The 72,089-nt window shown below is 40.4% G+C and overlaps 2 protein-coding genes and 1 long non-coding RNA gene across 8 annotated transcripts in view; 2 read left to right on the top strand and 1 right to left on the bottom strand.

Moving 5' to 3' along the window:
* Positions 1 to 1,049: 1,049 nt before the first annotated feature.
* ntn5 (netrin 5) lies at positions 1,050 to 38,329 on the top strand. 2 transcript variants are annotated; one of them, XM_034164517.1, is made up of 7 exons: positions 1,050 to 1,716; positions 9,849 to 11,230; positions 12,054 to 12,242; positions 25,318 to 25,467; positions 34,045 to 34,095; positions 36,157 to 36,237; positions 36,352 to 38,329. In XM_034164517.1, exons 2-7 carry the CDS (start codon positions 9,859 to 9,861, stop codon positions 36,909 to 36,911), a joined length of 2,403 nt encoding a protein of 800 aa, XP_034020408.1. In that variant the 5' UTR covers positions 1,050 to 1,716; positions 9,849 to 9,858; the 3' UTR covers positions 36,912 to 38,329. The 2 variants fall into 2 exon arrangements, with proteins under 2 accessions (XP_034020408.1, XP_034020407.1); XM_034164516.1 differs by lacking the exon at positions 1,050 to 1,716 and adding an exon at positions 9,541 to 9,734.
* Positions 38,330 to 46,939: 8,610 nt separating this feature from the next.
* si:dkey-33c9.6 (breakpoint cluster region protein) overlaps positions 46,940 to 72,089 on the bottom strand; it is a 26,143-nt gene continuing 993 nt past the window's right edge. For 2 of the 4 annotated variants that reach the window (XM_034164511.1, XM_034164513.1), the window contains exons 4-22: positions 68,869 to 69,135; positions 64,820 to 64,927; positions 64,673 to 64,727; positions 64,549 to 64,601; positions 64,328 to 64,465; positions 63,093 to 63,214; positions 61,420 to 61,576; positions 61,226 to 61,348; positions 61,076 to 61,151; positions 58,688 to 58,783; positions 57,952 to 58,026; positions 56,202 to 56,299; positions 55,820 to 55,921; positions 54,765 to 54,931; positions 54,439 to 54,578; positions 52,022 to 52,156; positions 51,838 to 51,943; positions 51,576 to 51,708; positions 46,940 to 47,143 (exon numbers count right to left, since the gene is read on the bottom strand). In XM_034164511.1, the coding sequence (XP_034020402.1) occupies positions 47,042 to 47,143; positions 51,576 to 51,708; positions 51,838 to 51,943; positions 52,022 to 52,156; positions 54,439 to 54,578; positions 54,765 to 54,931; positions 55,820 to 55,921; positions 56,202 to 56,299; positions 57,952 to 58,026; positions 58,688 to 58,783; positions 61,076 to 61,151; positions 61,226 to 61,348; positions 61,420 to 61,576; positions 63,093 to 63,214; positions 64,328 to 64,465; positions 64,549 to 64,601; positions 64,673 to 64,727; positions 64,820 to 64,927; positions 68,869 to 69,135 (2,253 nt within the window). In that variant the 3' untranslated portion in view covers positions 46,940 to 47,041. The remainder of the gene's footprint in view (positions 47,144 to 51,575; positions 51,709 to 51,837; positions 51,944 to 52,021; positions 52,157 to 54,438; positions 54,579 to 54,764; positions 54,932 to 55,819; positions 55,922 to 56,201; positions 56,300 to 57,951; positions 58,027 to 58,687; positions 58,784 to 61,075; positions 61,152 to 61,225; positions 61,349 to 61,419; positions 61,577 to 63,092; positions 63,215 to 64,327; positions 64,466 to 64,548; positions 64,602 to 64,672; positions 64,728 to 64,819; positions 64,928 to 68,868; positions 69,136 to 72,089) is intronic. The other 2 variants (XM_034164514.1, XM_034164515.1) reach the window with 2 other exon arrangements.
* LOC117505011 overlaps positions 58,791 to 72,089 on the top strand; it is a 15,495-nt gene continuing 2,196 nt past the window's right edge. The window contains exons 1-2 of one of the 2 annotated variants that reach the window (XR_004559002.1): positions 58,791 to 59,290; positions 70,774 to 70,813. This is a non-coding gene — a long non-coding RNA (uncharacterized LOC117505011). The remainder of the gene's footprint in view (positions 59,291 to 70,773; positions 70,814 to 72,089) is intronic. The other variant, XR_004559003.1, reaches the window with a different exon arrangement.

The raw sequence follows: 72,089 nt of genomic DNA on the forward strand, positions 1-72,089 counted from the left end.
CTGTAGCTTTGAGTCCTGATCACTCCAAGCTGGTCTTGTAGTGGGATGGTGTGAATCGAACTGCAGATACTGTACCCTGTAAGGGTTTGATTTTTTCTATTTCAGTACCAACTTTGCCAACATATCTTGAATGTACTTTCTGGTGAACTAGCTATAGCTGTTCACTGTGTTGATAGGATTTGTAAGGATCTCCCCTCCTAAATGTCATCCAGGTATTGTCGATGCATCTGAAGCAGTGGGTTGGTACCATCCCATGACAGGAGGTGTGGACAATCTTCTCCACAGGTTCAGTCTAGTATCATCATGTTCTAACCTCTTCCTGACTGGTGAGCTTTAAGGATAGCATGGTGTCATCTGCATATAACTGAAACCATCCAACTTTGAAGCAAATTCTTCTTTGTTCTGAGTGTGCAACCACTGGAGTCAAGATGGTGGTAAGGTGCTGAGCAGCGCTGTAGGTCACAGAGTTAACACTGTGCACTAGTGGGTGGAATTCTACCCTTTCTTTGTGTCTTGAAACTTCATATGGCTTCACCAGATATAAGTGGATGTATGTGATAGTCATTAACGTCATTCTCTTCCAAAAGCTTTGGGTGGTCTGTGAGTTTTTTCTTGTAGTGGCTGTGGGGTCTCTGGCTTTGATTGGTTTGAAGCAGTTCACTCATTCCAGTCACTCATTTTGTGTTTCTAGCTGTTGAAAACATTGAATCTTTTTGTCTGCATTTAAAGTTTCATTTAGAAGGCTTGAAGCTTATTTTCTGGAAACTTTTCATATAATGTTTCTAGCATTGGAAAACAGTAAATCATTTTCTGAAGCAATTGCTTCATTTAATGTTTCAAGTGTTTTAGAACATTGCTTCATTTAGTGTTTCAAACGCTGAATCATTTTGACTGTCATCTCATTCACTGCTTGTTTCTAAATGATGGACTTTTTCTAAAGCACAGTTCATTATTTTGAAATGTTGAATCTTTCAGACGCAGTTGATTCATTAAGAACATCTAGTTGTGGAGCAATTGTTTCTCTCATTTTCTGGTTGCAAACCAGTGAATGACAGAATAAACTTCTGTGCTTAATTTAGAAAACGTCTTGTTTCATTAAGTGTTTTGAAAATTTTGAAGCCCTGAATTTGTTGGAGAAATATTTGAAACAAATTATTCCTTTGCTTCAGAAAATGATTCAGTTTTCAAAGTTACAAAAGAAAAAATTCTCATTTCCACAATCAATGTGGGTGTGGTATTTCTCCAGAAATTTAAACTGGAGGGAGGGTGCAGTGCAAGATAAAAACTGATTCAAGTCTGTGCTTCAGAGTTCAAAACATTTGTCCTAGTTGAATTCAGACTTCAGCACGTGAAGCTTCTGAAACACTGCGATTTAAAATATTTTGCTCTCGGATTTGACGATTTGAAGCTAAATAACGCGCGGGTTTGGAGTTTCTCCTCATGTGATCCTGTTTGGCGCAGACGCAACGTTGCGTCGTGCGTAAAAGGACGCAAGTCCGTCCTGCCCGCTTTGGGAGCACATGGCCCAGCAGTGCGCTCATGCACACGCTTCCACACACACACACCATTTCCACTATGGAGGGGTGTGTTGCCCCCTCTCGGTGGGTTTGGTTTTCGCGCCGGAGCTGGATGTGCAAACACTTGCTGCGCGTCTCCAAAAGATCAGGACGCACCGCGGGGAGCAGGAGGCGCAGGAGGATCGCTGGGAAACACATGGTGAGCAATTCTCACTTATTAACTCCCACTGATTTAAGATGCAACTTAATCAGTTTCTCGTCTTTATTTGTTCTTTTTGCGCACGTGCACACGTAACGTCCGGCGCGTCAAGCAGAAAGACAAGTTGAATCTTGCAAACTCTTGAAAACAGGAGAAAATAAAATACAACTCATTTAAATCAGGAGCATTTGGTGCGGATTAGCTTCTAAAACCCTTTGCGCTTTTCGTGCAAATAAAATATAATTACATTTTGTGACTCATTCTTGTCCACAGTATTTTATTTTATTATTATTTTTTTTTTTTTTTTACAAAATGTTCAGTGACAAATATAATAAAATAAATTTGAATTTATTTATTTTGTGATTTATTTATTTATTCTTATTATTATTTATTAAAATTCCGGATAGGAGTCAACAAAGACGTAATTGCGTAACTGATTTTATTAAATTGTTTCTCTTTTTTTGTGGTAACAGGTCCCTTAATCACAAATTTGGCTACATTGTTCTTCTTTTTATGTTTGATATACTTTAAAATTTAAATTTTTCCATTTTTTTTAAAACTGATTTTACCAAAGCATAATTATTTTTCTTGTATTGTAAATAGCACATAATTTGGAATCATTTTATTTATTTAATCAAATCGACATTTTCACGCAAACGCATGTGAGAAAAACACTTTTTTATTTAATGCAGCTGCAATAAATGGAATAATTTGTTATACTTAATGGCATCAAATCAATCAGATTTGCAGAATGCACAGTTATTAAAAAGACAGGCAGATTAAAATGTAAATATTATTGCTGGTTTCTGATCCAAAAAATCTTTTGATTGCAGCCAATTAGTGATAATTTAGCCAAATTGGTGCAATTAGGTTTGGGATTTTAAGTTTTGGCTCTTGCCAAAGTAATCATTAGTAAATATGATAAGAATTATTGTTTAATGAAGCATGTTAAGCCTGCTGTTATTTTTGGGTCCATTAAATTAAACTTTTCCATGTGACCTCAGGTTGTTTTTTGTTTTTTTTAAGTCTGTCTGCACTTTATTAGTATTTTTATTCAGTGCAATTACAATAAATCTGCCACACAAGTGCACAAATATTTGCAGTGCATAAAGTACACCGGTGGTGTCAAAGTATTTATATGTACTTGGTTGTTTTTGTGTTACAAATGTGCATAATTGAGTGTTTTTTCCTGTTTTCCCCCCTCTTCTCCCTCTCTCTCCCTCTGCTGCTTCTCATTATGTAGTTGATGTATGACACCCTGTGAATTTAATATAAGCTGAATTAGAAACAGAGCTCCAAGTTTTAGTTTCATCGTTAGCGTGACTTGAACATGAAATCACAGCAATTTCATTTCCATCTGGTTTTCAATCTCAGCGCTTCGAAGCGAAGCCACAAATGTTCATAAGCATCTTTTCTTTTTTTCTTCTTTTTTTGCCAATGCTGGCAGGAGGTTTGCCTTTAAATATCATTATACATCACATAAGCCCAGAGGCGGAGCCAGAAGTTTTTTTTGTTTGTTTTTTTTTTTCGGGGGGGCTTACTTCCCAAACAGAACTCCACCTGTGCATCATTCTTAAAAGTGCCAAATCAACACGCGGTTCCGCGTCAGATCTGCTGTGGCGATGCTGAGCAAAACGACAGAAGCCAAAAGATAGATTGCGATGATGTAAAAGTAAATTTTCTGAAGCATTTACTGTCGGCAAAACATTTTCAAAGCAGTTTTTTTAGTTACCATTTGAGAGTTTTGAAACAGTGAATTATTTTGACAGTTGTTTCACTTGACATTTCAAACATTTTTAAGTGAAATTCTTCTCAATCAGTTGTTCATCACTCCATTCATTTCAAAACAGTGAATATTTTTCTGAAGCAACTGTTTAATTTACTCTTAGCGAATCCCTTGCAAAGTAGTTGTTTCATTTGCTTTTGAGAGTTTTGAAACAGTAAATTATATACCGTTATTTCATCTGTCATTTCAACTTTGAAATGGATCCTTTTTATGATCCAATTGTTTCATTTACCATTGAGAATTTTGAAACAGAATAGCTTTGATGGTTCATTTGCTGTTTGAACCATTTCAAAAACATTTGAAGCATTCTGAAACTGAATTTGAAGTTCATCACTCCAATCATTTCACAAGAGTGAATATCTTTCTGAAAAAAGTGTTTAATTTACTGATAGTGAAGCCTTTGCAAAGTAGTTGTTTCATTTACTTTTGAGAGTTTTGAAAACGTAAATTATATACCGTTATTTCATCTGCCATTTCAACTTTGAAATGAATCCTTTTTATGATGCAATTGTTTCATTTACCATTGAGAATTTTGAAACGGAATAGCTTTGATAGTTGGTTCATTTGCTGTTTGAACCATTTCAAAAGCATTTGAAGCATTTTGAAATTTAATTTTTCTGAAGCAATTGTTCATCACTCCAATCATTTCAAAACAGTGAATATCTTTCTGAAGCAAGTGTTTAATTTACTCTTTGTGAATCCTTTGCACAGTAGTTGTTTCATTTACTTTTGAGAGTTTTGAAACAGTAAATTATTCGGGCAGTTATATCATCTGCTATTTCAAGCACTTTAAAATGGATTCTTTTTGGAAAATAACTGTTTCACTTACCGTTGAGAATTTTGAAACTGAATTATTTGATAGTTGTTTGATTTGCTGTTTCAAGCCTTTCAGAAGCATTTCAGCATTTTGAAACTAAACTTTTCTGAAGCAATTGTTCATCACTCCATTAATTTCAACACAGTGAATATCTTTCTGAAGCAACTGTTTAATTTACAGGCAGCAAATCTTTTGCAAAGTAGTTGTTTCAGTTACTGTTGAGAGTTTTGAAACAGTAAATTATTCACACAGTTATTCCATTTGCACATTTTAAACACTGAACTTTTTTGAAGCAACTGTTTCATTTACACTTTGAAACTGAAATCTTTGGATAGCTGTTTCAATTGCTGCTTTGAGCATTTCACCTTTGCTGAAATGCTCGAAGCAGCGAAGTAGTCTGGTTCACAGTTTCAAGCACATGACAGAATGAAACATTTTCGGACGTAACTGTTTAATTTACCACAAGCAAATCCTTTTCTAAAGCATTTGTTTCAGTTGCCATTCTGATACTTTTGAAACAACTGTATGAACATCAATTGTTTCATTTGCTTTTCGGAGTCATTTGAATCTTAAAAGCTATATGGAACAATTGTTTCATTTGTCATTCTAAGCATTTCCAAATGGTGAATTTGCTTTTCTCTGACATTGCAAAAGCCTTGGACAGTGGTGAGTGTAGCATTTTAATCTTTTAGCATTTGAAACTGTTTATTTTCTGGCGCATCAGTTTCATTTTGAGCATTTGGAAACACTGAATCATTTTTTTTTTTCTGTAATAAGTGGTACAAAGAACAGTCTAGATGGGCCCTTGTGATTTGGTGCATTGTAATTAAAATTTAATTAAACATTAAAGTCGAATTTCTGAACCAAATGGTTCATTTAGTGCTTTGAGCACTGTGAATCAATCGCCTCATTGGCATTGCTATGCCTGGAGTATTTAGAGAGGGGGTTCAAACCCAATGAGTGCCCCGCTGCAAGAGGCCCCCCTTTGGCCCCCCCGGGGGCCCTCATGCAGCGGATTGGCTGTTTATTAGAGGTGCAAACATGAAGGACAAACGCTTTAAGCTAAAGATACAAGCAGCGATAATCCATTTTGTTCTGTTGGCGGTTTTCATCCGACAGGCTTCGCCACTAAAATTAGACTATTACACCGAAAACAGAACCGTGGAATCTGCTCCACATGGAATAACACACATGGGCTCGAGGAATGTGGTTTGGGAATACAGGCCGCCGAGCGCCTCTTTTCTCACCCGTGCAGGGCCCGGGGTTGTATTTCTGACCTGCTGAGGACAATTGCAAATTAACAAAGGTGTCAGAGCGGTAACATGCACCAACAGGTGCTTTTGGTTGGGCTTCAAACCAGGCTTATGTAATTGATTGAGCTTAGTTTCATGCAGCAGTGCTTCAGTGTAACCTTCCCAGTGACGATGAGGCCTGATTTTTTAAAAAGAACCAAACTAAAAATTCAGCTTTTTTAAAAAAAAATTTAAAGTCCAACAGCAGCAGCACATTATAGTACAATCTGAACCACCTCGGTCTGGTTGCTGCTGCCCATGACGAGGAATGTTAAAGACGGGCTGAGATCCAGCTCATCTGCTCGCCATCAGCTCCAAACTCAGAGCCGAGAGAGCGTCCAGGCCGCTAAGAGTTAACAGGTAGCATGAGAAAATATACCACACACCTCCCCAGCTTTAAAAAAAAAAAAGGAAAAAAGTTGCATTGTAGAGAATCTATAAACATTTTTATTGCTTTCTGGTGTTTGTGGTGGTTTCTCATTGTTAAAATCCAAATTCCATTCCGTCATGGGGTTTTATTTATTTTTTTTGGTTTTTTTTTGTTTTTGTTTTTTTGATGCATATTTAAATTTAATCGCTAACAGGCTGTTATTGCCTTTGCCAAAGAAGTCATGTGATCACTGGTGTTTAAGAAGAAAACAAAAAAAATAATAAAATAATTAAACAATAATAATAACTGTCTATCCATGAAATTCAATTGAATAAATTTTATCAAGAAGGTTAAATTTTTCTTGGGTTCACAATCTGGGATTTTGAATATAATAATAATAATAATAATAATAATAATATTTTCTTTTGTACAGAAAATGAAATGCATTTTTCACATTTTGCTCAGTTTGCCAAAACATCAGAAGTCAATTGAGACAAAACATTTTTGCACAATAAATCTGGTTGATGAAAAATATTTGGATATGTATATTCTACTATCTGTAATCTAAATTATTATTATTATTATTATTATATTTAACAAATGGGGGGGAGCATTTTAACATTTTACTGATTTTTTTCAAAACTGTACAGCTCATTTCCACAAAACCCGATGGAACGATAATTCCCAATAAAATGAAAAAAAATTAATTTTCATGTTGATCTCGATCAAAATGTGGATTGCAGAACATTGTGTTTTTGGATATTTTGCTCAATTTATCATAAAGTGTGAGGCCAATCTCCACAAAACATAATCAAATGATCAGTTGTGGTTTGAGGAAGTGCAAATAAAAAATATTTTGTTCATCAGGTTCCAAATATAGATTCCAGATCATTTGTTGTCATTGATTTACATAAGGAGATTGGGCTTTATTTATTTATCTATTAATTTTTTACATTTTGCTCAATCTGTCAAAATTGTGCAACTGGCCACCACAAAACAAAAGCATCAATCTCCATAAAAGGAAGGACAAACTAAATCTTTGGTGTAATGTCGATTACAGATTGTAGACATTTATCAAATTGGCACAGCTTTATTTTTGGACACACATTTTGATCAATGTCTGTCATGTCCCATGGCAGACAATCACAAACATAATTTTGTACAGTTTGGAATGAGAATCCCAATGTGTTACAGATCATTTTGGTCAAGGGATGACATTAAACAGCAAAGGTCCAAGGATTGAACCTTGTGGTGCTCCTCAGAAAAAAAAAACAATATGGGTTTTCAAAGATTTAAAGTAATTCTTTTAGACCTGGAATTTTCTTTCCTTGACACTTGCAGAAAACTAGTTAGCTAAGTAACTGTATTGTAAATTAAAAAAAAATAGCTAAAAGGTTCATCCCAACACAAAATTTATATTGCTCATCCATCATGGATGCTGGCATTGGCCTATAAAATTGCATCTCTTGCAGAAAACTTATGTGCAAGAAATCTAAATGAAATCATACTTTTTATTGCATTAAGATGTCAATGTTTGTGTGAGTTAACTTTATCATCTAACTGCATTTATGCAGAATGAAACTTATTGAAAATGGAACTGTGTCGAAGGGGGGAAAAATGCTCTTGTGGCTTTGCCTTTGTGCAGGACCATTGGCGATGGTCTTTTCACTGTGTTCTGTTCAGCTACGCTGTAAACATGCTCCAGGTTGTCAGCAAGTATTTTTCCGGCTCCTGGCCGAGCCAAGGATAGCTGCTGCTAAAGATCAGCCGCCAGAGACAACGTTGATCTCATCGCACCACTATTTAGTCGTATAAGCTTTTTAAACTGCCAAGTTATATCAAAACTTTCACTGGCATATGAATTTTTAAGAGTTATTTTTTCCTTCAGCCAACTCCACGGCCTTTTTGGGCTGCTTCTGGGAATTTGCACAGATACAGTAGTTGATTGTAGTTGATTCAACAAAGTTATTGTACACAGTCAACAAACAGCTCATCTGACATGCCGCCCGTGTGAATTTATGGAAACCAGCAGAGAAAAACTGTTGAAACCGTATCCACTGGGTTACATTCTGGTGCCAGACAGATGATCTGGTTTCGAGCCTGGATTTGGCCCGACGGAGTGATCTGAAAACCTCCGGGGCCTCTCTCAGATGAGAATCCATTTATCAAAAGTGGTTGTAATGGGCTGATGTTTAATTAGTCACGTAACCCGACAGAGACGAGGACAAGTGCACGCCACGGGAATGTTCAACAAGCGCCCATTCATTTGTCAGTCCTCAGCCAGAACGAATTCTTCTGTATACTCTCAGCACTTCAGCATGTTCCACTTCTCCTCATTTTTACCCTACGCGTAATCCTCCCTACACCATCTTCCCTTCTTACGAAGCCGAGACATTGACACCGTTTGAAACCGAAGACCTAATTTATCACCCGATCGACTCCGAAGCCTTGCTTTTTTATCAGTGCATTCAAATTCCCACAGGGCATGTCTCAACATGTCAGGAATGGCCAGCGGAGGCCTTCAGGACCCAGAGAATGCGGCTCAATGGCACCGGGGGGTTTCAGTCAGAATGTCCGTCACTGTGCTTATTACTTGTAGCAACTCTAGAACCACAAAACAGACACTCCGTTTGCTCGCTATTTAATTTGGTCCGTCACAAAGCCGCTTGTCTTTGCTTCCGAGATTGCAGGTGGAGCACCCGCGGCCTCCTTGGCGGGGGCTCTTGGAGCTGTGTGGTCCCTGCGGACAGCCTCATATTTCGGTCGCCGGCTAATTGAGCACGATGACTTGGCCGGAGAGGCTCTCAGACGCGTACTCGCCTACGGGTTTGGTTTATGCTGCCCTGCTGACTTTGCTGTCAGTGTCAAACGCTTGTTAGGACATCATCAATCTAGCAGCAGTTAAGAATATTCCCAGAACAGAATGAAGGGGGCAGGTGATGGATGGGAGGGAGACGGAAGCGCGCGGAGAGGCTGGTAATCATAAAAGATGACACAGGAGCCAAAAAGAGTTGAAGGGAAATATGTCGGACTGTAAAACGAAAAAGGCTAAACCGCGCATAGGAATGCGCTTCTAGGTTCCGGAGAATGTTGACGCGCTGTTTGTTTTGCTTACAAGCGAATATTAAGTGCTCGATCATCAGCTGGAATAAATTATGCTCCCCATGGGAAGGGATTTGTTCACCTACACAAGCGAGTGTTTGTCTTTGCGACGGAAATGTCTGAGTAGGGGACTCAAGCCGAACGCACATTTCTACCTATAAATCATTTTCCCGCTACTCTTGACACTAATCTCCAATTTTTGTCACCATTCCTTTCGGGCTTATTCTGACTCTTTTCTGCTCGGTAGCTCTTCGTGCTCGGGCTCCGTCGCTGCCCGCAGAGCTGACCGGCGGTGAAGTGGTTTGAGGAGGGTGGTTTGAGGAGGGTGGGAGTGGGGGGGGGGGGGGGGGGGTGACCATAAACGTGATGGATGTGGTCCAGCTCAGGGTTTAGTCCCAGCTGTCAGGCGTGTTTTTTGTCATTCCAGACAGACCTGCTGGGCGCGAGCCCCGCTTTACCCATGCTCAACTGCTCCTGGGGGTTGAAGGAGTTTTAAGATGTTATTAAAGGATATCAGGACTGGTAGGTTCAAACCAGCCGCGACAGTACTGTGAAGATCTGGGATTACCTTTTTTTATGAGATGAGATGGGGAAAGGTGCAGATGATGTGATGCAGGAAGATGGTATCATATGTTTTCCATCAAGGCACAGGTGGTTTTCCTTTGATTTGCTTTTTGACAAAATGTGAGCCGTATAAAATCCCTTTCTCTTTGAGGGTCTTACTCCCATTTTTTCTCTTTCTTTCTCTTTTTTTCTTAACCACAGGCTCGATGACATGATGGTCCTACCCTTTCCCCTTCCCCCCTCCACCTTTCTTTACCCCGTTTTCCTCCTACTCTTCTTCTGGCTCCCTCCGGCCCTCGTCACGCCTTCCTTCTCCCACACCCCGCTGAGCTGGACTTCCCTTCAAGACCCCTGCTACCACATAGATGGTCGCCCGCGTCACTGCCTGTCGGAGTTCATCAACGCGGCGTATGGAATACCTGTCAATGCCAGTCACTCACGCCAAGGTTTGGATTACGACAATAACGTCACCACCCTGACTGACCTCCACAATCCTCATAATCTGACCTGCTGGATGGGTCACGGTAGAGGTGTGAGCACAGGGGATTGGGTTCTTACTCTACCCCTAGGCCGACGCTTTGAGATTACCTATATAAGTTTGCAGTTCTGCCATCAAGGGGAGACCTCTGATCCCATCTCCATCTTCAAATCGATGGACTACGGGCGAACCTGGAGGCCGATGCAGCACTATTCTAGCAACTGCCTTGAGAACTTTGGTCTTCCTTCCCAGACAGTGGCACAAACCCGGCACCAAGAGACGGAGCCCCTCTGCTCAGATCCTCATCCCCTCCAAAAGCAGAGGGGCGGAATGGTGCTCGCCTTCTCTACTCTGGATGGACGGCCCTCATCTCCTGACTTTGACGACAGTCCCACTCTCCAAGACTGGGTGACGGCCACAGACATACGTGTGGTTTTCCACCAGGTGTCCAAAGACTCCAAAGTGGGGAGCTCAGGAAATACGGAAGAAACTGGGCGCCAAGTAGGAGATAACAGAGGAGCTGGGGTTCCGAGGTGGAGAACAGGCCACAAAGGGGACAAAATAGTCCCCCATGGCAGGAAGAATAATTATAAAGGCTCCGATCAAGAGGAAGACGGACATAATGTGACGAGCATGGAAGGCAGGGAGGGTTTCAGCACAGACGTGTTGTCTTCTTCAAAAAGAGGCAGGAAAGGCAGGGGGCGTGGCCACAAGAAGGACAGCAATCACTGGCTGCCTTGCCCAAAGGCAGGCTGCAATTGGACAGTAGAGGGTTGGAGTAGGAGCAACAAAGGACGGGAACTGAGGAAGAGAAGGAACAATAACCTCAACATGAGACAAAGCTCCCGGGATCTTGAAATGGCCCCGTCCTCTACGTTTACCTTCACGTCTCCAGTCCAAGCCCCTTTGGCTCTTTCTGACCTGCAGGTTGGAGGCAGGTGCAAATGTAACGGGCACGCCTCCAGGTGTCGGCGTGACGACGGTGGTCGGGCTGTGTGTGTCTGTGAGCATCACACGGCAGGCCAGGATTGTGACATGTGTGAGGATTTCTACTTCGACAGACCCTGGCATCGAGCCACACCTACTCAACCAAACCCCTGTGTTGGTGAGACCTAACTTATTACTATGAAAAAAAATGCATCGATTGTTTCAGCTGCCATTTGAAGCATTTCAGATTACTGAAACATTCATAAATTGTTTAATTTATCATTATGAGTATTTTAAAACAGTCTATTTATTTATAATTACATTAAGACAGGAAATTACCATTTTAAAGATTATGTAATTAACAGGAAATAAAAGGGTTGAGTTCTGTAAAAGTAACGCCAGCTACCTCTTTAGTGTCCCATCATATTTTTTGATTCCCTGTGTCAACATATCTCTGGTACAACACGGTTGCACATGTGGCGGTATCATTTTTGGTCCTGGGTTTATGTCATGTTCGAACAAAATAACTCAAAGCTTTTTGATCTGATTTGGACCAAACTTGGTGGAGTGATTGAGGGTCACCCAAAGACCAATTATGTTGATTCTGAGAAAAACTGGTGAAAGGTCAAGGTCAAATTTGAGCCCCAATCTTCGGGAGGATATTTAGAATGGCTATTATGGAGACTTAAATATACACCCGTGGGTGCTATTAAACACCAATATACAGTCATGTATCCCCTTTCTGTTGGTCACTTGACCTTTTACCTTGGGTACAAAGTCAACCACAAGCTCATAAATGTTTAGCTCAATCAGTTTAGAGTCTATATGGATTAAAAATGGTGGAAGGGTTGTAGATTAGTCAAGAACAATGTGATAACCTCAAGGCTACATAGAACCAAACATTACTGAATCACAAATAAATTATTTGCATGAATTTTAAGGTGCAGGTGTTGCACTATCTTGCACCCCCCATCCCCCCTTATTATTTTGTGTCTCTGCAGCGTGCGAATGCAATGGCCACTCAGACAAGTGCAGGTTCAGCATGGCGGTCTTCCAGCAGTCGGGCCGACGCAGCGGAGGCGTGTGTCAGAAGTGTCGCCACAACACGGCCGGACGCCATTGCCAGTACTGCCAGAACGGATACACCCGTGACCACAGCAAAGCGCTCAGCCATCGCAAGGCCTGCCAGCGTGAGTCACTACATGTATTTCTGTGCACGTAGGCATTGTAATGTGATGTTTTTGTCTAATAAGTGATATTTTTTTAAAAGGTCGCTGTCTATAAGGGTACAGAAGTGTTTATGGAGTGGTTGCATTGTGAGAATGAACATCTTTTCTGTACCAGCTGCACTGAGTGGCCCCTCGTAGCCCCATCGTTACCACTGTATGGCATCTGCCGTGACCCCTGACCTTTGACTGGTCACGTCTCCTAAGTGACAGACACACTCTGGTATGCCTCCGGGAAGTTCGGCTCACCAGGCCGTATATACCCGGAGTTACCGCACTTTCTTTAGGTGGTAGGTTTGATACATGTGCGGCGATGAGAAAATAGTAGATCGCCGTTAAGTAAGATGACATTTTATCTCTTAATGCACGAAACAATAGCAAACTGCAGGTGTCATCTCTCAGTTTTAATTTAGTGACGCTGTGTTTTAGCCCTCAGAGACCCGTAGTGGTGTCAGATTGTTTGGACGTGCTGTAAGGATTTGTTTAAACATTACTTTGGATTGTGAACAGAGCTGCTAAAGTGCAGCTTCCTCGCTCTGTCTGTCTTTTCTCAGCAATGGAGCAGTGACTAGAAAGCCGGACGGCGTAAACTCAGACATTTTAGGAATGGTTTTCAGCAATGCAAAACATTTATGAAATAGGGTCAAAGTGGCGATAAATACACAATATCGAAACTTTACAACTGCAGACTTGGTAGCAGCATAATGTTACCTCATAAACATATTAAAAGAATATATAGTTTATGCTTGTCCAATAGCGCAGTGGGCTAGTTTTTGAACTAGCTAGATATTAGCTAGTTAAGCTACGGTCTTTATGTTATGAGTTTTTTTTGTAATTTTGCCTCTGTACACCGTCGCAACAGCATTTTAAATAAAACAATATGCACTTATAGTGCTCAATTAACTATGGGTTGTGTATAAAAATGGCTGTAAATCCTAAATTGTTTAGTTAATAATTTAGCTAAACGCCTTGAATTCAAGCTAAACAGCTACACTAAAACCATACGTTGATTACTCCATTGTAGTGGTGTACAAATGCAAAAATTTTTAAAAATATCACATTGTCCAACTGTCATATTTTCCAGATTCCCACTGGAGTATAAGACACACCTTTTTTTCAGTATTATAATTTTCATTAATTTGATATTTTTGTGCCTTGTTTAAGTGTACTTGTTATTACTGGCATTTATTCTTTCATCACTGGAGTTCATTTTGTTTAGTGCTTTGATTCCTGTGAACGTCCTATATAAATAGTTTACTGTAATTATTATGAATAATAAACTGATAATTTTTCAGTAAATAAGTCACACCTGAATATAAGTCACAGGGCCTCTGAAACTTAGGGGGAAAAACCAACAACAAAAAATGATATGTATGGACCTGACTTTAGCATAAAGATGTTGCAACAGCGCCACATTAGCTAGCTATATGGCTGTAAGCCAGACAGGCTAACAAGTAAAACTGAAAAACCCAGCTCTTCCAAGAGTACTTCCTGTCCTAAGATCTCTCACAACCCTAACATGCCTAACTCACACTTAACATGTACGACTTTTCTTTTCGACCATTTACTATTATGCGGAAGTCCCCCTTTGAACTGTTGTTTGATTGCAATTCCTCATTTTTTGTCATTTTCAATAAGTGTCAGTTGAATGAAAACGGCATTACATTGCAAGTGATTTCAAATTATTTGCAGCTGTCATTATTGTGGTAGGGAAAAGTTGTTTTTTTTTTTTTCTATATTTACTTAATTGATATGGTTAGCTAATATTGTAGTGAATAGTCCATGGTAGCTAGTTAGCTAGCACATTTCCCCCGAGCTTGTCAATCAATCAATCAATTTTATTTATATAGCGCCAAATCACAACAAACAGTTGCCCCAAGGCGCTTTATATTGTAAGGCAAGGCCATACAATAATTATGTAAAAACTCCAATGGTCAAAACGACCCCCAGAGTGGTGCATACAGAGCAAAAAGAGAAAGAAACACTCAGTGCATCATGGGAACCCCCAGCAGTCTAAGTCTATAGCAGCATAACTAAGGGATGGTTCAGGGTCACCTGATCCAGCCCTAACTATAAGCTTTAGCAAAAAGGAAAGTTTTAAGCCTAATCTTAAAAGTAGAGAGGGTGTCTGTCTCCCTGATCTGAATTGGGAGCTGGTTCCACAGGAGAGGAGCCTGAAAGCTGAAGGCTCTGCCTCCCATTCTACTCTTACAAACCCTAGGAACTACAAGTAAGCCTGCAGTCTGAGAGCGAAGCGCTCTATTGGGGTGATATGGTACTATGAGGTCCCTAAGATAAGATGGGACCTGATTATTCAAAACCTTATAAGTAAGAAGAAGAATTTTAAATTCTATTCTAGAATTAACTGGAAGCCAATGAAGAGAGGCCAGTATGGGTGAGATATGCTCTCTCCTTCTAGTCCCCGTTAGTACTCTAGCTGCAGCATTTTGAATTAACTGAAGGCTTTTCAGGGAACTTTTAGGACAACCTGATAATAATGAATTACAATAGTCCAGCCTAGAGGAAATAAATGCATGAATTAGTTTTTCAGCATTACTCTGAGACAAGACCTTTCTAATTTTAGAGATATTGCGTAAATGCAAAAAAGCAGTCCTACATATTTGTTTAATATGCGCTTTGAATGACATATCCTGATCAAAAATGACTCCAAGATTTCTCACAGTATTACTAGAGGTCAGGGTAATGCCATCCAGAGTAAGGATCTGGTTAGACACCATGTTTCTAAGATTTGTGGGGCCAAGTACAATAACTTCAGTTTTATCTGAGTTTAAAAGCAGGAAATTAGAGGTCATCCATGTCTTTATGTCTGTAAGACAATCCTGCAGTTTAGCTAATTGGTGTGTGTCCTCTGGCTTCATGGATAGATAAAGCTGGGTATCATCTGCATAACAATGAAAATTTAAGCAATGCCGTCTAATAATACTGCCTAAGGGAAGCATGTATAAAGTGAATAAAATTGGTCCTAGCACAGAACCTTGTGGAACTCCATAATTAACCTTAGTCTGTGAAGAAGATTCCCCATTTACATGAACAAATTGTAATCTATTAGATAAATATGATTCAGACCACCGCAGTGCAGTGCCTTTAATACCTATGGCATGCTCTAATCTCTGTAATAAAATTTTATGGTCAACAGTATCAAAAGCAGCACTGAGGTCTAACAGAACAAGCACAGAGATGAGTCCACTGTCTGAGGCCATAAGAAGATCATTTGTAACCTTCACTAATGCTGTTTCTGTACTATGATGAATTCTAAAACCTGACTGAAACTCTTCAAATAGACCATTCCTCTGCAGATGATCAGTTAGCTGTTTTACAACTACCCTTTCAAGAATTTTTGAGAGAAAAGGAAGTTTGGAGATTGGCCTATAATTACCTAACATAGCTGGGTCAAGTGATGGCTTTTTAAGTAATGGTTTAATTACTGCCACCTTAAAAGCCTGTGGTACATAGCCAACTAATAAAGATAGATTGATCATATTTAAGATCGAAGCATTAAATAATGGTAGGGCTTCCTTGAGCAGCCTGGTAGGAATGGGGTCTAATAGACATGTTGATGGTTTGGATGAAGTAACTAATGAAAATAACTCAGACAAAACAATCTGAGAGAAAGAGTCTAACCAAATACCGGCATCACTGAAAGCAGCCAAAGATAACGATACGTCTTTGGGATGGTTATGAGTAATTTTTTCTCTAATAGTTAAAATTTTATTAGCAAAGAAAGTCATGAAGTCATTACTAGTTAAAGTTAAAGGAATACTTGGCTCAATAGAGCTCTGACTCTTTGTCAGCCTGGCTACAGTGCTGAAAAGAAACCTGGGGTTGTTCTTATTTTCTTCAATTAGTGATGAGTAGTAAGATGTCCTAGCTTTACGGAGGGCTTTTTTATAGAGCAACAGACTCCTTTTCCAGGCTAAGTGAAGATCTTCTAAATTAGTGAGACGCCATTTCCTCTCCAACTTACGGGTTATCTGCTTTAAGCTGCGAGTTTGTGAATTATACCACGGAGTCAGGCACTTCTGATTTAAAGCTCTCTTTTTCAGAGGAGCTACAGCATCCAAAGTTGTCTTCAATGAGGATGTAAAACTATTGACGAGATACTCTATCTCACTTACAGAGTTTAGGTAGCTACTCTGCACTGTGTTGGTATATGGCATTAGAGAACATAAAGAAGGAATCATATCCTTAAACCTAATTACAGCGCTTTCTGAAAGACTTGTAGTGTAATGAAACTTATTCCCCACTGCTGGGTAGTCCATCAGAGTAAATGTAAATGTTATTAAGAAATGATCAGACAGAAGGCAGTTTTCAGGGAATACTGTTAAGTCTTCAATTTCCATACCATAAGTCACAACAAGATCTAAGATATGATTAAAGTGGTGGGTGGACTCATTTACATTTTGAGCAAAGCCAGTTGAGTCTAATAATAGATTAAATGCAGTGTTGAGGCTGTCATTCTCAGCATCTGTGTGGATGTTAAAATCGCCCACTATAATTATCTTATCTGAGCTAAGCACTAAGTCAGACAAAAGGTCTGAAAATTCACAGAGAAACTCACAGTAACGACCAGGAGGACGATAGATAATAACAAATAAAGCTGGTTTTTGGGACTTCCAATTTGGATGGACAAGACTAAGAGTCAAGCTTTCAAATTAATTAAAGCTCTGTCTGGGTTTTTGATTAATTAATAAGCTGGAATGGAAGATTGCTGCTAATCCTCCGCCTCGGCCCGTGCTACGAGCGTTCTGGCAGTTAGTGTGACTCGGGGGTGTTGACTCATTTAAACTAACATATTCATCCTGTTGTAACCAGGTTTCTGTAAGGCAGAATAAATCAATATGTTGATCAATTATTATATCATTTACTAACAGAGACTTAGAAGAGAGAGACCTAATGTTTAATAGAACACATTTAACTGTTTTAGTCTGTGGTGCAGTTGAAGGTGCTATATTACTTTTTCTTTTTGAATTTTTATGCTTAAATAGATTTTTGCTGGTTATTGTTGGTCTGGGAGCAGGCACCGTCTCTACGGGGATGGGGTAATGAGAGGATGGCAGGGGGAGAGAAGATGCAGAGAGGTGTGTAAGACTACAACTCTGCTTCCTGGTCCCAACCCTGGATAGTCACGGTTTGGAGGATTTAAGAAAATTGGCCAGATTTCTAGAAATGAGAGCTGCTCCATCCAAAGTGGGATGGATGCCGTCTCTCCTAACTACACCAGGTTTTCCCCAGAAGCTTTGCCAATTATCTATGAAGCCCACCTCATTTTTTGGACACCACTCAGACAGACAGCAATTCAGGGAGAACATGCGGCTAAACATGTCACTCCCGGTCCGACTGGGGAGGGGCCCAGAGAAAACTACATAGTCCGACGTTGTTTTTGCAAAGTTACACACTGATTCAATGTTAATTTTAGTGACCTCCGATTGGCGTAACCGGGTGTCATTACTGCCGACGTGAATTACAATCTTATCAAATTTACGCTTAGCCTTAGCCAGCAGTTTCAAATTTCCTTCAATGTCGCCTGCTCTGGCCCCCGGAAGACAATTGACTATGGTTGCTGGTGTCACTAACTTCACATTTCTCAAAACAGAGTCGCCAATAACCAGAGTTTGATCCTCGGTGGGTGTGTCGCCGAGTGGGGAAAAACGGTTAGAAATGTGAACGGGTTGGCGGTGTACACGGGGCTTCTGTTTAGAACTACTCTTCCTCCTCACAGTCATCTAGTCGGCCTTGTTGTGAAAGTGTAGGAACACAGACCCACAACAGGGGGCGCAAATGAACGGACAATGGAGGAAGTCAAATAACAACACTTTACTGTTGTGAATAAGCACAACAAAGACAACGGATTACAACAATAGACAAAGAAGTCAATTCACAAAAATGTGTCACGTGGGCAGGCTCGAAGATAAGAGACGTCTGTCCAAAGCAGAACCGGAACCACACGATTTCCTCCACCACCGAACCCAGGGAATACTGGAGCCGCCAAGTCCCGAACTCCCAGGTGGCCACTGCCTCTGCGTGTCGGATCTGGTACTGCTGGCGAGGAACAAAAACAGTTAAATGTGGGTGCGTTTGCACCCAGCAACCCGTATGGCGGGAAAACCACCTCCACCTCTCGTTGGAAGAATGTCTGCTATTTAATGCACAAAAGTAACAAAGGGTTAATGTCAAAGAACACAGTCGGCTGAGTACGGTACCTTCTAGGTAGAGCGATATCTCGGCAAAGAGGTGGAGATGTCGTCCTGCTGATATACCCCTGCTGATCAGATGATTGGTGACAGCTGTCGTAGGCGATAAGTGACAGCTGTCACCCCGGCTGCTCCTGTGAGGCGGCAGCGCCCTCTGGTGCCTGGAGCCCGCACTCCAGACAGGGCGCCCTCTGGTGGTGGTGGGCCAGCAGTACCTCCTCTTCAGCGGCCCACACAACAGGACCCCCCCTCAACGGGCGCCTCCTGGCGCCCGACCAGGCTTGTCCGGGTGGCGGCGGTAGACGGCCAGGAGGTCCGGGTCCAGGATGAAGCTCCTCTTCACCCAGGAGCGTTCTTCGGGTCCGTACCCCTCCCAGTCCACCAAATACTGGAAGCCCCGGCCCATCCTACGGACATCCAAATGCCGGCGCACAGTCCAAGCCGGCTCGCCATCGATGATCCGGGCAGGAGGCGGCGCCGGACCCGGAGTACAGAGGGGTGAGGTGTGATGCGGCTTTATCCGGGACACATGGAAAACAGGATGGATCCGCAGTGAGGCCGGAAGCTGAAGCCTCACTGCGGCTGGACTGATGACGTTAAGGATTTTGAAGGGACCGATGTAATGGTCCTGTAGTTTGGGGGAGTCCACTTTCAGGGGAATGTCCTTTGTGGACAACCACACCTCCTGCCCTGGCCGATACGCAGGGGCCGGGGTCCGCCGACGGTCTGCATGGGCTTTTGCCCTCGTCCGGGCCTTTAGCAAAGCAGAACGGGCGGCGCGCCACACCCGACGGCACTTCCGCAGGTGGGCCTGGACCGAGGGCACACCGACCTCTCCCTCAACCACCGGAAACAACGGGGGCTGATACCCCAGACACACCTCAAAAGGGGAGAGGCCGGTGGCTGAAGACACCTGGCTGTTATGGGCATACTCGATCCAGGCCAAATGGGTACTCCAGGCCGCCGGGTGCGCGGCCGTCACGCAGCGCAGGGCCTGTTCCACCTCCTGATTGACCCGTTCTGCTTGCCCGTTGGTCTGAGGATGATACCCGGACGAGAGACTCACCGTGGCCCCCAGTTCCCGGCAGAAGCTCCTCCAGACTTGCGAGGAGAACTGGGGACCGCGATCGGAGACGATGTCTGTTGGAATCCCATGCAGCTGGACGACGTGGTGGACCAGGAGGTCCGCTGTCTCCTGGGCAGTCGGAAGCTTCGGGAGGGCCACGAAGTGGGCCGCCTTGGAGAATCGGTCCACTATCGTGAGGATGGTGGTGTTGCCCTGGGACGGCGGGAGGCCCGTGACAAAATCCAGGCCGATGTGGGACCAGGGGCGATGAGGCACAGGCAGCGGCTGGAGCAGTCCCGATGCCCTGTGGTGGTCAGCCTTGCCCCTGGCGCAGGTGGTGCAGGCCTGGATATAATCCCGGACGTCGGCCTCCAGGGACGCCCACCAGAAGCGCTGCCGGACAACTGCCACGGTCCTACGCACCCCTGGATGACAGGAGAACTTGGAGCCATGACAGAAGTCCAGGACTGCAGCCCTGGCCTCTGGTGGGACGTAAAGCTTGTTCTTCGGCCCAGTTCCGGGATCCGGGCTCCGTGCCAGGGCCTCCCGGACGGTTTTCTCTACGTCCCAGGTGAGGGTGGCCACGATAGCGGACTCCGGGATGATAGGTTCCGGTGGATCCGACAACTCCGTTTTGACTTCGTCTTCATGTACCCGGGACAAGGCATCCGATCTCTGGTTTTTGGTCCCGGGACGGTAGGTGATCCGGAAGTCAAAATGGCCGAAGAACAGTGACCAGCGGGCTTGCCTGGGGTTCAGCCGCTTGGCGGTCCTGATATACTCCAGGTTCCGGTGGTCAGTGAAAACCGTGAATGGCACGGATGTTCCCTCCAACAGATGTCTCCACTCTTCAAGAGCCTCTTTCACCGCAAGGAGTTCTCGATTGCCGACATCATAGTTCCGTTCGGCCGGGGTCAACCTGCGGGAAAAATAGGCACACGGGTGAAGGACCTTATCGGCCTTTCCGCTCTGGGATAGCACGGCTCCTATCCCTGAGTCCGAGGCATCCACCTCAACCACAAACTGACGACTAGGATCGGGCTGCACCAGAACAGGTGTAGACGAGAAGCGCCGTTTCAACTCCTTGAACGCGGCATCGCACCGATCCGACCAGGTGAAGGGAACTTTTGGTGAGGTCAGGGCTGTCAGGGGGCTAACTACCTGACTGTAGCCCTTAATAAACCTCCTGTAAAAATTCGCAAAGCCGAGGAACTGTTGCAGCTTCCTACGGCTGGTGGGTTGGGGCCAGTCTCTCACCGCCGCAACCTTGGCCGGATCAGGAGTGACGGAGTTGGGGGAGATGATAAACCCCAGGAAGGACAAAGAGGTGCGGTGAAACTCACACTTCTCGCCCTTCACAAACAGCCGGTTCTCCAACAACCGCTGCAGGATCTGACGTACATGCCGGACATGAGTCTCAGGATCCGGAGAAAAGATGAGTATATCGTCTAGATATACGAAGACGAATCGGTGCAGGAAATCCCGCAAGACATCATTAACTAATGCTTGGAACGTCGCGGGGGCGTTTGTGAGGCCGAACGGCATGACCAGGTACTCAAAGTGACCTAAGGTACTCAAAGTGACCTGTTAAATGCCGTCTTCCTCTCGTCTCCCTTCCGGATCCGAACCAGGTGATACGCATTTCTAAGATCTAGCTTAGTGAATATCTGGGCTCCATGCAGGGGCGTGAACACTGAATCCAGCAAGGGCAACGGGTATCGATTACGAACCGTGATTTCGTTCAGCCCCCTATAATCAATGCATGGACGAAGTCCGCCGTCTTTTTTACCCACAAAAAAGAAACCTGCACCCATCGGGGAGGTGGAATTCTGGATCAACCCGGCGGCTAAAGAGTCCCGGATGTAGGTCTCCATTGATTCGCGCTCAGGTCGTGAGAGGTTGTACAGCCTGCTGGACGGGAACTCAACGCCTGGAACCAAATCAATGGCACAATCGTACGGATGGTGCGGGGGAAGGGTGAGCGCCAGATCCTTACTGAACACATCCACAATGTCATGGTACTCCACCGGCACCGTCCCAAGATTGGGCGGGACTCTGACCTCCTCCTTAGCCTGGGAACCGGGAGGAACCGAGGAACCTAAACATACCTGATGGCAGGTCTCGCTCCACTGAACCACTACCCCGGATGGCCAATCGATCCGGGGATTGTGTTTTAACATCCACGGGAACCCGAGAATCACACGGGAGGTGGCAGGAGTCACAAAAAACTCGATCTCCTCCCGGTGGTTTCCTGACACCACCAGAGTTACTGGTGGTGTCTTATGTGTGATTAGAGGGAGTAGGGAGCCATCTAGTGCCCGCACCTGCACAGGCGAGGTAAGCGCCACCAGAGGGAGCCCTGCCTCCCTGGCCCATCTGCTGTCTAGCAGATTCCCTTCAGAGCCCGTGTCCACCAGTGCTGGGTCCTTCAGGGTTAAATCCTCATAAAGGATTGTAACTGGGAGTCGTGTGGCAATATGGGTATGTCCCACATGAATGTTTTGGCCCACCCCTAACCCAGTTTCTAGGGGCGGGCGTTGGTGTTTAACCGCTAGGGGCAGTTCCTCACTTGATGCTCTATTGAGCCACAAACAAAGCACGCTCCACGGACCAGCCTCCTCTGTCTATCTGGTGGCCTAAATGTGGCCCTGCTCATGTCCATAGCTTCGTCAGCAGGGGGAGCTGTAACCACACGGAGCGTAGAGGCCGTGGAGCGTGGGGAGGGCGGAACTCGGTCGGAACCGGAAGGGAGAGGGACGGCGCGTGCCCGGCCACGCCCTTCGTCTCGTTCCCGACGGCGTTCTTCTAACCGATTGTCTAATCGTATAACGAGATCAATAAGCCCGTCTAAATCCCGCGGTTCGTCCTTGGCCACCAGGTGCTCCTTCAGGACCAACGACAGTCCGTTTACGAAGGCGGCACGGAGGGCAGTGCTATTCCAGCCGGACCTTGCAGCCGCAATGCGGAAGTCGACTGCATAAGCAGCTGCGCTCCGGCGCCCCTGTCTCATTGACAGCAGCACGGCTGAAGCGGTCTCTCCTCTATTTGGGTGATCGAACACTGTTCTGAGCTCCCTCACAAACCCATCATATGTCAGAAGGAGCCGTGAATTTTGCTCCCAGAGCGCTGTAGCCCAAGCGCGTGCCTCGCCGCGAAGCAGATTAATCACATAAGCTATCTTACTAGCATCAGTCGCGTACATGACGGGACGTTGTGCGAAGACGAGCGAACACTGCATAAGAAAGTCCGCGCATGTCTCTACACAACCCCCGTACGGCTCTGGAGGGCTTATGTATGCTTCAGGGGAAGGTGGGAGGGGTCGTTGAACGACCTGTGGAACGTCACTGTTGCGCATAGGATCGACAGGAGGGGGAGCCGCAGCAGCGCCCTGAGGGCGCGCTTCCACCTGCGCGGCGAGAGCCTCCACCCTGCGGTTAAGGAGGACGTTCTGCTCGGTCATTAGATCCAACCGAGCCGTAAAAGCGGTGAGGATTCGCTGCAACTCACCGATCATTCCTCCTGCAGACGCCTGTGCGCCCTGCTCTTCCATTGGCCGTTCAACAGCCGGTTGATGACCCTCCGGGTCCATAACGTTGGCCGAGATATCCTGTTGTGAAAGTGTAGGAACACGGACCCACAACAGGGGGCGCAAATGAACGGACAATGGAGGAAGTCAAATAACAACACTTTACTGTTGTGAATAAGCACAACAAACACAACGGATTACAACAATAGACAAAGAAGTCAATTCACAAAAATGTGTCACATGGGCAGGCTCGAAGATAAGAGACGTCTGTCCAAAGCAGAACCGGAACCACATGATTTCCTCCACCACCGAACCCCGGGAATACTGGAGCCGCCAAGTCCCGAACTCCCAGGTGGCCACTGCCTCTGCGTGTCGGATCTGGTACTGCTGGCGAGGAACAAAAACAGTTAAATGTGGGTGCGTTTGCACCCAGCAACCCGTATGGCGGGAAAACCACCTCCACCTCTCGTTGGAAGAATGTCTGCTATTTAATGCACAAAAGTAACAAAGGGTTAATGTCAAAGAACACAGTCGGCTGAGTACGGTACCTTCTAGGTAGAGCGATATCTCGGCAAAGAGGTGGAGATGTCGTCCTGCTGATATACCCCTGCTGATCAGATGATTGGTGACAGCTGTCGTAGGCGATAAGTGACAGCTGTCACCCTGGCTGCTCCTGTGAGGCGGCAGCGCCCTCTGGTGCCTGGAGCCCGCACTCCAGACAGGGCGCCCTCTGGTGGTGGTGGGCCAGCAGTACCTCCTCTTCAGCGGCCCACACAACAGGCCTGCTTTCCCGGCTGCTCGGGATCTGCCAGAGGGAAACTAACGGTGGCTAAGCTACCTTGGTCCGCACCGACTACAGGGGCCTGGCTAGCTGTAGAATTTTCCACGGTGCGGAGCCGAGTCTCCAATTCGCCCAGCCTGGCCTCCAAAGCTACGAATAAGCTACACTTATTACAAGTACCATTACTGCTAAAGGAGGCCGAGGAATAACTAAACATTTCACACCCAGAGCAGAAAAGTGCGGGAGAGACAGGAGAAGCCGCCATGCTAAACCGGCTAAGAGCTAGTAGCTGCGCTAAGCTAGCGGTTTCCTAAAAACACATAAAGTGAATAATGTGTAAATAATTTAGAGGTGATTCAGCAGAGGGAGTGCTTTAGTTAAGGCACGTGAAGATTACACTGTGAAACAAATCGTTATCTAGGTAACTAGATCAATCTAACTGCGCAGATTAAACAGCTAACAGATACAGCAAAACACCGCTGTGCTCCAGAACAGGAAGTGATACAATACCGCAGTGAGAGCCAACCACCAGTAGAGGCAAGCAAGTCACCTCAAAAGTTATTTTGTTGGTTTTGCCATGCCTCTGAAAATGACATATCATAAATATCACATGTCTAACATGATTGTTTTAATCATCTGTAATTCACTTTGGGCTAAAAAAAAGTCTATGGGCAATGGATTTTAGCACAAAGAGGAAAAGTGTGACATTGTTATAAATATTCCAGTACTCATAGTTCATGAATTAGTGGCAGTAACTTGAGGTGCACTTCACAGATAACATTCAAAAAATCTTTTCACTTTTTTGTCTTCTGACACACAAATGCAACAATACTTTGATATCGGTTACCATAAAAAAAAAATTATCTGTGTCCTTAAGTCAGAATGACAACACCCGTTAAGCTTCTGTAATGTATTTGCAGATGTTAATTTGTATGTCGCTTCAATGTCTGAATCCATGATTGAACACTTTGAGGGTGAAGTAACTGGACGCCATGTAGTAGCATTAGCTGCTAGTGTTATCGCACACTATAACTCTGGCTAGTCCCATCCATATGAACAAATTCACACAATTTGGAGCATAAACAGCATCATGATGAATAATAATAATGATTTCTGTTAATTCAAATGTAAAACTAAATATTTTCTCTGTGAACTGCTACATGTAGTGATATAAACTACCGGGTGCTTTAGCTAATCACGTGATTGTATGAAATTACGGGATGAGTCATCAAAAACAGGTTTCTTTAAGAGAACAAAAGCCAAAATTTCTAAATAGTAAAAAAAAAAAAAATTTTTTTAATGATTTTAAAAAATGTAATTTGTAATTTCTTTTAGTCTATATTCTTACAACAGTCTAGGCCTGCCCATAATAATAATTCTCTTGGATATCTGACAAATTTTCTAAACTATTACATGGTTTGTTTTTAATCTAATCTTCTCCTCTTCTTCTCCAGCATGTCAGTGTCATCCTTTGGGAGCGGTGGGTCACTGGTGTAACCAGACATCCGGTCAGTGTCTATGTCGAGAAGGAGTAATTGGACTCAGGTGTAACCGCTGTGCACCCGGGTACAAACAGGGTCGTTCGACTGTACGACCCTGCATACGTAAGTCCACCACGTCACATTACACACACTTACAAATGTCTTTTTGTTGTGAAAAGAACAACAAGCAGACCTGAACTCGCACTGGATGCCTTCAAGAACCAGTAAGGGTTGTCATGTTAGTGTCTTTATACAGCCTGTAGGGGGCAGTAAATGTGGGATAAATGGGATGAAATTTTCACATTTTATTGCTTAACGTGTAAATGGGCTCACTTTAAAATGTTTATATTTAAAGAGTTGACATTAACCTCAGACAAAGTTAAAAAGGATATGGATACTATTGTCTTTTTTTTTTTTTTTTTACGTCAAGGTCATCTGTTTATTATCTTGAGTAATCCTGCTGTCAAACCAACACTACAATAATCCCATTTGAAAATACCACCTTATATAAGTTGTTGCTTTTGATCTGCCTCTCCTTCAGACAGTTAATAGTTTGATGTCAGTCATAATAAAGTAGCCTCACATTTATCCCTCAACCTCGTTTGCTTGAAGCCCCGTGGATTAAACTTATCAAGCGCTTTAAGCCTTTATCAAATCATAACTCGGCATAAAAGGAGCCGCTGTGGTCCGCTGTCCCTCTGGATGGTTCCCATAGCTACGCTAACGCGAGCCGACCCTCGCGGGGAAACGTCATCTCGAAACGATTGTGGATCAGCACTAGATCAAGTGGACGTCATCTCGCGCCGCCACGCTGCACCTGGCTAGGACGCCACCCGGAGCGCTAATCCACATGTATTTCCCCGCGTAATCGCGTGAGTGCCGACAACTACACTGTGTCTGAGCTGCAATCAGGTGACATAAGGAGCTGGATGCAGCAACTTTCACACCTGTTGTATGACTCATAAGGCCCCTGTCAAAGATTTCAGACTCATAACTCTCCAAGGGAGAGGAGGGAGTGAAAGAAAACCTTGTTTGTTTTTGCTGCCAGACTATCTCAGGCTATGTATAGCATCTTTTACCTCCCCCGACCCTTACAGTACATTTCAAGTGTTACATATTGCTCGTAATCCAATTCCGTCAATAATTAAGAAATAAAAACCATACGAAGCAGTGTTCAAATGTCTCAAGCAGTTACTCTTCAAAATAAAAAATGTAAACAGCAGCACTGTGAAGCTATAAAATCTGACAGTACCGTTGTAGGTTAGCTAACACTACTTAAACATTGCTACTTTGGTGATTTACTATAAAAATACGTACTGTACATATCACTATAATTTGTTGTGATGTTTGTGTTGTGTGTTGGGCAGGTTTGGCTGGACAAGGTTGGGTTGTTTTGTGTTTATTTTCCTTCCCAGGTGATTTGGGGCTGTTCTCTGAGGAAAATGTGCTGCAGAAGAGTCTCTCTCCTCTGTTACGATGATTGGCTGCACCTGTTGCATTCTCATGCGGCTCTCTATCAGGACAATCCACGACACCTGTGATGTTCACGTGCAGATCTGAGGACTTCCAGCTGGTACCAATGTAGTGATGAAGAACTACATTTAAACCAGCAGTGAGTTGGATAAGATTGCCGGAGAATACGACCTTGTGACGACCGTGTGGGGACGCTGAGGGCCGTTTCAGAGTCTGACATCGCGCCTGTGAAGTAGGACGAGGGTGAGAGACAAACGTTGTCAGCACACGGCAGAGGTGAATATTCTGAAAAGTTTATCCGTGAATGTAAATTGGCGTCTTATACGCAGCTATAAGTAATTATTGGTGGAAAGTGTTTGGCGTGCTCCTCACGGCAGTGGCGTGCGGATTAATGATCCTCCACTAGCTGTGAGCAGCAGCCTCCTTGAATTAAGTTGGAATTCAGACCTAAACGTGTAGCTGATAAGTTTGCCTGCAAACAATATTTTGTAGTAATAGTGTTGAATAATCTCATCTCTGTTCCTCCTTCGCAGAGTACAGTTCTGGGAAAAAGTCACCTGGGGGGGTGGTGGCGGAACTCCTGAGTCCTGAACGTTCGGACTCCGACTGTTGAGACGCTGAGAGAGCGCGCCGCCTTTTCACCTCACCAGAACTTTAATTAATTAGTATTTTATGTATAGCACAAAGGGGAGAAAAATAAATGTTTTCTTTTTGGAACTGCTTCTGATTATTTCATGCTGGGTTCAGTCAGATACTGGACCGCTCCTCACTCCGCGTCTTATCCATAACAGTTTGCTTGAAATTCTATATCAAAAATAGCTTATTAATTTGTGAGGGTGATAAACAAGAAGTCATCACTTCATGTTAGCTTAGCTTTCACTGATTAGCATAGTCAAGTGGATTTTTTTTTTTTAAAGCAAGCATATGAACAATTCCACGTATAGCTAAGAAATATTAGGGGTGCATAGGTGGCAGATTTAAGTTTTAAACAGTTTCCAATATGTTTTGCACATAGCTATTCCAGAAATAAAGCTTTGACGTAAGTGAAGTTTTTGTTTCACAGTGCATCAATCTTCAAATCATAGATTAATCAGGTGTTTCCATTGGGGGTTTCAGACAATGATTTAAAGTTCCAAAATGCTCCAGGCACCACATGAAACACTTGCTTCTGAAAATGATTCATTGTTTTGACATGCTTGGAAAACTTGCTTCCTAAAAACAATTCATTATTTTGAAGTGCTTTGAACACAAAATCACACACTTGTTGCATTAAGTGACTTACTTTTGAAACCCCCAGAACACTAAATTAAGCAGTTGCTTCATGAAGTCATCCATTGCTCTGAAATTTTTGGATCCGTATATGAAACATTTGTTTCAGGAATTGATTTATTGTTTTAAAATGTTCCCAAGAGTGAAAACATGTGTTCCACGCATTATGAAACTGGGACAAAATTGGCTCTTTTTTTTTTATGAATAAGGACAGTCATTTCTGGGAGGGAGCTGCTCGCGTTTGGTTTTAGAACAAGATTCGAAACCTGATTTATCAGCTGCAATCTTGCAAATGGAGTTAGAGGTTGGTTAAGGGTTATAGTTTTTATCCTCTGCTGGCCTTCTCGAAGGGGCGTTATGTCGTAGCGATTTTCGTCTGTCTCTCTGTCCATTTGTCCGTCCATCCCAAAAAGGGTATACACGTTCTGAAATCAACTCTTATCACATTTTTAGGAGGAATTTTGTGAAACGTGGTACAAGTCCTTGTTATAAGTTGGTAATACATATATTATCATATTGTTCAAGTTGGGATTATTTTACCAGAGTTATGGCCCTTGATTACCAAATCTAGACTCTGTCAGTTTTATGAGTGGGCGCCTGCATTGTGAAATCAACTCCTCTCACATTTTTAGAAGGAATTTCATGAAACCTGCTACAATTCCTTGTTATAGGTTGGTAATATGCATATTGTAATATTGTACAAAATTAACACATTTTGGCAGAGTTATGGCACTTGATTAACAAACCTAGACACTGCCACTCTCATGAGTTGGTGTCTGCATTGTGAAATCAACTGTCACATACATTGAAATGCAGTGTTGCCACAGTTACTTTGAAAAGTTACTTTATTATTTACTTTTTACAGTTACATTTTACAGTTATTTTAAAAGTTACTTCATTTAGCACCTGCAGACAACTTGTTGGCAGTTGTTGAATGTAATTAATAAAGTAACGAGCAGTGGTGGGCACAGATGACTAAAAAATTAACTTCGATAACAGATAATTGAAAAGTTATCTTCGATTAAGATAAAACAATAAACCAGCCAAAAAATGTATTGGAAATTACAGATAACCGATAACAGATAAATTCCAATATTGTTTCTGGTACATTTAAACAAATTTAAGTTTTAATGCCACAATAACGTCTACTAATATTAAAAGTAAAAACAGACCCACACCCTGAGACCACACTTTTGTCTTTGAACATTCTGCCCCTGCTGGAAGCTCTTGTTTACTACAGAGTTCCCAACACAGAGGCACCATGAGAGCAGCCCTAAAGCCAGCTCGCTATCAATTACAACACTGTGGATCAGGTGGAGGTCTTGAAAAATAAAGTCATGCTGACTTATGGTTTTGATTTATAAATAACATTAATACCGATAGAATAACTCCATTAATGTCAATTCTGTCATTTGTACAAAGTTAAAATATAGCATATATCTTTTAATGTTGAATAATGCACTAATTCTGAGGTTTAGTAACAAACACAGACAAATCGCAAAGGATTCTGGGTAAAAGTGCCTCTGCTAAACACTGATTGGTTCAGTCATTCATTATGTAAACCAACACGTTAATATGATGTCTGTCGTGTGTTGGTGTTCATTTTTTATTTGTAAAAACAGGCATTTTTACGGAGCCCTGGAAGTGTCATCGCAAATTGTTTTGCATGTGGAGAGAATGTGCACACGTTTTATGATGTTGTAAAACTTGCTTTACACTGTGCAAGATGATTTTTCATGCAGGAATTTTTGGATCGAGTTTCAGGTTAATCGCGCGTCCTACATCGTGTAGTCATGGAGTAACAAGCTTTAACATCTCACGACCACCTCCTGATCGCGATCGTATGGTCGAATGAAAATCAAACCTGTTATTCTGGTCGGCCGTCGTGAGGTTATCCTCCTGCTGAAAAGCTACAAGCATCCAACTGCTCGCACTGTGCCTGTGCAAACACTGCAGAGCTGTCTAGTAATGTTGTTATTATTATTATTATTATTATTATTATTATTTTGCTGTTGTTTTGTTTTTAAACTTCATTTGTAAAAAAAAAAAGGGTCAAAACAAATACAACACTGCCATCTACTGGTTCCCAGACGCTAGTACTTAGGACGAATACTGCCATGACACTACTGGCCAGTAGATGGCAGTAGAGGCCTTGAAAACAAAATTCCAGATAATCCCTGTCTGCTACATTTAAAATGCGTGGAATTTAACAAACACAAATACAATAACAACGTCTGTAAACCCAGAGAATATAATCACAAGAGTTTTAGGCACTAGAGTTTAATGCTGTTGTCCGTGGAGCCTGAACAGAGTGTCTGAAATGCATTTGTCCTGTCGTGAATGTACTGAGATTACATCATCCTACCCATAATGCACTGGGCACAGCATGTATCAAACATATATCTGATATTTTCACTTTATAAAACTTCAAACATGACAGTAATTTTAAATAACTTGTCCAAAATTAGTTTGGTTAAAATTTGAACCATAAGTTAAAAATGTATGCCTCTGGATGACTTAGGTGATATTGCCAGCATATTGGTATGGTGTTAAAGGAAATTATTTTTTGGGGGGGCCGTTTCTCCTTTGTCTACAGAGCATAGAGATGGTTTTCATAGAAGCAGCTCTGTTCTGTTAGCAGAGGATATAACTGTCCATCTGTTATAAAACTTTTAACAGGTAGGTACTGAACTTTTTTTAAATTTTAAAAATGCTTATCGCTGTTCAGCTTTGTTTACTTTGTTTATCGGTCTAAAAGTTATCAGACAGAAATTAATCGGAAGATAATTGGTCCGATAATGGTTTTTAAAGTTATCGAAAAAGATAATCCGATAATGAAAACATTATCTTCGATAATTATCTGTTATCGGATTATCGGAAGTGTGCCCACCACTGGTAACTAGTAATCTAACTTGGTTATTTTCAAGATTGAGTACTCAGAAAAGTGACTATTAGTTACTTTGTTAATTAGTTACTTTGCTGATTACTCAATCTTAAAAGTAACCAAGTTAGATTACAAGTTACCTTATTAGTTATATTACTTACTTATTTACTTCTAGATCATAGCTTTGTGCACTTCTGTAGATCTTACACAGTAATACAACCCCTGGCAAAAATTATGGAATCACCGGCCTCGGAGGATGTTCATTCAGTTGTTTAATTTTGTAGAAAAAAGCAGATCACAGACATGACACAAAACTAAAGTCATTTCAAATGGCAACTTTCTGGCTTTAAGAAACACTATAAGAAATCAAGAAAAAAGATTGTGGCAGTCAGTAACGGTTACTTTTTTAGACCAAGCAGAGGAAAAAAATATGGAATCACTCAATTCTGAGGAAAAAATTATGGAATCACCCTGTAAATTTTCATCCCCCAAATTAACACCTGCATCAAATCAGATCTGCTCATTGACATTGACCCTATGCCATGACATTGACCCTATGTGTCTTTTTGCAAGGAATGTTTTTGCAGTTTTTGCTCTATGGCAAGATGCATTATCATCTTGAAAAATGATTTCATCATCCCCAAACATCCTTTCAATTGTCCAAAATATCAACATAAACTTGTGCATTTATTGATGATGTAATGACAGCCATCTCCCCAGTGCCTTTACCTGACATGCAGCCCCATATCATCAATGACTGGGGAAATTTACATGTTCTCTTCAGGCAGTCATCTTTATAAATCTCATTGGAAAGGCACCAAACAAAAGTTCCAGCATCATCACCTTGCCCAATGCAGATTCGAGATTCATCACTGAATATGACTTTCATCCAGTCATCCACAGTCCACAATTGCTTTTCCTTAGCCCATTGTAACCTTGTTTTTTTCTGTTTAGGTGTTAATGATGCCTTTCGTTTAGCTTTTCTGTATGTAAATCCCATTTCCTTTAGGCGGTTTCTTACAGTTCGGTCACAGACGTTGACTCCAGTTTCCTCCCATTCGTTCCTCATTTGTTTTGTTGTACATTTTTCGATTTTTGAGACATATTGCTTTAAGTTTTCTGTCTTAACGCTTTGATGTCTTCCTTGGTCTACCAGTATGTTTGCCTTTAACAACCTTCCCATGTTGTTTGTATTTGGTCCAGAGTTTAGACACAGCTGACTGTGAGCAACCAACATCTTTTGCAACATTGCGTGATGATTTACTCTCTTTTAAGAGTTTGATAATCCTCTCCTTTGTTTCAATTGACATTTCTCGTGTTGGAGCCATGATTCATGTCAGTCCACTTGGTGCAACAGCTCTCCAAGGTGTGTTCACTCCTTTTTAGATGCAGACTAACGAGCAGATCTGATATGATGCAGGTGTTAGTTTTGGGGATGAAAAGTTACAGGGTCATCATTTTTTTCCTCAGAATTGAGTGATTCCATATTTTTTTCCTCTGCTTGGTCTAAAAAGTAACCGTTACTGACTGCCACAATCTTTTTTCTTGATTTCTTATAGTGTTTCTTGAAGCCAGAAAGTTGCCGTTTGAAATGACTTTAGTTTTGTGTCATGTCTATGATCTGCTTTTTTTCTACAAAATTAAACAACTGAATGAACATCCTCCGAGGCCGGTGATTCCATAATTTTTGCCAGGGGTTGTAGAATTCCAATATGGTCCAGTTACAGAATATTTTGGTTTGCGTACTGTGCAGAAGACACTCATCTCAGAAAATGATTCATTGTTTTGTAAAGCCCAGAATGCTAAAACACTTGCTTATAAATAGATAATGCTCAAAATATGAAAAGAAACTTGTTTCATGAAATGATTCATTATTTCAAAACACCCAATGCTAAATGAAACAATTGGTTTGATAAAACTAACATTCATTGCTTTAAAATGCTTGGAACAGAATGAAACATTACATGAATTACAAGATGTTTAGAATACAAAAGGAAGCACATTTTTCCAGGATTTTTTTTTCGTTTAAAATGCTCAGAGCATTAAATGCTTCAGAAACTAATTGTCGCGAAATGCTTCACACTAAATATATATCAAAGTGATTTTGAAATGACAAAATTATTTTAAAAAAAGACTTCCTTCTGAAAATTCATGTTTTCAAACTGCTCAGAACAACATTAAGTCAAACAACTGCTTCAGTATGGAAGTAAATCTGTGCCATCCGGAACACTAAACGAAGCAATTGCTTCAAAAAGTGATTCAGTCAGTGTTTGCGAGGATTAAAACCTAAATGGCACAAGAGGATGCTGAAGAACTGAACATTAAGATTTGTTTAATAAACCTCAGAAATGTAAAAACAGAGAGAAGAAAGAGAATGATGTCAAATTAGAGGACAAAATGAGGAACAAAACATTAAGGTGAGAGGGTGAGAGTGGATATACTTGACTATGAAAAACAACAATAATTTCACTAACAGGAAAAAAAACAAACAAACCCACCAAATTGTGGTGCAAAACTGAAGGAAAATGTGGCATTTGTCCAGAATTATAAATGCTGGACAGCTGTGAGTGATTGTATAAAATGATGAGTTCAAGGTAGCTGGGAAAAAAGAGAATCCAATGAGAATATGACATGATTCAGTGTTTTGGATCTGCCTATGTTCAGTTTGACCTCTCGCATGTTCTGTACATACAAAGACACTGTCGTCTCGCCTTTTACAAGTGGACACGGTCAGCTGGGCGGGGGTGTCGGGTGTCACTGGCCCAGTTGTGTCAGAGAGGACGAGGATGGGGACAAGTGTGAGCTTGGTGATATATGGCTTCACTGTCACACATGTCTTTACAAGAAGCTCGGGTAATTTACGAATGCCACCGGCAGGTTGTTCACTTTACACCACGCGCCAAGAGTTCATCTGCGTAGCGCTGGAGACAAAACCATACAAAAAGTGATGTTTGACCTTATTAAAAGACCAAAATAAGCCTGTTTGTATGTGCGACAGACACAGTGAATCCTTAACAGGACCACACACACGTACACACATACACACACTTTGACACTTTTCTGTGTGTTTGCAGGAATTCAAGAAGTTGCTCCCACACCTGTTTTCCAACCTCAATACAGCATTGGTGAGTCCCTTAAAGACAAATAGAAACGTACGTTTTATATACATGTTCAATGATTTTATAAATAAATCATTTAGTATTTTGATAAGTGATCAGTCATCAAGTCATGTATCAAGAAGAAATGCCTGAGATTGTTTTAAAATATAATTGTTTTTCCCCATTGTACATCACAATAAACAGAATATCTTTGGGTTCTTTTAAAATGTCATTTTGTGAAATACCAAATTGTCCTTTTACAATAATATCCTGACATTGTTTAGGCTAAATAATTGAATAACTGGAAAAAAAAATCAACACATTTAACAATGAAAATTAGTTGATCAACAAAAACAGTTTGATAACTGTTGTTGTTTTTTTTTTTTTTCATTAAGAAAAAATTAACTGGTTGTTGTTTGTTAAACTGATTTGTTCCTTTTCATGCTCTACATCAGACCTGGGCAAACTGCGGCCCGGGGGCCACATGCGGCCCTTTGCATGTCTCTGTCCGGCCCTCATGAGGTCTGTCATTATTATTACATATATTAAAAATGTCAAGCTTGTGTGTTGCAGATCATTAGAGAGGCTTATTTAGGTATATTTAAATATTTACATATTATTACAAGAATAAAAATTACCCATAAAAGCTATTAAATAGGTAATTATTTGTAATGGAGACAGCCGAGTTATCGATGGTGTGGCCCTCGGACATAATTCAGGTTCCCTATGTGGCCCCTTGTAAAAATTAATTGCCCACCCCTGCTCTACATCAATAACTTGAATATCTAGATGTAGTTTATTTTAAAAATGAAGGTGGCAATCTGTGTTACAAGAAATTTTAATGGTTTTTTAAAAGATATTTTATGGCATAAACAACAACAATAATAATAATAAGCAACATTTACATTACTGGTTATTTACTAGTATACTATAGTAGTAAAAACCTATGTTTTGCTCCTTGGCTTTTAGCCCCAGAAATGCTTAGTTTTAAATTGTATTTCTTATTAATTTATTTGAGTGTATGTTTTAATATACAGCACATTGTGCCAGCAGGAGTTGTGTTAAAGTGATTTAATATTAAAGTTGGTATGGTATTTGATTTGATTCATGTATCAGGGAGAACAGAATTTTTTTAATAGAATTTTCATATTCTCAAATATGATTATTAACTTTTTATTTGTTTATCTGATTAAATTGAGTATATTTGAGTTTGGGGTGTACAACACACTTCAGGTGTGTAATACATTTGATTTGAAGATGTCATATTGTATAACTGGGAATGGCTCTGGTCATTTAAAAATATTTTCTGATATTCTATAACATAAACAATTAATGGCTTATTTGTATAATAATAATAATAATTGAAGCTGTCACCTTGTGTTATTAGAAATTGTAATGATCATTTTCTGGCATTTTATGTCATCAACAAATAATATTCTCTCAAGAATAACTGTTTGATAGGGGAAAAATCAGTCACAAGAAAAAATATCTAATTTTAATGAATCATTATTTGTCTTAATATTTGTTTCAAGGGGGAAAAAGCCCAAATTCAACTGATTCCAGTTCCTGAAGTGTAAGGATTTGCTCCTTTCCTTTTCTCTTTTTTATTTGTTATTTCAAAAGAAAAAAAAATAGTTTTTACTTGTTGGACAAAGAAAACAATTAAAGATGACAACTGACAAAATGGGCAGTTTTTACTATTTCGGGGACATTCTGCAGATTAAATAATTACTAACTAATAAAAATAACCAATAATGAAAATATACTTTAGTTGCCATGGTAAATGATTCATAATAGTAATCGCCCATTTTTTTTGTTTCATCTTCGTGTTTATTTCCTCTATTTATTTTACAAAACTTAATTTTAAATAAATTATCTTCTCTAAGAGCAGCTTAGTACTGCCTCCTAGTGGTGGAATGTCCCACCTGCTGCGCTGGAGCTCATCTGTTAATCACATGATACTGTGATGACAAATATAAGCAGCCATATTGTAATTAGGGGAGAAGACATGTGCCGATATGCTCGCTATGAAGTGATCCCGTCTCATGTGACGCATTCATTCATTCATTCATTCTGTCCGTGTCCCAGCGGAGGAGTGCATGTCGTACTGCCTGCCCTCTCAGCTCAAAGTCAGGATGAACCTGGAGACTTACTGTCAAAAGGACTACGGTTGGTTGCTGTGATTTTCTTGATGATTTTGTGAACATGTTTTCTTAGTTGTATTTTCACTCAAACTCAAATTGAAATTGTGCTGATTTTATATTTCTGGACTCTGGTCCTCAGTGCTGAAAGTCCACGTGCGGGCGATGGAGCGTTCAGGACCCTGGTGGCAATTCTCCATCTCTGTTCAAACCGTCTTCAGGACAGGTTCCTCCTCCCATGTCCGCAGAGGCGTTCACGCCCTCTGGGTCCCAGATCGGGACCTCGGCTGCGGCTGCCCCGCCCTCCACGTAGGCCGGACTTTCCTTCTAATTGGTGCAGAGGAGGAGGAGCGGAGTTGGGGTCCAGAGGAGAGTCGCCTAGTGGCCGACCGCTCTACCCTCGCCCTCCAGTGGCGGGAACACTGGAGCCACAAACTCAAGGGGTTCCGGGGACAGGACAAAAGGGGTCGCTGCCCCCCAAAATCCCTGCGTACTGGGGAATCTACAAAGCCCCAGCATGGGTACATCCCCCCTCACCTGCTGGTGGAGAAACACTCCGAGTCTTGTGGTGCAAAAACTACAAACTCCATGAAATACAACACGGACAACCCTCAACCCTCAGAAGATGTGAAATCGACCCAAGTCACACTGACGTCACCCGCAACGTCTCCTGTGATGTGTTCCACTCAAAGTCCGGACTGACAGAAACCACAAAGACAAAAATCCCCAAGATCCTAACATTCAGCCGCCACACTTTGATGTTCTTGAGTATTTGAAGCTTTCTGAAGAAACTCAACTTTGAAAGCCAAACTGTTGATGTTCAAATATTCAAATGTTTATCAAGTAATGTGAAGAAATTCACTCTTGTAACTGTTGTGAAACTCACTGAGGATGAAAACATGCAAAAGCTCTAACTAGCCAAAGGTGGCTAGAGGGTGAATTAACATTTAGGCTCCTCCCAAAATATTCTGGACATTGTGGTTGGAAGTAACCAACTGTTTCACAAAATGATTCACTGGTCAGAATGCTTGAAACACCAAAGCTGAGTTTACATATTAGCGGTCAGCAGTCAACAGAGAGCCAGAAATTCTATTCACTTCAAAACAAAAATGGCTAGCTTCACTAGTGAAGTGATTCTACGCTGTCAGCAATAGCTTGCTGAAATTTTCTATCAATAGTGGAAAATGCCTTCTCTTTTTGTTAATTAAAACACAAAAATAAGAGCATTGGAAAAAGTTAGTGCCATATTCTCTTCAAAACAAAAATGGCTAGGTGTCGCAAGTGAAATGGTACTACGCTATCAGTGATAGCTTGCTAAAAAATTGTATGCTTTCTCTATTTGCTAATTAACATACAAAAATTAGAGCACTGGAAGAAATGTTGGCACCAAAATCAATGTTTCATATGTATTCTCTGCTATAGCCTGATGCATATTATTATGTGTTGTAGCTTAGCATTCTAGTTTTCTGTACTGTTACTATGGAGGAGTGCTAGCTTGACCACTGGTCAGAAAAACATTTTCATTTTGTAACCACTAATAAATAAACTCATTAACCTCAGAACAATTACCACTATTTCAAAATGCTAGTAACAATACCTTCATGAAACAATTCAGTTTAAAAATGCTGCAAAAAGGAAATGAACCAATTGCTTCAAAAACAATCCACTGTTTCAGAACACTCAAAACAGTAAATGAACCAGTGGTTCAGTGTGAAGCACGAGTGACAGTAGGACCACTCCCAAGATCCGCCCCTATGCCGAGGTAATTAGTGCCATCTGAAACAAAAAATGGAATATTTTGTATTTAATGAATATTTGAAAATTAACACAGTACTCATGTCTTATGAAACATTTTTTTTTTGCAACAGCTGTTTCATATCGAAATATTCATATTCTGTTTAATATCAAATTTGGATAAATGTGCACAAAAGTCACAAGTGTATGTAGTCTACCTCACATTTTATATTCACAAAGGTCACCAAATCCTATATAAAAAAATATTTTTAATAAAGTACAATGTTATAATTACATATTTCAATGTATAAAAAAATTTTTCTTCATTTTCATATTGAAAATTGCAATTTCAACTAATTTATGAAATAAATATGTGTATAGTGCTTTGATCAGCTTCAGATTAATGACTCATTCATAACTCCAACAGACTTATTCATTCAATATCTGTAACTGTTACAAAATTACAGATGTTTATCGAATGCTTTTTTTTTTTTTTGTCTGTTTATCTGAAATTTCAATTAATTTCTGACAGTTTTGGGAAATTTACATTATCTCCAATCTGCTCCCTCATTGGACAGCTGACACAGAGACCAAACTGACCTCAGTGACCTCAGGTTCTAACGTACAGGAATTCTCACACGGACTTTTCGGATCGCAGATACGGATCTTAAAAGCATCGGTCCGGCCCAGCGTCAGGACTTCTGCTTCCATTTGGGAGCCCAAGGGGAAAGGAGACAGATGGAAGAGCTCCGATTTGTTGAGGACCCGCGATGTTTTGGCAGCGGCTGCGTGTGATTGGCCGTGCCGCTGTGAATGAAAATAAAAAGAGGAAAAATAGACCCGCTGAGTGACGACCTCTCGGTGGGACTAAGCATGTGTGCATTCAATTTCCATATTAAATCCACACATCCTCAAAAAGCTTCATGTTACACTGCAGCCTCCGGGGCCCGAAAAACACATTGCAATTTCTCTCTTATCTGACAACCATTTGCTTTTATATTAACAGATGCCACTATATATATATATATATATATATATATATATATATATATATAGTGATTGTTTTGTAAAATTTAAGCAGTAATTGCATATTTGTAAAGAAAAATCATTATGATATGTGGACATAGAGTGTTAACCTTATGGCAATCCCACAGTAATATTAAATCACATTTATATATAATGCACATTCAAAAAATCTTAAGCCTCTATATTGAATTAAGTCTGAGGCACAAATCATTAAAACACAAAAAGGTCAAATTTAAAATAAAAAATATATACGGTATAGGGCAGATTATTCATTACGTGGATAAATTTGGTCCACAGAATGACAGTGTTTAAAGGGGTCATATCAGTTTAGCTTTTCATGTTAGCTTAGCGTGTTTTCAAGTCAGCTAATAAAGTTTTTTTTAAACAAGACTAACCCTTAGATTTAAAAAAAAAGTGCATTAAAGTTCTCTAGGAAGTGATATGTTTAAATAGAAAGGAGCTGCTGATTTAATCTTTTTCCCCTGACAAATGGTGTGGGTGTGTCACACAGAGAAGATGTGTCTTGCACAGCGAATATGGATTTCTGCAACATGCGTCACAGTTGTCCCAAATGAATTGTTTCACATTTGTACACACAATGTAGAATTATGGAAAATTCAGGATGTTTCATATGAAATGCAAACTACAGGAAAAGAAACGATAAAACAATTGTGCACAAAACAACCCCTTTCACTTAAGGGTTTAGGGTCCCTTTAACGACCCTTTTAACAGTCTAAGTAAGGTTGGACTGAACGTTAGATTTAGGTCCAGTAACCTCCTTGAAAAACTAGCAAAAGCAAAAATAGAATAAGAAAACCCCTCGTAATTAGTTATTTTTACAGCATGACAAGAAAATGGTACAAATCATGTCACATTTATAGACCAGCTGCACAAAAAAAGCTTTCTCAAAGGGCAAAGGTCAGAGTTCAGCATTGAGAATGAAGGGTCACGTCTACACAAGAACAGCAAAATCCACTCATGTGAGGAAGAGGGGGGAAGGCAACGCACAGCAAGTGTGCACGATCATGTGCGTGTGCTCAAAGCACCTGCTGTGCTGCTCCAGGAAGCACCTGTCAGCGGCCGTCTCCTCAGTGCCCCTGCGGACACGACGGTTTGATCCTGACACTCCGAACATGAACGCTTTACACCGACACCAACGGACAACTTAAGCCTCCACGACTGTGTGTGTGCGTGTGTGTGCTAAACTGAGAACAGGCGTTTTTAAGCACGGCTGGAACTCCACAGCGATATTATCGATTACATAAAGACGCCAGTTTGCGTGGTATGCTCCAATGTTTACGTTAACCCTTTATTATGGCGATTCCTGCCTCTTAGATTTGCTGAAAATGAGACTTTACCCTAAAAAGCTCAAAGCTGGGTGTCTAAAGTGTGGGAACTAGTTAAATCAAAACCTACTTGCTTTGTAAAACCAATACGGCCAGCCGCGCAACACAACTGCTGTGCGCCAACATCTGAAAAAGAAAACATCCTGGGGCCCTCCAACACTAAAACGACGCAACGGCAGTGTAACTATTTGGACCTTCTGACCTATTTGTCTTTAATACTAAGAGTCTTCATTGTGTCTAATTCTTGTGTTTCAGACAAGACTCAAGAGAGCGCATGCTACTGGCTAGTATGCTAAGTTAGCATACTAGTGTAGCATCTTTACAGTATATTTTCACGTCAAAAGCAGTTTGTTTTTGTGCCTACAGGCTTATAAAAAATAAACAACATTAATGTTAAGCTGTAAATCACTGCGGCAACGTTTTACTGCTAAATAATACAAGTATGTACATTTCCACTGCTAGCCATTGAATACTCTAGCTATGCTAATTAATTAATTGCACTGCAAAAATCTGAGATTTTATGATGAATAGTATGACTAAGTAAAAATTTAAATTTCAGATACTTAATTTGTTAATAGATTGCATGTTAGTGTGTTCACTGTATTTATTTTGTGTAGTTTTTTGTCTCAGAATTTATTTATTTTTGCTTTTTTTTTCCCCCCCCTATGAATGCTTTTTAATTTTTCGCACTTTGGGGAAAAAGTATTTCTAAAATAATCCGAATGAATTTATAGTTTTTTATTGGCGTCACCACTCATAGTTTCATAGTGGAGAAGGATTTTCACACAACAAAACAGATCAAATCTAAGCTCCATGTGCTTTGTGGTGAACTGTAGCTGAAATTTCACATTTTATTTTATTTTTTTAAGAAAATCTGTCTCTGTCAGTGCGCCATGAAGCTGTATAACTCATGATGCAACAGTAAAACTTGCACTGTGTGCAGTTTCTTCAGTCACAACCACAGATGCCTATAACTTCTTAAGAACTGTCACGATGTCTTGGTGTATGGTCACTCAGTTTTCACTGTCTACTTGACACAGTGACTCACAGGACAAGTATGCAAGTGTTTTGTAAGTAGGGCTGCAACAAACGATTATTTGGATCATCGATGAATCTGATGGGGTTTCGACACGATCAATCGATTAATCGGATTAGTGGGGAATTTTTTAAAAATGTGCCAGGGAAACAATTTTTCTCTCCTTCCATCACTTTATTTAACAACAGAACATTATATGAAAACTTAAAATACTTGAAAATCAACAAATCATCAAATGTCCCTTGGCTGTTGAAATATAAAATAATAAAGAATAAAACAGTTTATAATAAAAAACAAAAATAATTCTTTCAAATGACATTGCTTTATCAAAGTTATCAATGTTATAAAATATATGGTGAAAAAGAGGTATTTTTGTTGCTGCAAATGAGCAATTAGCATAACCAGTTAACCATAAAACCTAAATCAAAAACTGTAGCCTGACTCATTATATGTGCAACATTCTCTGTATAACTTGTAAACTATGTGGTCATTTCACAGACACATGTGACTCGTGTCTCTTTCTGTAAAATTGTATTGTAGCATTATTAGTTATTACTATTATTATTGTTGCTATTATTATTAATATATAAATAAAAATAAATTTAAGAAATATAATAATTTGAAATACATTTGACTCTTTTACGACAACAAACGCTGAGCCATTAATTATTATACAGAAAACAAATGTACAAACATGCTGAAATGCCAGCAGCTTAATGCTAACTTTAACACTGAAAACGCCATAGACATGCTAACGCGTTAGCATCGGCGTTAGCATAAAATACATCTATTAACTGTTTCAGAAGACCATAACAGGTCAGTTTAATATAAAAAAAAGGTAAATATTCCTCACAGACATATGCCCTTTAGGGTTTTAATGGGGAAAAATTAAGATAAAGCGAAATAAAACAAATGAAACCAATGAAGCAGCAGCTCGAAGCACTCATTCATTGGTTCAAGATTCAAAGCAAAGCTTGGTTGATTATATGGAAGAAACGAAACATTTGCGGTAAAACAAAGTTATTTAGCAACTAATCAATGACTAAATTAGTTGACAACTATTTTAATAATCGATTTTAATCTATTAACTCAATTAGTTGTTTCAGCTCTATTTGTAAGACATTTTTAATCGTACTCATGTTTGTCCCACATTTCTGCAAGATCAAAGTGGGCATCGTGCCCCAAGTTTGAGCATTTTAGGGGTATGTTGGCTTGCTCACGTACATGATGGCAATAAAGCTGCACCGGGCTTCCATCTAAAGGATAAAACCATCTAAAGGATAAAACCTTAAGCACTAACGAAGGACAACGAATCTCAAACAAAACAAGAAATCTGAACTTTTGTTGCCTTTCAGAGGTATCATTCAACTTCATTCCTGCAGCTGGTGCTTCGTCAGAATTTTCTAAACTTGAAAAATTTGAACAAATACCGACGAAAATCTCAATTTGTATTTCGTTTTGCTTTCGTTCTTAACGTTTTCCTATCGTTTGCTTAGTTTTCGTAGGGTTAGCGTTTTGTTTGACTTTCGCCCAACTTCGTTCAACCTCCCAAGTCCAAAGTATTGAATGAAGGTTGATGAACGCAACAAAATCTAAACAAATCAATAACTAAATCTTCGATGAGCTGAATGAAATATCTGTGTATCGCTAATAAATTGTTCATTTTTGGGATGAAAAAGCAATGTTTTCATGTCAACGTTTCAATCATTTGTGGCTGGCCTGCGTGTGCGCGTCTTTGGGAGTAGCCTTCGGCTGACGCCTTGGACTTGTCAAAGATACTCTTCAGGACAAGTACTATCACAGATAAAGTGTACAACAAAGTACAGACACGCCGTGCGAACTCTTTAGACAAGGCAAACTGTTTCGACAAACAAGACAAACAAAATCTCGCACCTGCAAGCACAAGGTTAAGGCTGACAAGCACAAGGCTGGCTGCGCTCGATTTTATACTCGCTTTCGGTCACGTCATCGTGAATGTTCCATTTTGATTTTGTCTAAAGCATCGAGGTCAACGTTCGCTTCGTTTTTCTTTCGTTAGTTTCTGTTTTGCTTCATTCTGTAATAGGAAAAGTGCAGGATCTTTCATCCACCTTTTCACAACAATTGCTGACTTTTTATCCTTCGTCCAGCTATCGCCGTGACCGGGGCATTACCGCCCCAACGGTGATCATTGCAAATTTGGAACCTGTTACATGGAATATATTTTGAGACGCTCTTCTTTCAGAGGGTCTCCAGGCAGTTCCTGGCCTGGCTTGGACCCTCCCTCGAGGCAACACTGCCATATGTGTGGTATTATGTTTACAAGCTGCCGAGGACGCGTTTTTACGAGAGGTGACTCCTCTGGCATTGCAGCCAGTGCCAAAGTTCAACTAGACCTTTTGCAAACTCTCTCTCTCTCTCTCATTTTCTCTCTCATGTGTCATATTTGACATGACCATCATCTCACAGCTCCTACGACTCTTCCTCTTCTACTACTTTTTCACACCCAATCTTTAATTCTGAGAGTTCCCCATCCAGGTTGGTCCCTCACACTGCTTCTGTTAACCTGAGAGGTAGAGGGTCAATCCCCGTGATCCGCAGCCTGCATACTTTCCACACAGACATGCTGCCGAAACAGCAACCCGACTCCAAGTTGGATTAGAAATAATCAAGCATGGCATGACTCTGGGCAGCTATGCCATGACACACAGCTACAGAATTGTTTTAATAAAAATGTACGTAACACCAGCATTTACCACAATTATGCAAAAATGAACGGCATAATATCCCTTGAATAGGCACCATGTCAAATTTTAAATTTGTATCCGTAAAGAAGATTATGTTGCTGAATATATCTGGCACAAAGTAGTGCACAAGCGCAAAGATCATGGCTAGTTTCCAACCAACGTGACTGTCACTTTTGTGCCTGATGCCCACTTTGTTGGTGCTCAGCTTGGCATGTTGGTCTTAAAACCGGGTTTGGTCAGGTGCAACGCAAGTGTACTACAAACCACCCAAAACCTGGTTACAAGTTACAATCAGGAGTTTAAAACTGTTCCTGTACTTTGATCCTGAATGCAGCATCAAAAGCAATCACCAGTCAGGATCGAAGTTCAACAATCAGATCAGTCAGACTAAGCTAACTGTCACTATCAAACATCATCAGTCAGGGTTAAAGCTCAGTGATAAAACTCAAAGACCAAGATCACAGGTGAATGATCAAGATCAAAGTTCACCAATCAGGATCCAAGTTCAACCACCAGGTTTAATGATCAAGATCAAACATCATCAATCAGGGTCAAAGCTCAGTGATAAATCTCAAAGACCAGGATCACAAGTCAATGATCAAGATCAAAGTTCAGCTACCAGGATCCAAGTTCAACCACTGAGCTCAATGTGTTGTGCTGCTTTGGTGTCTGCTCCGCTCCCCCTCCCTTCCTGTTCCTCAAAGTGCCACGTGACAAAGGTGAATCTGCTCACCTGCCTGCAATCATCATCAGCTGTATAAACTGAAGCTGTACAAATGGTTAAGATCAAATGTCAGCAATCAGGGTTAAAGCTCAGTGGTCAGGATCACAAGTCAGTGATCAAGATCAAAGTTCAGTTATCAGGATCAAATATGAGTGACCAGAATCAAATACCAGTGTCAACAATGAGTGATCAGGAACAAGGATCGTGGTAGGATCCCATGTCAGCAACCAAAAAAGGTAAGCTCTCAGGATCAAAGGTCACGGTTATAATCAAAGATGAGTGTTCAGGATCCCGCAGTTGACTGTCAGAGTACTAGGTTGATCCAGATGCAGATGATCCGGATCTGGACTGGATTTGGACGAAACTATATTTTCAGACATTAGTGCGCTAGAGTAGATTAAGAACTGAAATTCGGTTTTGGGCTTAACTTCTAAGACTCTTGTGTTCTTGGGTGTTAATCAGTGATAGTGGGTATTTTTTGTTTTTAATCTTAATTTGTTTTTGGGTTGTTTTTTATCTCATGCTATATTTTAAAAATGCGTCTTTTATTCAAAATCCTGTTAATTTGTAAAGTGTTGTGTGTTATACATGGTCTTTTGTATTTTATTGTATTTTAATTTGGGAAGCACTTTGCATATGTGGTTGGAAAGTATTATATGAATAACTGTTACTGCTGTTGTTAAATTTAAGGGTGCTGTGGTGGGGGTATGCGTTCTCTGAGTAGCCTTCTCGTTTTTAGCATTGAACATCGACTAACAATTTCATAAAATATGGTGGATGCGGTCACACTAGGAAGTGGAAACGCAATAATTAACACCACGCATAATTGTATAGCCATAAGCTTAAATTATTTAATACACCACTTCTTGGTAATAGCATATATGAGCTATTTACAAATTATCTCAAATACATTTTAAAGACAGCTAAATGCTAAACTGCCGAGCTAACAGATAAGCGCAGAGTCATTATGCTAACTGGTCTGGGCTAGCTAGCTACTTAACTGCGAAAATAAGACGTTAATAACAAGAAAAAGAGGACATTTCTACTATCACAGTTTGAGTAATTGCAAACTATAGCGTTAGTATGTGTTTATTCTTGAGGAGAGCAGAATTTTATAATATACTCTAAGCTAATAGCACAATTTCAGCAGTATCAAAATTGTTTTGGACATTGACACAAACTTGTCTGCCAAAATTAAATTATTGGACAGTTACTCATTTGTATTATGGTGAAATAAGGTAAATAGGTTAGCTTTAATGAAATATTTTATAACTAGGTGAATATAGCAACAATTAGGTTAATTGGTTTTATTGGTCTGAGAAATTATTATTGGATTGTTTGTAGCCATAAGACCACAATATGTCTTCTCACGAGCTCCAGATGTCCCTCTGGGACATCCTCTGCCTTCATAAGCTTTTTTTTTTTTTTTTTTTTTTTTTTTACTCTCGCAAACTGCAACTAGAACCTCATTTTGTCTTTGTGGCTGTCTACCAGAACCTGATTTACAATCCATCATGTTCGCGGGGACTCCTGACACCAGGGGCACGGCAGCGAATTTTCACTTGTGGGTTGTTCCTAATATTGTGGCACACACATCCAGTCATCAGTCTTTTAGTTACAGCACCAAGAGAGGTTCACTCAAGATCCAGGATTAGTGATCAAAAGGCCGAGGGGGGGTGTAGGGGGGTATAATGTTGGACGTAACACTAACCCCACCCAGGTGGTGTCACTGAGAAAGACAGACTACCATCTGTGATGCGGAACACGGACCGTATGTGTGTGAAGTCATCTCACATGGTATGTGTGTGTATATGACTTTTATGGGACAGGCACTTCACGGTGAACTCCGTCTAGTTGGATCTGAACCGTAACCGATTTGATTTCAGGCTCAGGACGGTAACCCTTGACCTTTTTATAACATCTGCACTCCTGGTGTTTCCTCAACCACATCAACCACCTCAACTTCACAAAGGTGGCATCAAGTCCACCGCTGTATCAAAAAATATATATATATCAAGATTTCAATTAAAGGTCTTTGAAGAAACCCAAAACCAGATGGAACAATATTTGCAGCTTTGTTCTATAATCACCTGCAGGTTTTCTAAATCTGGCAAATAAAACCAAATTGCACATTTACAGTGTGTCTACCACTTTAATCAATAAATAGCTTCATTTTTTTTCTTCTTTTTTTTTTTTTTTTTGAAACACACTTCACACCAAACACAACACCGTTGGTTGTTTCACACGTGGGTTGTGTCTTCGTCATCATCTGAGTCATGTGACAGAGACGTCTGAGCTTCGGGGAGGTTATTACACTGCAGGTAGAAGAAAACCACTTGAACCTTCAAATAAACAGAAACGCACAAAGTAGAATAGGTTTACCACATACTGACCGTATTTTTGTGCAAATAATGCTGCAATACCTATACAATGTATACAATTACAAACATGCAAAATGATAATGGAGGTGTAGGGGAGACCAGGTTGGTTGTCACACAGGTTCCACACTGTAGCTATGTCAACAGGCAAAAAGAATTAAACAGTAAACTGTTTTTTTTTTTCACTGAGGCTAATGATGCTACTACTCCCTCCATACTTTTAGCATTTAAGCAAGATGTACCTTAGAATTTAACTCTGACAAGAAATGCTAGCTTCTTTCATCATCAAGTTGCTTTCAGCAAAAAAGACCCACACTAGCTAATTCCAACCACAAGAATCACTTTTTTTAAGCCCTTAAGGGTATGAGGTGTAGGTTTAACAACAACCCCAGTCTCCCCTACACAGAAATACAGAAAAATGCACCTAAATAAATACAATATTAAGGAGTAATAATGCTATAAAATTAGACATAGCCTATTTAAAAAAAAAATGTTTCTCAATGCTTAAGTCATCAAAATCACAAATTATGGCAAAATTTTATCACGAGAGAAAATTTGTCACTTTTATTTAAACTTTTTATATTAAAAATGTATTGTTTAATGTGTATAAAAAAAAAATCAACATTTATATAAGTGGTGACCCCACTTATTAAGAAATCTGGCTTGGATTCTTCTGAATTGTCCAATTATAGGCCAATTTCCAAATTTCCTTTTCTCTCCAACATTTTGGAGAAAATTGTATACTGCCAGTTGAGTTCTTTTCTTAATAATCATGACACCCTGGAGATGTTTCAGTCTGGTTTTAAATCCCATAACAGTACTGAGTCAGCATTGCTGCGGGTTTTTAATGACATTCGTATAGCTACTGATTCTGGTCACTGTGTTGTTTTGGTCCTGTTGGATCTAACAGCGGCCTTCGATACAGTGGACCATCAGATCCTCTTGTCTCTCCTGGAAAACTGGGTGGGCATTAAGGGTGTTGTTTTAGATTGGTTTAGATCCTACCTTTCAGAGAGAAGCTTTTGTGTCTGTATTGGAGCTGCTGAATCTTGTGCAGCGCCCCTTGCATGTGGGGTGCCTCAAGGCTCCATACTTGGTCCGCTTCTTTTTTCTTTGTATTTACTCCCAATGGGATCAATTTTTAGGAGACATATCTCTTTTCATTTTTATGCTGATGACTGTCAAATTTATCTGCCACTGAAGCAGCAAAATGCATATTCTGCGAACCATCTCTTAGAGTGCATTGGTGAGATTAAGGCATGGTTGTCCATAAATTTTCTGCACCTGAATGATAAAAAGACTGAGGTGTTGCTGTTTGGACCTAGTGACACTTACAAAATCAATGTGGATCTGGGTCCCATGAGTCAGTATCTGACACAGACAGCAATAAACCTGGGTGTAAAGTTGGACAGTGATCTTAAATTCGATGCTCAGATTAGGTCAGTGGTCAAGTCTAGTTTCTGTCAACTTAGACAACTGGCCAAGGTGAAACGATTTCTTTCACGCCATCATTTTGAGATTTTAATCCATGCTTTTATCACTAATCGCCTGAACTATTGCAATGCACTTTATATTGGGCTGAATCAGACGCTGCTTACTCGCCTACAGATTTTTGGCTGGTGTCAGAAGGTGCGAGCACATTACACCGGTTTTGGCCTCACTTCGTTGGCTCCCAGTTCATTTTAGAATTGATTTTAAAATTCTTTTATTTGTTTTTAAAGGTCTTCATGGTCTTGCTCCATTTATATGCCCCTTCACGCTCACTCAGGTCAGCTGATTTGTCACTGTTGGTTATCCCAAGGTCAAAGAGGAAGCGTAGAGGTGACTGAGCTTTTTCAGTCGTTGCCCTGAGACTGTGGAATGGTCTTTCTTTGCACATTAGGCAGGCTGATTCTCTCTCTGCTTTTAAATCGTCTCTTAAAGCACATTTTTTCTTTTGGCTTTTAACGCAGCTTGACACTGTTTGTGTTTTTGCTTTTAACTGTAACTTTTTAAATTATTTTAACTTGCCTGTTTTTGTTGTGTACAGCGCTTTGGTTGTTGGTGCATTTTAAAGTGCTTTATAAATAAACTGAGCTTGAGATTGAGATATAAATTTTACTGAAACAAATCCCTAATAAATATTAACTCTTATTTAATTTGAAAAAAGGAATTTTTCAGGTTTTGATTACATTAAATTAAATTAGCGTTTAACTATTTTTTTTATATCATGCCCACCTGTATCTTCATGATGTGATATGCTAGCTTCTTTCATCAATATGTTGTTTTCAGCAAAAAAAGACCCACACTGACTAATTCTGACTACCAGACTCATTTGTTTAAAGCCCTTAAGGATATGAAGCATGAGTTTAACAACAACCCTGGTCTCCCCTATATAGAAATACAGAACAATGCACCTAAATAAATACAATATTGAGGTAATTATCCTTCTAGGAGTAATAAGACTACAAAATTCGACATAGCCTTTTTTAAATAAAATGTTTCTCAATACTTAAGCCATCAAAATCACAAATCATGGCAAAATTTTTTGCAAGACAAAATTTTTGTCACTTTTGTTTAAACTTTTTATATAAAAATATATTGTTTAATGTGCATCAGCAAATCAACGTATAGAAATTTTACTGAAGCAAATCCCTAATAAATATTAACTCTTTTATTTAATTTGAAAAATATGTAAATTACATTTTATTTCAGGTTTTGATTACATTGAATAAAATAAAATTAGTGTTTAAGAGCCAGTTTTTATAAGAATCAGGCAGTTTACATGGGGCTGTGATAGTGACCAACTCAGATTTTACTCAAACTTTGGTAACTGGATGCACCCACCACCAAACAAACATACACCAAAAATTCTGGCCAAATTCCATATGGTGACCTCACCAGGGGTCATCAAAGTTCACACACAGAATGGCCAAAACTGAAATTTGGTGAACAGGAAAGATTTGGACAGCTCTTACATTAAATGCGTTCAATCCTCCAAAGTACTTTTGTGATTTAAGTATTCTAGGACAGTTCTTCAAAATAATCACTAATCTGGGTTGGGGGATTGAACGTGTTGACTGTAGGGGGTGCTTCAAGTTGACAAGTTTTCAGAAATGCTCATATTTGTGAAGGCTATTACTCAATATGCGTTTAATCCCCCGGCAAGATTATATTGTATTAGAAAGGGCAATACTCATCCTCTTTAAAACAACAAAAAGTGGGGGATTGTATGCGTTGGCCACCAGGCGGCGCCAAACTGGTCAAATTTGTGTTTTTCGTGCAACTTTGGTGTCCCCTGGTGGCCAACGCGTTTAATGAATTATCATAAACTTTGCATTTCTGTTGAGACTAATCCTTCTTTTAGACAAATCAATTGGAAAATCTTTGGGAGACTTGCCAGTTTTTGATTAAAAAAGCATTTTATTGGCACGGGAATTTTACTACATGGTGACATAAGCATTACTGGCCCTACGTGAAGAAGATAAAATGGTGAGTAGCAATCTTGAAAGCTTTCTTTTGTGTCTAGGCCTAGCATAGCCCAGATAGTGGTGCCATCTACTGTTGGCTATGATAACTGCTTAATTAATTCTTAAAACAATACAAAGGGGCGGTGCTTGTCTTCGGAAGCCATTTTACTGCTTGGCTTCTAGCTGTAATTTCTTATGTTCAATCCTTAAATATCTCGTGAAATAATTGTAATTGCTTATTGAGATACCCCCCCCCCCCCCCCAAAGATGTTTCAGTGAATATTAACACAATACATTTTAATCTTCTGAAAAATGCAAAGTTTATGATTATTCATTAAACGCGTTGGCCACCAGAGGGCGCCAAAGTTGTATGAAAAACACAAATTTGACCACTTTGGCGCCGCCTGGTGGCCAACGTGTACAACCCCCCCCCCCCCCACTGATTTTGTTGTTTTAAAGAGGGTAAGTATTGCCCTTTCTAATACAATAAAAATCTTGCTGGGGATTAAACGCATATTGAGTAATAGCCTTCACAAATACGAGAGTATTTCTGGAAATTCGTCAATTTGAAGTGCCCCCTATAGTCAATGCGTTCAATCCCCCAACCCAAATTACTGATTATTTTGAAGAACTGTCCTCCTATAATACTTAGATCACAAACGCACTTTGGGGGATTGAAAGCATTTCATGTTAGAGCTGTCTAAAACTTCCCTGTCCACCAAATTCCAGTTTTAGGCCATACTGGATGTGAACTTCGATGACCCCTGGCAAGGTCACCGTATGGAATTTGGCCAAAATTTTTGGTGTATGTTCGTTTGGTGGAGGGTGCATCCAGTTACCAAAATTTGAGCAAAATCTGAGTTGGTCACTATCACAACCTGCCTGACTCATAAAAATTGGCTTTTAGCAATACTTTTTGGAGGGGGGAGGGGGGGTATCATGCCCACCTGTACTATCACCTCCTGGGAGATATTCACAGAAAGGCCACTTTGAACCACAGGGGGGCGTACGAGGCTTGGACCAAACACTGTTGCCAGGTTTATTAATGACATTTTGTTGATATGTTGCCTTTCAGACACTCTGGAAAAGATTCATTAAAGGAAACACGATCATCAGATCAAATTTAGCTTCAATTTTATCATTTTTCTTGACAATTTAATAGTTATAATGAACTCAGGGAGTAGTTTGCATGTTTCTAGCGCTTCAGACCGTTGCAGATGGTGTAAGAGGTAGAGGAAGGTGTTGCGGTTGGGGGCCGGAATGTCTTGCAGGAGGGACACCACGGAGACCAAGCGGGAGTTTAAATCCTGGCTGTCTGCAGGAAAGAGAAAATCCTGTCAGAAACACTGAAGGACATGGTTAGCGATGATGGCGTGATGATGGTCTGTCTCACCCAAAGTACGGGAAAGGTTCTGGAAGAGCTCAGCGGGTATGAGAGGTTCAGGTAACTCTCTGAAGTAGAGTTTGAGAACGCCGGCCACCACATTCACGCCAGCACTTCTCAGCTTGGTTACCGCTTCACGCAGATCTGAGAACAGTGAACACAAGGTTTCGTTCACAAAAAAACAAAGCCGTGAGCCGTTTCAAAAAATATGAGACTGGGGGTCTTTTTAAAAGGCCACCATTTCCAAACAAAAAAATCTACAAATATGATTTTTAGATGGGAATCATGTCAATGACCATTATTGTGCCCTTGTTAAATTATAAGAAATCTATTGAACAATTTTTGAGAAAATTGGGTCCAAATACCCAAAATTGGCTGTTTGTGGCATAAAAATGGCCACCATTTCCAAACTAACAAATCTACAAATATGATTTTTAGACAGGAACCATGTCAATGACCATTATTGTGACCTTGTTAAATTATAAGAAATCTATTGAACATTTTTTGAGAAAACTGGGTCAAAAGACCCAAATTGGCTGTTTGTGGCATAAAAATGGCCGCCATTTCCAAACTAACAAATCTACAAATATGATTTTTAGACAGGAACCATGTCAATGACCATTATTGTGCCCTTGTTAAATTATAAGAAATCTATTGAACAATTTTTGAGAAAATTGGGTCCAAATACCCAAATTGGCTGTTTGTAGCATAAAAATAGCCGCCATTTCCAAACTAACAAATCTATGAATATGATTTTTAGACAGGAACCATGTCAATGACCATTATTGTGCCCTTGTTAAATTATAAGAAATCTATCAAACAATTTTTGAGAAAATTGGGTCCAAATACCCAAAATTGGCTGTTTGTGGCATAAAAATGGCCGCCATTTCCAAACTAACAAATCTACAAATATGATTTTTAGACAGGAACCATGTCAATGACCATTATTGTGCCCTTGTTAAATTATAAGAAATCTATTGAACAATTTTTGAGAAAATTGGGTCCAAATACCCAAATTGGCTGTTTGTAGCATAAAAATAGCCGCCATTTCCAAACTAACAAATCTATGAATATGATTTTTAGACAGGAACCATGTCAATGACCATTATTGTGCCCTTGTTAAATTATAAGAAATCTATCAAACAATTTTTGAGAAAATTGGGTCCAAATACCCAAAATTGGCTGTTTGTGGCATAAAAATGGCCGCCATTTCCAAACTAACAAATCTACAAATATGATTTTTAGACAGGAACCATGTCAATGACCATTATTGTGCCCTTGTTAAATTATAAGAAATCTATCAAACAATTTTTGAGAAAATTGGGTCCAAATACCCAAAATTGGCTGTTTGTGGCATAAAAATGGCCGCCATTTCCAAACTAACAAATCTACAAATATGATTTTTAGACAGGAACCATGTCAATGACCATTATTGTGCCCTTGTTAAATTATAAGAAATCTATTGAACAATTTTTGAGAAAATTGGGTCCAAATACCCAAATTGGCTGTTTGTAGCATAAAAATAGCCGCCATTTCCAAACTAACAAATCTACAAATATGATTTTTAGACAGGAACCATGTCAATGACCATTAATGTGCACTTGTTTTGAAGCATTATAGTAACTTCTTGATCCATCTTTATCAATCATGAACAAAGTTGACATACGTAGTAGTTCCGGCCATCATCTACGTACAACAGATTTGCAGTCAGGATCCAGTTTTTCAACTGTTTAAAAATTGTATCCCAACTCTTTAAATGGGGTATTCATAGTGACTATGTCTAGAATGTTGTTTGATCATGCATCATCGCGGTAAAAATTTTAAGTTGAAGCAGAGATTATTGCAGTTTTTGAAATTGAGCAGCTCGATCATGTCTGTCCAAGGCACAGCTCCTTTCTTTTGTTTTTTTTGGGGGGGGGTGTTGCCAGGTCTGCACTTTGTAAGCCATCAGGTTGCCACGTCTGCACTTAATAAGACAGCCTATTAGGAGGCAACCCGGATTAAGCCTTTTCATGCCGTTTTTGCACTTTTTTTGTATTGTGGCCGATCGTAGTAGTAGAACGCCTCTTTGTAATGGTTTACATCTCTGATTTATTATATTTCTGTGTGGAAACTGTTTGGCTTTCTCACTGACAACTACACCTGCTCCTAATCCATCACCAATCCTGCATCTACTAACTATGCAGCAGGTGAGTTACGAAATGACATCATTTATTGTTTTTGAGTTATTCCATTAAAGTGGCAGGGTTGAACTCTCCTACAGTGCCTATAGGAATGATGTAAATTCACAATAAAATGTCAGCGGAGGCTCGGTATAAAACATTTGGACACTGCGTTGCTTCGTGCTCATTGTAGCGATAAAACCCGCTGCTTTTTCCCACACATTTTTAAACGTATGAAGCAACATTTGCAGACTGTTTTCTCACTGTTGTTGAACGCAGACTTGAGGGTGTTGATGTCACTGGCGACTCCTGACACCCTGTAGATGCCGACCTCGTCCATGCCTCTCCTCTCCACCTCCTCCACGCAGCATCGCACCACATGTGGGACCAGAACTCCTTCCTGCCTGGTGGAAAACAAGAAACTCATACGTTTGGTGCGTGGGCCGCTTTGTGGAAACATGCCATACTTCTGCTTCTCTTTAGCATGATCGCCCACAAAACAAACCACTTCTTGAAATTAATTCCTTAGCTTTGAGTTTCATTACCAGAGCTGATGGGGGAGGGGTTATTTTTAGTGATTTTACACTTACTGGGCCACAGTTCCAATGGGGACGCCAAAGACTGGGGGTTGCTGCTGAGGGGTGTGGCTTGGCGGGGCAAGTGGGTGGGGGCAGTACTTGATTGACAGATTCACATCCACCTGGCCCAGGTGTAGAGTCTGTCGCCTCCATCGATTCGTCAGGGTTTGACAGTCCAGCTGAAAAAAAATCACAATTAACCCAAAACATCAATAATTTTAAGAGATTCTCCTCCAAAATTGAGTAAATTAATTCCTTCCCTCAAAATTCTACTCACAACACCCCATAATGACAACATGAAAAAAGTTTTTGGTTTTTTGCAAATGTATTAAATTTGGGAAAAGGCTGTAACATAACAAAAAGTGGAAAAACTGAAGCACTGTGAATACTTTTCAGATGCACTGTACATGTTATGTTGTATTGTAAGAAACTGGCTGAAAACATGCAAAAAAATGTAAATACCAGTAATAAATGAAAGGATCATGCGGATGTATGTACAAGTGCCGTACAAATAATAATAATATATGAAATTATTCATCACATTATCATCCTTTGGATAATTTCTGAATAATTCCCTAATAATAGTATATTGTGTGTATCAATGTGCGTGTGTTATGGTAAAAGCGTATTTTACTTGCACCAGTTTTGGTTTTATTACATCTGCCAAGGACGTAATAAAATAATCTGTGTTTATTTATTTGTCTATCTGTTAACAGGATTACGTCAAAACTACTGTGGATTTTTACAAATTTTTTGCCACCGATAGATATTAGCATATAGAAGACTCCATTGAATTTGGAGGTGATCTGGATCCAGAGTGGCGGACGTCAGAAATCTCGGATTGCTCTTGTTTGTCTATAAGTTGTGAGGAGTTCAACCTAAATGGGCTTTTTTTTCTCTCTTTTAGAAAAACCCACTTAAATTGAAGAAAAACAAACGTCATCAGCAAAGAGAATTTTTCTGCTTTGAGGCTCCAATAGGGAGTTCCACTTCCAGCTTGGAACTAGATCCAGATCCTCTCACACACTGGGACCATATTTCAGACAATCTATTTCCTGATTTTGTACCTGAGTGGAAACTTTTCCCAGAACCGTGTCCTCTTGTCCATCATACTGACCCACACACAGCACTCTGAGGTTCTGGGCCCCGTCCACCTGCAAATTCAGCTCCTGTTTGAAGACAAACGTGACGTTAACACTGACGGCAACATCCTACAGCTGCGACAAAGGCAGCAGAGAATTCTTTTAAGCTTTTCAATCCCAACGCCAGTCAGATTTGGGGGTTGATTTTTATGTCTCTGATCATGTTTAAAGCAGACTTTCAGATGGCGCAAAGCTGGACACGTCGGATGCTGTCTAGACATGAAGACGTCGGCGTGAACCAAGAACTAAATATACTGACATGCTTTGAGGAAAACGTGTTTATTGTGAAGCAGAACTTGAGTCCAACCTGGTCCCAGTGCGGGTTCATGCTGAGAACTGAAGAGTGCGTCTGCGCCTGTTTGTCATGAAACTCGTAGCCGTCAGCCTCAACACACACATACACACCTATGAGAGAAAGAAAAATGAACTCCGATGTGTATTATTATTTAAAATAAAGATAAGTCCAAAATTGGTGATTTCAATGAAAATAATGGGGAAAATTGGGGGATTTTTGTAACAGAAATTTTTGAAATTTTGTGTTGTGATATCCATTTTTAACAAAAACTGGGGCTAAAGTTGACAAGCAAAAGCCTTCAAATAATATCTTTCTTTTAACTACACTGTAATATCAGTTTAATTGTCCTACTACTCTACCTCGGTCCTTTGGTCCATTTCTACCACAGTTGATATATGGATGATGATCAACCCCAAAATTGATCTGAAGGGGGTTGTTTGAGAATTGGTCAACGTTATTGGAATCGAAGGGCAAAATTTAGATTCCCACCCAACCACTCCGATTTTCCCCAAACTTGTCACACCTGTCGGTAGGTTCTGGATTTGCCCAGGTAAGTTCAAATTTGTCACTGTTCAATCACTGGGGTCAAGTTCACTGGGCTCAATGGTCAACAGTGAAGGTTTTCATTCTGATTTGCACCAAACACATGTAGGTGAGATCTGGAATTCCCCAGCAAGCTCAAATTTTCCAAAGATCAAGGTGATGCCTACCTGTCTGTTGGTTAATCTTCTACCCTAAGGTCATTTTGCTGATTGATACCAAACTTGGTTCGCCAATGAAGGTTGACACTGAAATTGCCTTTCAAGAAATGAATTTTCCAAAAAAAAAAAAAAAAAAAGTCAAGTAATTTGATTGTGAAGTTGCACATACATGACGCCATTCCAGTATTGCCCTGGCGAGGTCAGCCAGACATCAACCATTTGGGTGAAGGTCAAGATAATTGGGCTCAAATGCCAAATTGCCATAGCCATTACTGTCTGCACGCATGCAGGGACTACTACCTGGTTTATTTTAGTGCTCGGCAACCTAAATATTTTTGTTTACAGAATTTTAGCCATCACATGCCCCATGTACTGCAGGGGTGGTGGCCAAGTGGTTAATGCGCTTGGTTTCAGTTCGGAAGGTTCTGGGTTCAAATCCCACCCCTGCCACATTTCTCCATGTAATGTGGAGTTGCGTCAGGAAGGGCATCCGGCGTAAAACCTGTGCCAAATCAACATGCAGATCCACCTTGGATTTGCTGTGGCGACCCCGAGTGCAAACAAGGGAGAAGCCGAAGGGACTTACTTACATGCCCCATGTACTACAGGTGGGAAAAGCAATGATGACAACCAGTGGCCTTGGCGACCACCAGATTTAATCTTTGAAAATTTACGAAAAGGACCAAAAACAAATTTTAAAATATGTTAATTTTTAACCATACCTACTTCAAATTTCTATCAGGCATTTGCGAGGTTATTTCCAGTAACAGTACTAGATATGTCCAGCAGGTGGTACTATTTTTTATATATATATATATATATATATATATATATATATATATATATATATATATACAAGCTGTTTATCTTCATTTTATGCGTTGTAATTCAGTCAAGTACAAGATGATAGCTTTATCATTTTTGAGTTATCTGGATCACTTATTTCCTCTATTCTCTGATTCTGTTCATTCATTGATTGTCCTCTATTCATTGATTCGGTGCATTTTACAGGGTAAATGTCCAGGCTTTTCCCAAGCCTACGAATAAAGTATTAAGCATACAGGCCGGCTGCTGCAGCCCACAGGCCGAGTGGATGGCTACACTCAATGTTCCACAGAGTGACTCCTTGTCCTCTCCTGGTGATGGACGGAAACAGAAAGATAGCAAATTCAGCCGTGCACAACAAAGTGAAAGCAAGTCAGACATTTAGAAAGTGTCAGAAATAGTTGAGGGCAACGCTGAAAGATCAAAGTTGACAGTAGAGGTGGGCCATACCAGGAATTTTGGTATTGATCCGATACCAAGTAAATACAGGCCCAGTATCGCCGATACCGATACTTTTTCATCTTTAAGCTTCATAGAGCCAAAGGATCCAAAAGACCTATGATAGAATTTCGCCAAACATTGTACGTGACAACAAACTACTTTATCATCACAATCAACATTTTTGTTTAAAAAATATCACTCAACACAACTTAAAACAAAATCTCCTGAGGTAGAGGGCTGACAAACCACAATACAAGGGTGCGCTGCTCCGTATTGTGTGACACAGCGCAGCACTGCGCTTACAAACAGAGTAGACTTTGATGAATCTGCCTGCGCAGCAGTCAGTGCTTGTAGAGGGGAAAAAAAAGGTTGCGTATCGATCTTTTTACACGAGGATTGTTCAATATCAATACCAGCGTTGGTATCGATATTAGGATCGATCTGCCCACCTCTAGTTGACAGCTCAGACTGTTTGCGTTCTGTTTCAGACAGGATGTGAGTCTGCAGAGAAATAAAGGAAGTTGGTTGTACCCGTGTTTGTGGTTTGTAGTGGTGGCTGCTGGGTCATTCTCAGTTTGGCACATGCACCGGTGAGGGTGAGCAAGTCTGGAGGGATGGTTTCTATAGCTAGCACACAACACATGGCACACAAAGACACCAATCAACAGGCAAATTCCATTTAAATCATACCATAATTTTAGCAGTGGTGATAGATTTCCGGAACTCCGGGTTTTTACTCTGCGTGGTGAAAATTTCCGGGTTATTTTTGAGAACATACGTCAAAATCCATTCATTCAGTTCCACGCCCAAAGAGTTGGTGGCGGTAATGCTCTGTGTTGGTTTGCAAGCAGTTAATAATCTCCAAAGAAGGGTTAGTTTTTTTTGGGGTTAAGGGAGTTTATTAAGTCATATTTTGGGGGACTGCGCTGTGATTCACCGAACGTTTTACTTTGTTGAAGACATTAAAAGTTTGCGCTGCATTTTTTCCCCCCAGTAATCTTGCATTAAGTGGAGTTAGCGAGTGAAACTAAAAATACTAACGCTGTTAGCATACAAACGACAGTTTAACTCTGTCTGTGATTCATAACCACAAGACTGAGTTTGAGCAATGAAGCTTCTGCAAATGTGTCTGAGGTGAGTAATTAATTGAAAATATGTGACGTTAGTGCTCTGCTTAAGTTTATCGGCTAACGTTAGCCTTTTAGCTGCAAGCTGTTGAATCAATCACTGTCGAGCTGATTGAACGTTTCAGATTTGTAAATTGCTCGGCTTTTTATTTTTTATCAAAGTTAAACAGTTTTTTAATTGTTAATGTGTAACTGCAAGAAAAGTCTCAACTTTAAATAACTTACATTTTTTATACTATAGAGTATAAAAACAACAGATAAGTTACATCATAGAATCTAAAAAATCTTTATTTAAAACTATTTTAATTACAAGTTTTCTATTGTAAGAAAAGATTTTTAACTAAAATATACAGTAATCAGAAACTAATATTGAAGTAAAAACACATTTTGTATGGATTTTAAGGTGGCCAAGAATTTAAAAAGAGATTGTCAATAGTTCCAAAGATCCTGCCAAAATTAGGAAAACTCAGAAGTGACTGAAGGTTGAACAAGTTGATGCATTAATGTGCCATCAAGACTCCTATTTTTCCATTTGACCTGATACTTAGAATTATTATTTTTGAGTTGTTGGAACTGTCATTTCCTTTATTGTGTACTGTGAGCCACAATGTATGTTTTTTGGATTAAATATGAGTAGCACAATATAAGTTGTGTGAACAGATGGGGGTGGAAAAATTGACCTGACCCAACAAAAAATATATATATATTTTTTGATGGTTAATAGACCTGAAAATGCACCAGAATGCAGAATGAGATTTCAAATCTTTCTGGGGGAGACCCCCCTTAGACCCCCTGCCAGGGGCATCGTCATTGTTCCCCTCCTCCTCTCAGGTCCTCGGCCCGATTTTCACCAAACCAAATATGTGGATGAAGGTCTGCCCTGGTATTGCTAAAAAAAAAAAAAAAAAAGTTTTCAAATTGCCCATGCAACATTAAATGGTCAGTCAGTGGACTCAAGGTCATTGTTGCCAAAGGTCAAAATTCAGGTTTTTCATTCCAGTTTGGACCAAACTTGGCAAACGTAGAGATAGAATGCAGAATTTCACAGCAAGCCCAAATTTGCTCATGGTCAACCACTGTGGCCAAGGTAATGTCTGCTTGTTTGTTTATTGACCTACTCCTTCCATGTCCTCTTGCTGATTTCAACCAAACTTGGTTTGTCAATCAAGGGTGACCGTGAAATTGCCCTTAAAGACTTAATTTGGGTGAAGATCAAGGGATTGGATATTCAAGCTGATTTCCACTAAATGTGACACACATTTGGAGGTTGGCTGTAGAATTGTCTAGCAAAGTCAGATTTGCCAAAGGTCAGCCAGTGAAGCTAAGGTCATGTCTGACTGTCTGTTGCCCTACTCCCTCCAAGTTCTCTTGATGATTTCTAACAACCTTGGTAATACTCATGAAGGTTGATCCTAAGAGTACTCTTAAAAACCTGATTTTGGTAAAGGTTGAAGAATTTGATAGGTGACTTGGATTTTAAAAGTCCCCTGACAGACAAGGTCAACCAGAGGTTAATCACTTGGGTGAAGGTCAAGGTCATCATGGGCCATAGCCTTTACTGTATTCATACCCAAAGTATTATTATGTAGTTTATTCAATTTGAACTTTTGATGAATGGAAAAAGTTAAGTAAGGTCACCCTGAGACATATATTTAGCTTCAAAATAACTTTAATTACATAAAATCAAATTGTAATCCCATTAAAATTGTCTTATAATCAGGGTCGTCTTATATTTGGGTCAATACGGTAGCTATGTTTCAAGCAATCAGTTGAAGGACTGCCATAAACGTACTGTCTGTTGTGAGTTTGTAGATCGCGTCTCTCCATTCTTCGAGCTCATACAGGGAGGAGAAGAGGAGGCAGTGGCTCTGCAGAGACAGAAAACGGCTTTCGATTTGGTCTGTTTACTGACAGAATGGATTTTATGCTGGCGTGTGGGTACTTTGTCACTGGGGCTGTGCAGTTCTAGTCTGTAAACAGGGGAATACGTGAGCAGCATCAGCTCCAGCTGTTCCATTTTCTTCCTGCTTCGATGCCGTAAGACAGAGCTCCTGGATCCCACCTTCTGACAGGCATACACAAATGTATTATTTGTCATTCTGATGACGGCTTTTCTGATATTTGCTTTTTACGCACCTCATGTTGTTGCAACTGCTGTCGAAGGAGATACAGCTTAGTTTTGATGGTGTATAAGCGGAGTTGGATGTCTGGTGGTCGTTCCTGATCTGCAAACCAGTGCAGTTTGAGACCAGCCAAAGGTAGAAACCAGCAGAACCTGTACTGGTCCTGCCTCCTGAAAGGAAACTGACATGAAACACATGGTGCTGCTGTGGACGGCATGATTCTCCTGGATTATCGTGGACTTAAATCTCAATAGACCCTTAAATCCAATTTCAAATACATGACGGCACCTGCCCACTGGTTCAAACAAACACTTTTGCGTCTGACCACTAGCAACAGTCCTACTATGGTCTATTGCCGATCCACTATCACCCAACCCATGAGATTTATCCTAGCTATAGAGCATATAAGCTAGCACACCTACAATGTAAGTGCTATATAGGCCTTGAGACCTGTTGGTACAAGTCCTTGCGTCAAGTTTCTATAGCATCAAACAGATGAGCATCTACGATTCCCCCTGGATGGAACGCCAGTCCAACGAAGGTTACTTCCCCAGCCAAGACAAGTACCCATTTACAGCTAGGTGGACTTAGACAGTGTAGGCTAAGTGTTTTGTCCAAGGATACAGACAGGTAGCATGAATGGGATTCAAACCCAGGCTTACGTTTTAGTAGATCAGCTCCTTATCCACTCTGCTTGCTACCTTCAATGTAGCAAGTTTTGGATGTGAGCGTGTCACTTTAAAATGGCAAAAGTAACCTGAACATGAATGTGACACTCGGGATTGTATATGATAAAATGTGATTGTTGCTGGGAATGACCTTCATGCTCAAATCCTGAGGATTTGCGCATGTTTAGTCGCTTGTATAGGTGAGAAGCTCGTCCTTCTAGTGTGTTGCCGGTGTCTCAGACCGAACGGTCCGCCCATAAAATTTGGTCCGCCTTTTGCATCTGCGAACGCGTCATTTCGGACCACAGCAGCACGTCTGAGAGGGAATCTTTTTACTCAAAGCGATCAAATGGATTGATGGGATTATTAACCATCAGATGATGAAGCTAAAACCTCTTAAATCATTCTGAAATCAGTTTTAAGCAGAAACGAGGCAAAATTCTGTGATGCTTTGAAATGTCCGACACGCAGTGAACGCATCAGCTAGCACCTCGTTTAGCCACGACGCTCTGATCGCTTCCTCCTCCTTTTATGATGAAATAATGCTGAATTTATGTGGAAATGATTGTTGTACTAAAGCTTCAGATATCTGTCGCTAAGCTAGATGAAGCAGAAATGAGGCGTTAATCCGTGAACCGCGTCATCAGGTTGGACCGATTTTTAGGGGAACAGTTCAGTCTGCGACACCAGAACTATATCTCAGGGTTTTGTGTTGCCACAAGAATGGCTAAATTATAATGCATATGGAACATTCCAACAGTTTTGTAGAATTACAAGAAAAATTTGAAGTAAGAATTTCAGAAACCATTAGACCAGAGCTCATGTTGCGAGCAGTTGAGGTTTGTGCTTTTTCGCCAGTTTGTGACAGTATTTTAAATAATTTTCATTAAATTCTTTAACTTTCACAATACACAACATGTATTTGTGTTGCTTTTATTTTCTTGTATTCAGAACTTTAGCGTGGAGTCCAAAATAAAGGTCTCCATGGTGATATGAAGGTGCAATGTTTTCTATTCACCCTTTGGTTGCAGCCTTGAATTTGGTGCACAGCAGGAGGTCGGTGTAGAGGAAGACGTGGCGCAGGTTACGGTGTCCCTCGCATGTGTCCACCACAAAGCCATCACGCATCAGCTGTCGCCTCTGGAGTACACGCAAACAACAGGGCGTTATCGCTAAAGCCTGTGCATAGTCCAGCTCATAACCCATTTTAATGTTGAACTTTTTGCGACTATTTTGGGACTTTTTCTATAAAACTAACCTCAAACTGAAAAACGTTTGCCACTATATATATGTAAAAATGACCAAATTTCTCAAATTGTTGGTGTTACCATACACTGGAGAAACCCTCCATGACGTCGGCCATAGTTTTTCTGAATAGCAGGTTTGACGTTCACCTGGGATGGCTTCAAATGTTGCCATCTTGCCAGTTCTTGACTCCGCCTAGTTCCGAGTCAGCTCATATATGGTTAAAGAGGTGGAGCATGAGCAAGGCCATCATTATCTGGGAGGGGTGAATGAAGCCTGAACAACCCCCGCCATCATGAACTTACTGAACAAGCTAAGACTAACAGGCTAACTTTGATTTGGTGTTTGATTAATGCATAATGGGGGACTTAGGTGTTGTTATTAAAAATTACATTGCCTTAATACCACATATTAAACCACATAGTTGCTTCAATAACTGTTACCCTTCATGTAGCTAACATCACCAAGCTATTTATATGCTAACAATGCTGACATGCAAAATAAATAACCCTAAAATTTCACTCAGTCACAATACTGGCAGACAGAGTTCTTAAATTACACTTTCTACAATTAACCACACAGCAAGCCATATTATTGCACATATTTCTAATAAAATGCAAAGAAAAGACTTGGCCAAAAGCTTGGGCAAGTCCATAGCAACTTGCAATCTCACCCCCATACAGTTGTCCTAAACAGGGTAGCTAGCTAGCATGAGAACTCAAAATGCATTTTTGTATCAGGTTATAGACATATTTTTGCAGCAAAGTTGGAGATTGTAACATGGGCCTCTACAGGGAATAACTTGCTTTTAGAGCCACCCTCAGGCCTCCAGTTCAAGGAATTGGAAGCTTTGGCATTTCCACATTGGCTTCATTTTTCGCTACTGGAGGTTGCTGTTAGATGTTGCCTGTCTCGCACACCTTCCACAAATCCCAGGTAGCCATAATAGCTGGATGCCTGTGCCCTTCCAGAATAGTGCAAAGACTGCACGCCTGTCCAGAAACTCACCATTCCGTGACTGAGCGTGACCTCCCACTTGCAGTGTGAACGTTCATTGACACCAGCCAAGAAGCTCCGGGACAGTCTCAAAGCTTCCTGCAGGGCCGTGTAATCTTTGTGCTCTTCTGGAGTCGTTTTCACGAGGTCCTACAGAATCAGAGAAGGTGACACTTTTGTTGGTGTGCAAAAACATGGGTGTATTTTAAATCAAATTTTCTGATATATCTCACATGCAGCACTAGTGTGGTCTTCGTTAGTCTGTCAAGAGGTTTGTACAGAAGAGCTACAAAGATAAAGACAGCAATCAGAAGTGCGACAAGTCATTCAAAGAAAAACCAAATAGATAATCCGCACCTTCAAAGGTGTATGTGGTCCGAGCTTTGTCTGGACCACTGTTTAACATCATACTCTGGAGGAAAAAAAAAAAAATCAAGTGACAGGAACTGAGTAGAACCTATAGGTGATCTGTTCTTCTGGAAGTGCACAGTGAGTTTGTGATACCTGGGCCAGAGTTCGGAAGCGAGGGTCGGCTTGAGTGCACTTGCGAACAACAGCGACGGCTTCCTCGTAGTTTTGAATGAAACCGCCATAAACACCAATGTGGCTCATCTGCAAGAGCAACACAAAGTATTCTGAGTGCGTATGGAGTAAAGCTCTCAAAGGAAAAATATAGGGAAAAAAATGGAATCAAAATTAACGACATGCATCTAAAAGTATTAGCAAATACAGCTCCTGATGAAATTCTTTTGTACCCGCGTTAATGATAAATGTCTGTTTCAAGAACCTTGAGACAGGATGACGATCAACCTATTGCTTATATTAGTAGATATTTTATTAAAGCAGGGATTTCAGTTGGATAAGATGTTGGGCAATCTTGGTAAACTTTCTAGACAAGCTCCTTCTCTGTGTCCTTGGACAAGACAACTTGCATGTAGATTTGTTGTTGAGTTCCCAATCCTCGAGTCCAAGTTTCTGAAAAAGAGTCCGTCAGATCCCCCTTGCAGTATTAAAATTAATATTGTTAACAATGACATGCCAAATCATGGCCTATTGCGAAAAGTACCCCATCTAGAATGCAGTCTGTCAAGTCCGAATTCAAGTCCAAGTCTTCAAACCTCAATTCCAGTTCAAGTCACAAGTCCTGAAATTCCAGCATTATTCTCCAGTGTTAGCCTGTAAGTCAGATACAACAGGCAAGGCAGCCTTGCCTTATTTTATCATTGATATCATCCCAGTTCACCAGGCTATAAATGGGTACCAGCAGCCCATCCAGGGGGACTCAAAGCTTCATGCTCCAGAAACACGGAATAAGCACAGACACCAATGGCCTTGACCCAAAGTGACCACCCCTGAATTATTTATATTTTTATGGCTTAAAACAACTTCCACTGGTGAGTTACATAAAAATACCACCCCCTATATAGGTGGTGATATACAGATATCCTGTATAGGACTTACTTCATCCTGCTTTGTTGAAGCTGAAGCAAGAAACCCACATGGGCCATTGTCCAACATTAAGAGACTATACTCATTATAACCACAAAAAAGCCATTTTTCTGCAAAGCGAATCTTGAACATAACCTGAGATAAGGTAAGCCACTGTTGGAAAAAGTTGTAGAAAACACATTACTGGTTTTGCACCTTGTAGCTCTGCAAGGGGTCAAGTTTTGAACCAAAATTAAACATTTTTACCTTATTTTTTTAAAATAAATTTTGAAAATTTGACATGAAAACGGGGGGGGGGGGGGGATAGGGATGCGGCCGATCTGATCCAATATTGGTATCGGGTTCCAATACCAATTTTTACACTGAAAGCACAATTTTTACTATTATTTCAATCCAATATCTCCTGTTTACACATTTATTTACTGTAGACTATTATCTGTATGTACATATTTGTAATTCTTTTTTTTTTCTTCTCTATGTAACACTTACTTTGACAGTGTAAATGCATGTTTCCCATGTCAGTATAAAGTATGTTTTTTCCAAGACCAGCCGTTTAATAATCAAGATTTGATGGATTTTAATTTTTGACACCCCAATTTTTGGCGCACCAAAAATTGCGTACAAGTACATGTACTATTTTGAGGAAAGAGTGCATTTCCAAAATGGACCAAGAAACCACCCAAAAAATAAATAAAAGGACTTAATTCTTTCACCAAAACATCAACTCTGGGTTTGCATCTTAGATACCTTATCGTTATCTTTGGCTGCTTTCAGTGATGCCGGTATTTGGTTAGACTCTTTCTCTCCGATTGTTCTGAGTTATTTTCATTAGTTACTTCATCCAAACCATCAACATGTTTATTAGACCCCATTCCTACCAGGCTGCTCAAGGAAGTTCTACCATTATTTAATGCTTCAATCTTAAATATGATCAACTTATCTTTGTTAGTTGGCTATGTACCACAGGCTTTTAAGGTGGCAGTAATTAAACCATTACTTAAAAAGCCATCACTTGACCCAGCTATCTTAGCTAATTATAGGCCAATCTCCAACCTTCCTTTTCTCTCAAAGATTCTTGAGAGGGTAGTTGTAAAGCAGCTAACTGATCACCTGCAGAGGAATGGTCTATTTGAAGAGGTTCAGTCAGGTTTTAGAATTCATCATAGTACAGAAACAGCATTAGTGAAGGTTACAAATGATCTTCTTATGGCTTCGGACGGTGGACTTATCTCTGTGCTTGTTCTGTTGGACCTCAGTGCTGCTTTTGATACTGTTGACCATAAAATTCTATTACAGAGATTAGAGCATGCCATAGGTATTAAAGGCACTGCGCTGCGGTGGTTTGAATCATATTTGTCTAATAGATTACAGTTTGTTCATGTAAATGGGGAATCTTCTTCACGGACTAAAGTTAATTATGGAGTTCCACAAGGTTCTGTGCTAGGACCAATTTTATTCACTTTATACATGCTTCCCTTAGGCAGTATTATTAGACGGTATTGCTTAAATTTTCATTGTTACGCAGATGATACCCAGCTTTATCTATCCATGAAACCAGAGGACACACACCAATTAGCTAAACTGCAGGATTGTCTTACAGACATAAAGACATGGATGACCTCTAATTTCCTGCTTTTAAACTCAGATAAAACTGAAGTTATTGTACTTGGCCCCACAAATCTTAGAAGCATGGTCTCTAACCAGATCTTTACTCTGGATGGCATTTCCCTGACCTCTAGTAATACTGTGAGAAATCTTGGAGTCATTTTTGATCAGGATATGTCATTCAAAGCGCATATTAAACAAATATGTAGGACTGCCTTTTTGCATTTACGTAATATCTCTAAAATCAGAAAGGTCTTGTCTCAGAGTGATGCTGAAAGACTAATTCATGCATTTATTTCCTCTAGGCTGGACTATTGTAATTCATTATTATCAGGTTGTCCTAAAAGTTCCCTAAAAAGCCTTCAGTTAGTTCAAAATGCTGCAGCTAGAGTACTGACGGGGACTGGCAGGAGAGAGCATATCTCACCCGTGTTGGCCTCTCTTCATTGGCTTCCTGTTAATTCTAGAATAGAATTTAAAATTCTTCTTCTTACTTATAAGGTTTTGAATAATCAGGTCCCATCTTATCTTAGGGACCTCGTAGTACCATATTACCCCATTAGAGCGCTTCGCTCTCAGACTGCAGGCTTACTTGTAGTTCCTAGGGTTTGTAAGAGTAGAATGGGAGGCAGAGCCTTCAGCTTTCAGGCTCCTCTCCTGTGGAACCAGCTCCCAATTCAGATCAGGGAGACAGATACCCTCTCTACTTTTAAGATTAGGCTTAAAACGTTCCTTTTCGCTAAGGCTTATAGTTAGGGCTGGATCAGGTGACCCTGGACTATCCCTTGGTTATGCTGCTTTAGACGTAGACTGTGGGGGGGTTCCCATGATGCACTGTTTCTTTCTCTTTTTGCTCTGTATGCATCACTCCGCATTTAATCATTAGTGATCGATCTCTGCCCCCTTCCACAGCATGTCTTTTTCCTGGTTCTTTCCCTCAGCCCCAACCAGTCTCAGCAGAAGACTGCCCCTCCCTGAGCCTGGTTCTGCTGGAGGTTTCTTCCTGTTAAAAGGGAGTTTTTCCTTCCCACTGTAGCCAAGTGCTTGCTCACAGGGGGTCGTTTTGACCGTTGGGGTTTTTCATAATTATTGTATGGCCTTGCCTTACAGTGTAAAGCGCCTTGGGGCAACTGTTTGTTGTGATTTGGCGCTATATAAAAAAAAAGTTGATTGATTGATTATGGGAAATTGTAGCTGAACTTTCAATTTTATTTTATTTTATTTTTTTTTTTTTGAAAATTCTACTCTATATCACTTCATAATGAAGCTGTGTAACTGGAGATACAAAATATCCTCATATAAAATCAACAATAACAATAATAATAATATTAAACAGAGCTCTGGTATCGGAATAGTATCGTATCGGCAGATATCCAAATTAGGGTATCGGGATCGGATCGGAAGTGAAAAATGTGAATCGGTGCATCCCTAAAAAAATGGTGGTAGACTGTTTTGTTGATCGCATGAAATCACTGAGGAATAGATTTAACATATTTTACCATTTTCAGAAATACGTCCCCAACCATCAGCTCAAAGCCGCTGTGTCTCGTTTCTGCTTTTTCACCACTTTTGCTCTCCAAGCTTGAATCTTCCCCCAAAGACGCGCGCTCTGTGGAGCAGTGTGGACTCAGCCGGGCTTTCAGGGCTGAGTAGAATGTCTGGTGCATGTCTCTGAGCTCCGGCACCTGGTAGAAAACAGTGTGGACCTGCTGAGAGGACAGAACTGGCTGGGAGGTACCGGCTGAAGCCCACAGAGCCTTCATTGGCTGCACAGAGAGAAGGGGCAGAAAAAAATGTTATACATGAGATCTAAAAAGAGAGGGGAAAAAAAGACAAGGTAACATAGAAAGGTGTCAAAGTGGCAAAAATAGAAACGATGTCACAAGCAAACAGGCTGAACTTCAGCACAGTTCACAAATGTTCTACCCAGAAGTTCTCCTTTGTAAAACATTTATGCAGCTTCGATTGCTGCTGCAACAGCAAAAATATATATTTATTTATATGAATCATTGCAAAACATCTCAGAGATGGAAAAAGTCCCATATTAAAAAGTTTGATTTTGTTTTTCCATATTAACATTAAAGGAATCAGACTGCGAAAAATCATGTTTTTAATTTACATCTTCCTGTGACAGATGGTTGGACGTTCATTTAAAATGTACCAAGAGTCCAACAATTCTATGCCTGTGCATGGAGAAATTCTGCTGTCAGTGAAATTTAAGCTGAAGACGGCTTGTTTTAAACTTGTGACATACGTAACAGACGTCGATTTCTACTGTTGTTTAAAGTTTGACATGCCAACTGAGTAAATCAGTGCTCTGTGGGACACACTCAATCAATCAATCAATCAATTTTTTTTATATAGCGCCAAATCACAACAAACAGTTGCCCCAAGGCGCTTTATATTGTAAGGCAAGGCCATACAATAATTATGTAAAACCCCAACGGTCAAAACGACCCCCTGTGAGCAAGCACTTGGCTACAGTGGGAAGGAAAAACTCCCTTTTAACAGGAAGAAACCTCCAGCAGAACCAGGCTCAGGGAGGGGCAGTCTTCTGCTGGGACTGGTTGGGGCTGAGGGAGAGAACCAGGAAAAAGACATGCTGTGGAGGGGAGCAGAGATCAATCACTAATGATTAAATGCAGAGCGGTGCATACAGAGCAAAAAGAGAAAGAAACAATGCATCATGGGAACCCCCCAGCAGTCTACGTCTATAGCAGCATAACTAAGGGATGGTTCAGGGGCGACACTTGAGAGAAAAGTGATTTCCTGTCTCTAATGAGAGAGGGGGCGTGGCTAGCAGCAGTTCATTTCCACTTAAAGTGACAGGTATGGAAACAGGTCTCTCAGAGAGCTTAATATTTTTTATTTTTTTAAAAGAATCATCACCTCTGTGTATATGAGGTTGTTTTTTTTTTTTACTCTACACTTTAATAATTGTTTTTAAGACAGTGATGTTATCTTGCTGAATGGTTGTATAAGTTTCCTTTAAATGAGTGATAAAATTCAGAAGCATTTGTCACAGAGGAAAAAAAATAAGAGAAAAAGGTCACTATTGCCTCAGTGTTTCCTCAAACAAGGGCTTCTAAGAAAATTAACTTTATCATTGATTCAATGATAGATTTTTTTTTTTTTTTTTTTTTTTTTTTTTAGTTGTTAGGTCCATAAAATGTAAAAAAAAAAAAAAAAAAAAAAAAAAAAAATGTGAAAAATGATGTTTAACAGAGCCTGAGATGGAGCCTTAAATTGTTTTGTGTCCATATTCAAAAGCAGCAAGTAAAATAAAACTGAAAATATTCATATTTAGGAAGCTGAAAGCAAAGAGTTTAGATTTTTTTTAATTTCTCAAAGCAGTTAAACGGTTATTAAAAAATTTGTCAATTATCATCTGTTAATCGTTGCAGCTCTACCTCAAAATGCCTACTAGCATTCAACATCAGTCTGGTAAGTTTGTTCTCTTTTCTGGTGTCATTTGTCAGTTGAAACATTAATGCCAGCCATTTATTTAATTTTTTATTTTTTTATAAATGGATATCATGCACATTTTGCACAGGGTGAAAAAGAGGAACCTCGTGTCTGAAGGAGAAGAACAGAATGACCATTTGTGGTTTGAAAAGGGAGCAAATGAATTACGGAACTATAAGCAACAGCACAATTTTACACAACATACACAGAAACACACGTGAGCGCTTGAAATCAGAAATACACAAACGATAAAGACGACAACAATAATAAGAATTTTAGTGACGCAGTTAGCGTAGTCACATCTTGCAGGATGTGCTACAGCTATTATGTTAGCAAGGTCTTAGCTTGCAAAAGAACAACCAGATGGTAAGAACAATGACAAATGTGACTTTGTGTTTATTTGTATTGTCTAACAACTGCCTCCAAACCCTATGGATTAGAACAGTATCATTTTATCGGGAAGAATTTAACAAAATTGTAATATAAATAGTCTATAAATGATAGTCAGTCATTATTTTGAACTGTGACACTTTTTTGTTTTCAGAAGGCCAAGTAAAAACCACTTACCCCACATGCTAAATCTAACCACTGACCTTAACTACTACCAAAACAACTGGCTCTAGGTGCTAAACCTATCAACTAAGTAGAGGTGCTAACTTTAACCACTAATCCTAACTACCATCCAAAACATTAACCCTAACCACTAACCCCAGCTGCTAACTACAGTCGCTAACCTTAACTACAACCCTAACCAATAACCTTAGGAGCTAAATCTAACAACTAACTTGAGCTAACTAATTCTAACCACTAACCCTAATTACTTATTCTAACCACTAACCCCAGATGCTAAATCTAACAACTAACCCTAGCCGCTAATTATAACTACTAGCCCCAACTACAACCACAACTGCTAGCTCTAGGTGGTAAACCTATCAACTAGCTGGAGTTGCTAACTTTAACCACTAACCCTCAGTGCTAAATCTAACAACTAAGCCTAGCTACTAATTCTAACCATTAATCCTAACTACTACCCAATCCACTAACCCTAACAGCAAACCCTAACCTTAGCCGCTAACCCTAGTTGCAATCCTTAACCATTGAATCTAACGGACCTTCTGAAAACAGGGTGGATATACTGTCCCGTATTCGTTCAGTATGTCTGCCACCACAAACAGCAGTAGTAACTTGTGATTTAGTGGACATGGACACATTTGTTCAGTTTTTACCCATGTTAAAGTGAACGATTTTATATGGT

This window comes from Thalassophryne amazonica, chromosome 23 (assembly GCF_902500255.1).
Source record: "Thalassophryne amazonica chromosome 23, fThaAma1.1, whole genome shotgun sequence".
Classification (NCBI taxonomy): Eukaryota; Metazoa; Chordata; class Actinopteri; order Batrachoidiformes; family Batrachoididae; genus Thalassophryne; species Thalassophryne amazonica.

Coding starts and splice junctions, on each gene's coding strand:
- ntn5 (XM_034164516.1), top strand. CDS start 9,670: ATGGGGAAAGGTGCAGATGATGTGATGCAGGAAGATGGTATCATATGT. Junction 11,231..12,053: donor TCAACCAAACCCCTGTGTTG/GTGAGACCTAAC, acceptor GTGTCTCTGCAG/CGTGCGAATGCAATGGCCAC. Junction 12,243..25,317: donor CCATCGCAAGGCCTGCCAGC/GTGAGTCACTAC, acceptor CTTCTTCTCCAG/CATGTCAGTGTCATCCTTTG.